Source organism: Mytilus trossulus, chromosome 12 (assembly GCF_036588685.1).
Source record: "Mytilus trossulus isolate FHL-02 chromosome 12, PNRI_Mtr1.1.1.hap1, whole genome shotgun sequence".
Lineage (NCBI taxonomy): Eukaryota > Metazoa > Mollusca > Bivalvia > Mytilida > Mytilidae > Mytilus > Mytilus trossulus.
Window position 1 is genome coordinate 59,251,574 of NC_086384.1, and position 58,289 is coordinate 59,309,862.

At 34.2% G+C, this 58,289-nt stretch overlaps 7 protein-coding genes across 7 annotated transcripts; 6 read left to right on the forward strand and 1 right to left on the reverse strand.

The window, feature by feature from the left end:
* The first annotated feature begins 310 nt into the window (after nt 1-310).
* Nucleotides 311-4,853, forward strand: LOC134693798 (uncharacterized). Its single transcript, XM_063554711.1, has 3 exons — nt 311-1,270; nt 3,222-3,287; nt 4,599-4,853. Exons 1-3 carry the CDS (start codon nt 415-417, stop codon nt 4,817-4,819), a joined length of 1,143 nt encoding a protein of 380 aa, XP_063410781.1. The 5' UTR covers nt 311-414; the 3' UTR covers nt 4,820-4,853.
* A 957-nt stretch (nt 4,854-5,810) lies between these two features.
* LOC134692955 (uncharacterized) lies at nt 5,811-10,639 on the reverse strand. Its single transcript, XM_063553608.1, has 2 exons — nt 9,527-10,639; nt 5,811-7,585 (listed from the first exon to the last, which is right to left on the reverse strand). Exons 1-2 carry the CDS (start codon nt 10,437-10,439, stop codon nt 6,573-6,575), a joined length of 1,926 nt encoding a protein of 641 aa, XP_063409678.1. The 5' UTR covers nt 10,440-10,639; the 3' UTR covers nt 5,811-6,572.
* A 3,362-nt stretch (nt 10,640-14,001) lies between these two features.
* On the forward strand, nt 14,002-16,678 carry LOC134693799 (SLIT and NTRK-like protein 4). The gene is made up of 3 exons (XM_063554712.1): nt 14,002-15,005; nt 15,890-15,955; nt 16,346-16,678. Exons 1-3 carry the CDS (start codon nt 14,129-14,131, stop codon nt 16,600-16,602), a joined length of 1,200 nt encoding a protein of 399 aa, XP_063410782.1. The 5' UTR covers nt 14,002-14,128; the 3' UTR covers nt 16,603-16,678.
* Nucleotides 16,679-20,478: 3,800 nt separating this feature from the next.
* Nucleotides 20,479-22,488, forward strand: LOC134692642 (uncharacterized). Its single transcript, XM_063553101.1, has 3 exons — nt 20,479-21,367; nt 21,763-21,819; nt 22,256-22,488. The coding sequence occupies exons 1-3, from the start codon at nt 20,479-20,481 to the stop codon at nt 22,486-22,488; spliced, it is 1,179 nt and encodes a 392-aa protein (XP_063409171.1).
* A 1,406-nt stretch (nt 22,489-23,894) lies between these two features.
* LOC134693800 (uncharacterized) lies at nt 23,895-28,398 on the forward strand. The gene is made up of 3 exons (XM_063554714.1): nt 23,895-24,791; nt 25,480-25,536; nt 28,110-28,398. Exons 1-3 carry the CDS (start codon nt 23,915-23,917, stop codon nt 28,358-28,360), a joined length of 1,185 nt encoding a protein of 394 aa, XP_063410784.1. The 5' UTR covers nt 23,895-23,914; the 3' UTR covers nt 28,361-28,398.
* A 9,232-nt stretch (nt 28,399-37,630) lies between these two features.
* On the forward strand, nt 37,631-44,742 carry LOC134693801 (uncharacterized). Its single transcript, XM_063554715.1, has 3 exons — nt 37,631-38,562; nt 42,387-42,452; nt 44,402-44,742. The coding sequence occupies exons 1-3, from the start codon at nt 37,686-37,688 to the stop codon at nt 44,701-44,703; spliced, it is 1,245 nt and encodes a 414-aa protein (XP_063410785.1). The 5' UTR covers nt 37,631-37,685; the 3' UTR covers nt 44,704-44,742.
* A 2,808-nt stretch (nt 44,743-47,550) lies between these two features.
* On the forward strand, nt 47,551-54,193 carry LOC134693802 (uncharacterized). The gene is made up of 3 exons (XM_063554716.1): nt 47,551-48,513; nt 48,999-49,064; nt 53,738-54,193. Exons 1-3 carry the CDS (start codon nt 47,652-47,654, stop codon nt 54,154-54,156), a joined length of 1,347 nt encoding a protein of 448 aa, XP_063410786.1. The 5' UTR covers nt 47,551-47,651; the 3' UTR covers nt 54,157-54,193.
* The last annotated feature ends 4,096 nt before the right edge of the window (nt 54,194-58,289 follow it).

The following is a 58,289-nucleotide window of genomic DNA, read 5'->3' on the forward strand; positions in this document are numbered from 1 at the left end:
GTGTATATTTAGAGGTGAATTATCATTTATTTTTGTTTGTTTACTTTTTTTATTTCAATAGATCTTTCTAAGTTTTTAGATCTTACTGTTTCAATAAGCATGTAATATTTGCCACTACGTAGATGTAGAGCAGCTAACAATAAAACAATACTTTAGTGCATACCAGGGTTTATTCTTAAATAGAGCAAATACTAATTTGTCACGATTAAAGAATAAACATTCTTAATAATCCAGATTAAATATATTTTTGTTAATTGTAAAATGCTACATTAAAGTACAACCGTTATATGTCTATATAATATTAACCAGTTTTATAGGATCAAAGATTAGGAATTAAGATCGTTGTTATTTTGAGAAAAAAAATGGCGGACAGAAAATAAGAAAATTAGAGAAACCATCAGGAATATCAGAAATATGGCCCTTCTTTTAACCATTCTGATGTTTTGTATCTACAATGGTGATGCAGCGACACCTACCGGATGTACAGGAGATAGTTCCGATAGTTCTATCATTCATTACACGTGCGACAAGACAAGTATCGGTGGATCTATCAGTTTCGCTGGATTCACGGATTCTGAGCCACAGAGGCTAACCATCTACAGCGCCAGTGGTACAGTTTCCGCGGGAACATTTAGCGGTTTCAGCGCATTTAGTGGTGTTAACTCTGATTACCCGGCAACCCTTCAGTTCCTATGTTCAGGATCACTTACGTTTTCTACAGGGACGTTCGGTGATCTCGGGTATTTTGAGGAGGTTGTTATCAAAGATTGTACTACTTCTTTGATTGCCAGTATGTTTAATAGTCTTGGAACGGCGAACAAGATATCGATCAGTGGTGGAACACTATCAACCATTGATGCTGGGACATTCACAAGCCTCGATATCACACCAATATCCACAACAGCAAGTCCAAGAGGAGAGCTGAGCATCAAAAACGTAGTACTAACGCCAGGAACATTTCCCTCGACATTCTTTAATCCACTGACGAATATTAAATTCATATATTTGGAGAATCTAGGCCTGACATCTGTTGATGCTGCGTGGTTCAGCAGTAACACAGCCCTCGTATATCTGTCTCTGGCTAACAATCAGATCACAACACTCCCGAGTACTATGTTTGATACAACATTGGCGTTACTGTATATCAATTTACACGGGGCTCCTTTGGATTGTACAGATACTAGTACCACTTGGTATTATGATTACACTGTAGCCAACAACATCACTTTTGACGGAGCAGCTGTCTGTTCAACTCCAGCTGCTGAACAATGTAAGTAATCACTTGGTATTATGACTACGCTGTAGCCAATAACATCACTTTTGACGGAGCAGCTGTCTGTTCAACTCCAGCTGCTGAACAATGTAAGTAATCACTTGGTATTATGACTACGCTGTAGCCAATAACATCACTTTTGACGGAGCAGCTGTCTGTTCAACTCCAGCTGCTGAACAATGTAAGTTGTCACTTGGTACCGTATAGCGGGTTATTTTCGCGGGGTGCAAATTTTCGCTTATTTTCGCGGACAGAACTTAATCGACAAAATAAATTCCGCCAAATTAAAAGTGTACATACAAAGGTATTAATAAAAGTTTTTAATCCGCCAAAATAATAACCGCCAAAATATTTCGTATACCTTGTTCAATGAAAATCGCGAAATTTTACATCCGCGAAAATAACCCGCTATACGGTATTATGATTACGCTGTAGCCAATAACATCACTTTTGACGGAGCAGCTGTCTGTTCAACTCCAGCTGGTGAACAATGTAAGTTGTCACTTGGTATTATGATTACGCTGTAGCCAATAACATCACTTTTGACGGAGCAGCTGTCTGTTCAACTCCAGCTGCTGAACAATGTAAGTTATCACTTGGTATTATGACTACGCTGTAGCCAACAACATCACTTTTGACGGAGCAGCTGTCTGTTCAACTCCAGCTGCTGAACAATGTAAGTAATCACTTGGTATTATGACTACGCTGTAGCCAACAACATCACTTTTGATGGAGCAGCTGTCTGTTCAACTCCAGCTGCTGAACAATGTAAGTTATCACTTGGTATTATGACTACGCTGTAGCCAATAACATCACTTTTGACGGAGCAGCTGTCTGTTCAACTCCAGCTGCTGAACAATGTAAGCTATCACTCTGTATTATGATTACACTGTAGCCAATAACATCACTTTTGTTGAAGCAGCTGTCATTTCTAGCCTAAGTGTAAGTAATCAAGTCTAAGTGTAAGTAATCAAGTGCATAGTGTATAGTTTGATTTTGTCAAATGAATTTAGTATTGTGTGGTATTATGTTACTCAAATCCGTTGAATAGCGTAAGTTAATGAGTGTGTCATGTCATAACAATATTCGAAAAACGAATTCAAAGTAATCTTTTTGTCTTTTAAATCTATCAAACAAAGGGTATAACAGTCAACGTTAAGCAAACAACAGTTAATCAATCAGTATAATTCTGGTGAACAAGATCAATATTGAAGTCAAGGTCATTATGATACTAAAATAACAAAAATAGTGATCTTCGAGGTAAATCAGTACTTGATCAGAAAATCAGTACTTCAGAATACAACAAAACAATTATATATCATTCCTACAAAGCAGCTACTATTAAAGTGGAAAATATCTGAGAACGATAAATGCAACTTTTGTAAAACAAAAGAAGAAGATTATTTGCATTTCTTTATTACATGTTCATTTTTGAAAGATTTTTGGGAGAAAGTACATTATCTTCTAGCAAAAATGAATTTTCAAAACAAGATATTGTCAAAACATATAGTATTTGGATACAAAAATTCAGATCAAGGATATAACGGTTTAAATTATTTCTTGACAATTTTAGGTTTTTGTATTTACAAGTCGTACTATGTGTCAGAGCAAAAACTGAAATTTTTAGATGTGTATGCTATGTTTATAAAGGAACTACGGGGGTTTATGAATGAGAACAAAACAATATCTCATAATTTATTTTTCATAAAGTTAAAAAGATTGATATAATTGATGGAAAAAAAATAATGTTTATATTTATTTATATTCTGTGTATTTTCCTGGATACTCAGAAAGTATTTCACAGGGATACTTTATTGAAGCTTGGACAATGAAGTAAAGTTGTAACAAGCAATTTGATGAATAAAGAATATTTATTTGTTGTTAAAAAAAAACAACAAAAAAACCCAATTGTTATGAAATATTCAAGATGTGTGATTACTATTTCCAGATAAAAGTTTAACAGTTTGGGCACAGGCGTTTGCAACATCAACTGATGCATGCAATGGGGAAATGGGTAAGACTTCGTTTTATTTATATATCGTTTTCATCTGTAATATACATGTTAATTTTTTGGTACTTGTGATGGTGACAAAACTTGTTTCCCTCTAAACTTATTTTATTACACGAATGATTTTACTATATATTTATTTGTTTCATTTCTTTTTTTTTTTTGTAAAAGAAAGTCTGGAAACAGCTATTTATCCATGACGTAAATCCGACGTGCACTTGACAAAACCAACATCAAAATGTATTAATTTTTCGTCATCGTAAAAAGTAAAATCACAAAGATACTGAACTTAGAGGAAAATCAATTCGGAAAGTCCATCACATGGCTAAATCAAATAACAAAAGGCATAAAAAACGAATGGACAAGAACTGTCATATTCCTGACTCGGTACAGTGTTTTCAAATGTAGAAAAAAAAGTCAAAATATGGGTACATCAGTCATCATTGTGTTACAATTTCAAAAGGAACAATCACAGGAAGACACCAATACTCAGAAAAAGATTCCTTAATAAATAAACTAGTAGGCAGACGATGTCTCTTGTTTAAATTAATTGCAAATCATGTTACTTGTTACATGAAACCATGCCAACGTTCTAGTATGATAGTAAGAAATAGAGTTCATGTCATTCTGTAGATAATCGGAACCAAAATTTAACATTTGCAGGAACGATTTGGAGACTGAATGCAATTAGTTGCAGAAAAATTATGTTCTAACACATATTTCACTAAACATATATTATGATATTAGAACTATTTGGTATAATGCTCTTCAACTTTGTACTTGTTTGCTTTTATAAATATTTTGATTTGAGCGTTCCAGATGAGTCTTATGTAGATGAAACGCGCGTCTAGCGTACTAAATTATAATTCTGGTACTTTTGATAACTATTAACACCACTGGGTCGATGCACTGCTGGTTGACGTTTCAATAATGTGGTCATTTTTATAAATTTCCTGTTTACAAAACTTTGAATTTTTCGAAAAACTAAGAATTTTCTTATCCCAGGCATAGATTACTTTAGGCGTATTTGGCACAACTTTTTGGAATTTTAGATCCTCTATGCTCTTCAACTTATAATTGACTGTTTGGTTTTATAAAAAATTTGATTTGAGCGTCACTGATGAGTCTTATGTACACGAAACGCGCCTACTAAATTGTAATCCTGGTGCTTTTGATAATTATTGTCTGTGTTCTATATGAATTAATTTTTGTGGCTTATCAATTCAATTACATACACGTATGTATACACGTGTTTGTTGTCATAAAGTCCACCAATGAAGTATGACTTAACATCTTGTATTGGTTTATGTTTTATAGGAATAGTAGTCGGCGGCTCTTGCATTGGTTTATTCCAGTTGATCTGTTACTGTGTGACATTTGTGTGTCTGATATTTGGTATCGTTGCCCTTATACTGGTAATATATCTACGTCGCAGCACACTGAGAGCGAAACAAGACAATGGCAGAAACGGAAACCAAAGGCAAGAGAAGAGGAAAGGAGGAAGAAGGGAGAAAAGAGATTCAAATGCATGGACTTAAATATCAACTTTGTATCTAATGATACATGTAAAAGACAAAGACGTTTCAGATTATCTATTGGATACGCTGAACATTTTATTTGTTTTATTATTAAATTATTTTACTTATTCATTCATTCATATCTTTATTTCCTCTTTACAGAAATTATTCCACATACTCTTGAAAAGTGGAACTCACTTGATGGAGAAGTTAAAAATATTTTAGGCTTCACAGGATTTAAAAGAAAACTGAATAAGGACATAAGTCCTTGTCCTGTTTTCTTTTCCACTGGTTCACGTAAAGTTAATATAATCCACTGCCAATTAAGAAATGTGGCTAGTGATCTAAAAGATAATCTCTTCTGTGATCATTTGTCGGACAGCTCTATATGTGCATGTGGAGATCCAGTAGAAGATATTTTTCATTTCTGTTATGTTTGTCCATTTTACATTTATCAGAGATATGAACTCTTTCGAAAAATAAGTAACTTTGATAATGTCAATCTTGATGTCCTACTACAGGGTTGCTCAGACTTAAATATTGATGAAAACACAGAGATATTTACATATGTACAACAATATATTCATGAAACTGGAAGATTTTTATAATAATTCATGTGATATTATACTGTTTAGAAACCAGCCTATAACCACAGTGTACCACTCCTTGGTCTTAATTAAAGACAAACTTTTAACACAAAAACAACCAATTGTGTTTAGAATCTTTTTGCAAATGAATTTATATATATTTTATTTTATTTTTTGTATTAGTAATTATATTTTCAAAAATCAAGAAATTAATAGTCATGTAATAAGATGGTAAACTAAATTATTTATGTATTGCAAAAAGGGTCAATCAATTCTTTTTATTCATATAAATAGAACAACTTTGGTGCAGTCAGCTTGTGAATTTGAGTAAAAATCACTTTATGATCTACTTGATTCCTTACCAACACTTAGTCTTCTTTCCACTTAATACATCTTAACTATATAAAGAAAAACACAACACAAACTTATGTTGTTGACTAGCTCGAGTACTGCATATTGTGAGCTGCCGATTTAATAAGACAAATGATCAATATAAACATATTATACACTCTACAATGTGAAAACAATAACATCATTGTTCAACAAAAATATATACTCATCAATGTTGACCTTTTGTATTAGAATAACTGAATAAATGAATGTTTCGTGGCCGCCCAGGAAAAACCCTTTTAGGAAACCTGTGTCCTTTTGTCCATGCCAACGAAACTCTAAGTGTTGGACCTCACTTATCAAATGAGAAAAAGAAAAACATAATTTTGTTTGTAAATATCGAAATAGAAAAGAAAGCGAGTCATTAGGACTCAAGGGCTATGAAAAGTTTTGGTACAAAAGTCTAAATACGATTACGTTTGTATAGCCAAACAACCTACATAAAAATCAATATATTTATCAAATACAAAATTATGCAAATCTTTTTTCCTTAAAAAACCCTTAAAAATACGATGTTCACAGTACGAAGTACAGGCTAGAATTAACTATATAAAACAGTCACTTTACAACCTAATTTTTTGGCGCCAAAAATTCCTACGCCTACACGTACATGTATTACACATGCGCAAGAAGACAATCAATTCCCGTTATACTTATGTGCCTCGGGAATTTTTTAGTCTTCTTTCCACTTAATACATCTTAACTATATAAAGAAAAACACAACACAAACTTATGTTGTTGACTAGCTCGAGTACTGCATAGAGCAACAAAGATAGAAAAATAAGAAAATAAATATACTACAAGCCTAAAGTTTTAGATACGGCTAACCTACTTTCTACAGAGTCGGCTACGTAGCCGTCTTTGCTTGAATCACTTTTCCACCTACCATGGCGCTTCCAGCACCTTTCATTGACACCTGAATTTGCCGCCATAGTAGCTCCACCAGACCTAAGAGAATGCAACCCAAGATTCAATTCAGGTGCAACTAGTCTTAATCTCTTAATAACACACTCCCTAGCAGTAGTGTAACTAATAGGTTTGTTAATACTAATTAATGCACATTTTTTCTTACTTCTGTACAAAGGTCGAAATAAAAACATATCACTATCCAAAACTAATTCAGCTAAACTTACATATCTAAAAAACATAGCATAAGGACAAGCCAAAGTATGACCTTTACAAATTAAAATTTCATCACCTGATCTGTACTGATCCGTCTTACTTCGCCTAATCTTAATAACTAAATGCTCTTCTTTTACGAAAATATCGTTACATCTAAGCTGACTTAACTCATTAAAACGTAAAAAACCACTGAAACCTAGCAAAGTCATCAAAAGATCCCTAACTACCAGTAAATCTGTAGAAAAATGAAACATAGAACATAACCGAATTAAGATATCAGTAGTGACTGGGTCTTTCTTATTAACAACAGGTTTAGCAGTTCTTTTAGCTGATTCAACTAAACTTTCAACAAAAGAGTTATTTGTAGGGTCAATTTGACCACACATTTCATGTGCCCATTTAATTGAATAAACAGCAGATGATACCGTACTGTACGTTGATCCGGAATCTAACAAATTAGACAAATATAAAGCAATATGTATAGGCGAGGCAGGCATTGAAATTAAACAATGTTTACTAACAAATTTTTCCCACTTTAAAAAACCATAGTAATATTTTTTCACAGTACTGTCACTTCTGGATCCCAATAAACGTGTTGATAAGCTGGCAACCGAACTGTACAAAGGGTGAGTTTCATCAATTCCACTATGTACCACGACGTCACGCACAAACTGTTCTTGCTTTATTCCTGTGCAAAAGGAAATACTACAATCAAAATCTGATTTTAAAAGCAATCATTGCAAAATTCAAAGGATTTACTCCAAAAATACCATTATTACCTCTACCTCTTACAATTAAGTTTTTATTTGTAAGCCGCATTTTACTCTCAACAAAAGTGCAATTCGAATTGTGTAATAATGCCCAGAATGGAGCTGATTTCCAAAATGGAACAACAAGAGTACTGTCCGCGCTATCGTTGCATACTTTTCTAATGACCTTGGCTATCAAATTTGGCGGTGGCGCCAACCAGTTATTTTCCCCTTGCCAATTTTGCGTGAAAGCGTCAATAGCTTCAGTACCTTTGCACCAACATTTTGAATTAAACCTTAAACATTTACTGTTATAATCAGTAGCAAATCTATCTATAGAATGTTTTCCCCAAAGCTCATCAAGCATGTCAAACGTATCAAAATGAATTCCCCAATCATCACAATCTGAATATCTACTTAAATTATCAGCTATTGTGTTTTGTTCCCGAGGAACCCATTGTGTCTTAATACTTATATTGTTTTCTGTGCACAATTCATTTAAATCGCAAGCAATCTCTTGAAGATCCAACTTTCTACTACCGTTCTTAATTATGCTTGTAACGTTTTTATTATCAGTATTCAGTTGAACTGTATGATTTTTCAGCATTGTAACAGAACTTTTAACTACTCTACTTACTGCTTCAAGCTCTCTCCATGTAGAGCTTTTAACACTTTCAGATACCGACCAGTTACTAGTCACAGTTATCAAACTGTTATAAGGAACTTCTAGACCACAATCAGTCATTTTCATAATACAATCAGAGTCACAGACAGACTCTGTATCAGCTGGGACTACATATCCCCCAAAGCCGACATCTGATGCGTCAGTATACGCCACAAAATCACAAAAATCTGACTCATGCAGATTAAAACCCTTTCTATTGAACTTTCTTAAGTTCTCAAACCAAAAATATAGCTCTTCAATAGCTACAGAATTCAATACTACAAGCGAGTTCCAAATTGCTCTCATTTAAATCAATTGTACAATTCTCGAGTTCTAAGTCTACAAACGTTTCCCATTACAGACATCATTGATATTATCTGTCCAACAATACCAGCCACAAATCTAGCATTATACAAAAGCTTGCCTTTACCTACACTTATCAATGTTTTGTCAATAACCGAAAGAAGTCTTTCGACTCTCTCCTCGGTAATACTCAATTTTCCAAATTGCATTTCCCAAAATAACCCTATCCAAGTAATATTCTGTACAGGCAACCATATACATTTCTCTTCTGCTATTAAAAAACCAAACTCTGTCAAACTTTCTCTTACAAAAGTGCTAACACGGTGTGCGCAATCGAAATTACTGTCTCCTCCCAAACCATCATCTAAGTACATTAGGATTCTAAAACCTTGACTCCTCCAGTACTTAACAACTTCTTTTGTAAGTTTGGTAAATATATGACCAGCGCTAGCAAATCCAAAAGGAAGAACATTAAATACATAATATCTGGTTGTCCCTTCAAATTGCCAACTAAAACCTAAATACTTTCTGTGGTCTGGTAATATCTCTATGTGATGATAAGCACTTTTTAAATCAAAGCGAAACAGATAATTTCCTTTATTAAATAGTTGCTTGGCAACTGACCCATCTTCAAACTTAAATTTAAACTGATGTATGCACTCGTTGATATGTCTGCAATCTAGAACCAATCTAGGTTTTGCTGATCTGTTATATGCTACCGTTAGCGGATTTACTACATACGGTATTTCGTGTACTTCTGAAATACACTTCTTATCTAATAATTTAGAAATTTCACCATTTACAAAAACAGAATTATCTAAAGATGATTTATTATTTCTGAGAACACAACTGTCTGGAAGAGTTTTAAATGGTATGCCATAGCCTTGCTCTATTACTTTTAAAATGTACTCACTTGTACCAGTCTCCTTCCATTTGTGTATTGCCTTATTTAATTTACCTACTGGTGTCAAAACATTCACCTGTAAATTTAAATGACCAGACGTCTGGTCATTACTCTCGTCATAACTGACTGAACCGTTAACACAATTGACCATTGTTTCGTTTACCTCTTTGTGAGCAGAATTCAATAAACGACTCCCCCCTTTTAACTCAAAATTTGATTTGTAACTCAAATCCCAAGCTAAATTACAACATTTATCAAAAATTTTACTTAACTTTGGTCGTTTCTTTTCAGGACACTCATTCTGCCAATGACCAGGCTTGTAACAATTATAACAAACACCAGGCTTCCTTGATACTGTCTGTCTATCTCTGCTTCCACTGGAACTCGCTGGTTTTACATAAGGCTCAGCGCGGGATCTCCTCTTTACTCTGTCTGCTTTGATCTTCCTTTCCGCTCTGTTTTGTGCTCGAAATATCTTTCTGTCATCTTCTGAATCGTCCGCCAAAGGATTTGCGGTATACTCCTGAACCAATTTCCACCCACATTCTGAAGAGTCTGCCATCTTTACTAATTTTTGCCGATAATTTAAAAGTTCAATACCTTCAGATATCTTCTGTTTAGCCCTCGCGGCAGATGGGTCTTTTGGCTCGATAACAGCTTCTGCTTCTTTCAACGCGACAGACACTTTCTGGTTGAACTTAAATTGATCTTCACAACTTTTCCTCTGAAATTTGTAACTGTCTGTTGATAAAAGGTCATTGTGAATACGGTTGAACTGTGCGTCCGAACGTTCCTTCTGTTGCTGGTCATAAACTTGAAATTTAGTAGTAAATAAACTGTCCAACTTAGATAAAAATTCATTCTGTGATCTATTTACTTCTTCACTAACGATACGCTTCACATTATTTTCTAAGTCATCCATAGCGTGACGGTGAACGGCACTCACAAAATACGATGTTCACAGTACGAAGTACAGGCTAGAATTAACTATATAAAACAGTCACTTTACAACCTAATTTTTTGGCGCCAAAAATTCCTACGCCTACACGTACATGTATTACACATGCGCAAGAAGACAATCAATTCCCGTTATACTTATGTGCCTCGGGAATTTTTTATTAATGTGGTATACAATTCGACATCACCTTCAGTAGGTCTTGCTTTGACTTTGTTAACATAGTTATTTATATATGTATACACAAAAAAAATACTTCAAGAAGTGGAGGAACTGCCTCCCCTGACTCACTGCAACAACGTATGATCTATTAAAATTATATACTCTATCTCGTGCATGTTATTCAATCCATCTTGTATTGGAAAGGATTTGTAAAGGCACTGCCTCTTGTCCAATCCCTTTGTTTAAATGTATATTTGATATTTGAACAATACAAAATTTGGAATTGAATTTACAGAGATAACATGAATTATATAATCATGAACAATACATTAAAACATTAATAACATAACATATAAATGATAAAGTTTTGAGCAATATGCAATATTTACATATAAATGAAAATGATCAGTTCAAGAGCAAAAGAGTTTATATCGCGTGCTGTCGATATTACATGTGCTAGCATTATACTATATTGTTCAATTGACGATTGTATTCGGATGCATATTTTGTTACATGGATGTAGCAAAGTCGCTTGAATGCTAGACAGTAACTGTTTTTGATGACTACGCGTCATAACAGTGTATACAGTACTGTATAAAACAAACCGACAATAAATTAAAATCAGAATAAAAGTTACAGAATTTAATTAACGATAACCAATAAATTAGTGAACCCCGTGTTTCACCAAAATTTGTTAATCTCAAAGTATCAGCCACACACTTACCAATCAGAGACCATATAACAAATTAATGAGATGTGGTATGATTGCGAATGAGACAAATACCCATCCAAGGTCAAAGTTCGAAGTGGATGTTAACAATTAAGGGCAACCGTAGGACTTCCACGATGAGAAAAAACCATACTGTATTTCCAGCTATAAAAAGCCCTGACATAACAAAAAAAGTAAAGCTATGCAAATGTGAAAACTAGCGAATCATTGTGATATTAAAAGTATTGTTAAAAGATATAATATACTTTAAAAGTTGTAATGCCTTACATATGTAAGCCTCGGTCACACTTTACAGGATAGCTCGAACGGACGCTTAAAGCCTCGGTCACACCTTACTGGATAGCACGAACAGTCGCCTAACGGATGAAAATAAAAGTTGTCCGTTGACAAAATTGTTATCCGCTGGGAGTCTGTTGGTGTCTTGACCGAAGACAATGGACGTGTAGCGAATGCATAATGGACACACACCGGATATGCAATGTACAAGAAACGGAAACGTAACGGACAAAACGTATGTCGAACGTACATTCAACGGACGAGTACCACATAAAACGGACACATAACGGGAGCGTACCGGATACAACGGATGAATAAGATATACGAAACAATTAAAGGCGACAAAAATAATGCATGTACATTGCATAAATATTCAAAATGTTTCTGTGTAACTAGTTTTCGTTTGTTCTTCAAAATGCTTCCAAAGGGCAGTGTCTTGCCTGAATAAGAGCTGCTTGATTGTGAAGACGTGCATTTACTCTAAGATCGATTATGAATAATTGGAATTCATGAACTTAAGAAATCTGACATACCAATATATATATACATGGCATTTCTGACGTGAAATTTTTGAATGGCATTTTTCCGTTTCAGATCCGTTCATCATCCGTTTTATCCGTTATACGTCCAGTAGAAGTCCGTTTCTCATTCGTTCAACATCCGTTTTATCCGTTGGTGAATTTATCTTCCAGACACGTAAAAGAAGGAATTAAAATTTTAAACAGTAATGCTGATCTTATTAGACTATTTAAATACACAGTAAAACATTATATAACTTACCTGTATGAATAATTGTGTGATGCAAGATGTATGAGAAATGTTTTTGAGAAACACTTTTTTAAGAATAATATTCTGGTACAAGAAACCGAAGGTGTCATAACATGTAATTTCTAATTATTGTGCTGATTATATTTGTCATTATACTTCAAAAATTGCCTTGTGATATTATTGTGTAATATATATTAAAGTTGTTGTATATTTAAGTTGAAAAATTTAATAAACCAAGGAAATAAAATCTATTAAAAAGCATGTTAATGAGCCATGAAAGACTGAAATATCTCTAAGTACACATCCAATATCCAATGCATTTAGAGTTAAAACGCATCATTATCAGTAAGAGAAAATACGATCATATGAAGATATGGGTATCGACAGGTCAAAATATCTAAAGGCTCTATATATGTATACCTGCATCGTCAACAATGTACACTCGTCAACATTTCCAAAGGACCTCTTAGTTATGTTGATCATTATTGTTTGTGTCTACAGCTTCTCTCTATCTGCTTAATACAAAAAAATGATATAATTTGCCATTTAATGCCAATCATTCATAAAGTGTCTGCAGTAACTACAATTTCTGCTAAATTTGGCTTATTTGTAGATCAGATCTATAGTCTTATATAAGAATTGGACTGACGGTTTGTTTATCTATAAAAAATATCTAATGTGTAGATCTTGTCGTGCTGATAATTTTTGCTTATTTACGTTTTTTGTCTATCTATTACAGGTTTTAAGATATAAGCCAAAAATGAAAAAAAAAACAACAGGTAAAAGTCGTTTAAATGAGCGGGAGTCAGTCTGGGCCTTATTATTTTTGTATTGCAATTTATTTTAAGAGTGATCATTGATGAAACAAAATGCTGGCGTTGTTTGGTTAATAATATTATATGAAAATTTTGAAATACTGTTTTAGAAATACTGTTTTATTAAAGGTTGTTCACGTTTGTTGATCTAGATAAAATTCTGCAATGTAGAAAAATGCAACGAGTATTTGTCGCTGTTTCAGTATCTATAAAATTACTATTTTTGTGGTTTTGTCCTTCAGTAATATTAGAAGGGTGTGATCCCTGAATCCGCTTATTGTTTTGTCAGATTCCCGTATCTCGCTTATCAATTTTATAATAACGCTTGTAATTTCACGCGTCCCGCCTTCCTTTTTTTACCCACAAGCTTATTTGCACGTGTCACACTTACAAACAAATTGGCCAATTCCGCGTCAAGCTTCAACCCCATTGAGACACTGTGACACTTAGTAGCAAGTGTAAATTTCTTTAACTCAATCATATTTTGATAATAATGTTTCTTAATAATACATTAAAGTTAACACTTTATTATTTTATCTTACTTATATCTAATCCTATTACTATTTATGAAGTTTTATTTTCTAGCTTCGAATGTAGGTCATTTTTAGGTTAGTCTCTAAATGATTTAATATTTATTTTTGTTAGATCTTATTAAGTTCTAATCCATATTTTGCAATATACCAATATTTGAACCTGTAATACATATTAGTTACAGTTGATAACATTTATACATGTTATAACGATCAAAAGATTAAATCGAAAAAATTTGGAACTAAAAGTTCAACATAATTTTGTGACCCAGCTGTAATAAGAAATGTGATTGTTTTCGTTAAAATGTAGACCATCATAGTCTGAATGCTGCTGCAGAATAGTATATGATTAAATTTGAACTTAATTAAAACAAGATGAAAATTGTAGAAGTGTTTGTGTACTTATGTACAACGTACATTGGATATGTGTATAGTGCACAGCCTACCGGGTGTACATACGACAGTACAGATTCATCAACAGGTATCTATACGTGTACATTCGGAAGTTACACAGCACCACTTACCTTTACTGCGTTCACTGATCCGTATCCACAACGTCTTATCATCAATGCTGTAAGCGGCACTTTACCAACAAACACTTTCTCGGGATTTTCATCGTTTGCTGCTAATTTGATAGATCTTGATTATGCTGCAAGCTTACAGGTTATTTGTAGTTCTGGAGGAACACTGACAATTTCGCAAGCTTTATTTTCGAGCATGAGCTATCTACAGGAACTGAAAATAAGTAACTGTGATATTCAGTCGCTTCCTTCGAGTGTTTTCTCAAACTTAGTAACACTCGATTCTCTGTGGATTGAAGGAGGTTCAGTCAACACACTAGCAACTAATATTCTTACGGGTTTATCTATAGAAAAATTGGACGTTCCAGTCCCGACCGGCGAATTTGTCATAAAGAACACTGTGGTTTCCGGTAATCAAATTCCGGTCGGTATGCTTGATGGACTGACTGCTGTTAAATCAATTAGATTCGACAACATCGGACTGACTTCCGTTGATGATGCACTGTTCAGTCTGAATACAGCTCTGACGTCTTTGTCACTTGTTAACAATGCTGGGATAACAAAGATAGAAACTGCTTTGATAAGCACACTGGAGGGGTTATCTTCCCTTGATCTAGATGGTATCCCGTTTGAATGTACGTGCGATAACTTATGGATCCTCACTCATGCCACAATGAATGGTATAGCCTTACCATCAGGAATCATTTGCGGCACACCTGCTGAATACCAGAGTACGTATTTGTTATGACAATCGTATTGATATACAATATAGTTTGATCATGTAGGTTGCACTTGCTTCTGTTTCACAACCCACGCCCATTTTGGGGAGATAATTAATATTCATAGATACTTTGTTTGTTAACGTAATGAATCCAAGTCTGAGATAAGCTACATACAGTTATACATGCTTCATCTCATAGAGACATAACTTGAGAAATGTTACCAGTATCAATACACTTGAATAGTGGCTAAATTGAATTCTGAGAAAGACCCAAAGTGAAAGGAGGGGTATATATAAAAGGATTTGGTAAGATTGCCAATGAGACAACTGTCCACAAGAGACCAAAATGACACAGATATTAACAACAGTAGCTCACTGTATGGCCTTCAACAATGAGCAAAGCCCATACCGACCGGTCAGCTATAAAAGGCCTCGAAAAGAAAATGTAAAACATTTCAAACGAGAAAACTAGCTGCCTTATCTATTTATAAAAAATGAACGAAAAATAAATATGTAACATATAAAACACGACAACCATTGAATTACAGGCTCCTGACTTGGGACAGGCAAATACGTAAATAAAGTGGTATATACAGTAGAACATAATTTTAGTATAAATTAGTGCCTAATTATTTGGAAGTTCGGGCATATAAATGTTGAAAAATGTCACACCGCTTTTATTGCTGTACTTCATCTGAAAGTCAAAGTGATGCCTCCAAAATGGAACAAAATAAAAACTATATAACTTTACTACAAGGTAATGTCGGCCGCTACCGTTGGCTTTATTATATTTAGTACTGGTTACATTGCCAATGAAAGTGCTTCACTCATGGCTTATTTAGTAAATAAGTTTTGTGATTCCATAATGATTAACAAGGCTATATTTTTATTCAGACAAGAAAGCTTCCAAGTATTATGACGAGATGTGTGACACAGCAAACGCGTGTGGAGATTTACCAGGTTAGTATAGAACGTTTGAATATACAAAAGGAACAATCCAATTTCATAAGACAAGGAAATGACCAACGAACTCGTGGCTAGAAAAATACAAAAAAGGACCTTGAAAATTCTACATAACTCTACATGAGAACTTAACGTAGACGACCAGAACACCAACACAATACCGGGGTTGATCTCATATCGATTTAACCACGAATTTAAACCATAAACCATCTTCTGTTTAAAAAAAAAAAATCATTTGATCATGTTGGTCAAATTGCTTTATAAATTTGTCGACATTTGTTTGCAATCAGACCATAGATTTTTTTCCATGAATACAAAGTGGAATACAACCTCCCAGTGGTTAATCAAAATATAAAAAATATCAATCAACATACTTTTATATTTCAGGTATAACCCTGGGTCCAACGATATGTATGACTATTATCGAGATTGTCAGTTATTGTATCCTAGCTGTTACCATGGTAATAGCAATAGTAGCACTTGTTATCATATGTTATGTCAGAAGGAAACTGGTCATTGCCAAAGAAAATCTGGAGAAGAAGAGAAATAGCTCATGGGCACGTGTACAAAATGCACTGAAGAAGGGCGGAGCATCTGGTCAAAAACCACCATTGAGATCTTCACAAGTAGATGGTTGGGTGTAACAAATATTGATAAACCAATAGCTGTCTGAGTTTGCCTGTCCTTAATTGATGTTAAAACACTGTATACAACTGCTTAACAAATAGATGCTTGGAATCTTATTTACGTCATTAAAACACATTTAATAAAATGTTTTATAGAACACGTTTTTAACATAGATATTTTTATGCCCCACCTACGATAGTAGAGGGGCATTATGTTTTCTGGTATGTGGCTCCGTCCGTTCGTCCGTTCGTCCGTCTGTACGTCCGTCCGTACGTCCGTTCCATTTCAGGTTAAAGTTTTTGGTCAAGGTAGTTTTTGATGAAGCTGAAGTCCAATCCACTTGAAACTTAATACACTTGTTGCTTATGATATGATCTTTCTAATTTTAAAGCTAAATTAGACTTTTGACCCCAATTTCACGGTCCACTGAACATAGAAAATGAAAGTGGTCATTTCAGGGTTAAAGTTTTTGGTCAAGGTAGTTTTTGATGAAGCTGAAGTCCAATCAACTTGAAATTTAATACACTTGTTGCTTATGATATGATCTTTTTAATTTTTAAGCCAAATTAGACTTTTGACCCCAATTTCACGGTCCACTGATCATAGAAAATGAAAGTGGCCATTTCAGATTAAAGTTTTTGGTCAAGGTAGATTTTGATGAAGCGGAAGTCCAATCAACTTGAAACTTAATACACTTGTTGCTTATGATATGATCTTTCTAATTTTAAAGCCAAATGAGACTTTTGACCCCAATCTCATGGTCCAGTGCACATAGAAAATGAAAGTGGCCATTTCAGGTTAAAGTTTTTGGTCAAGGTAGTTTTTGATGAAGACTTTTGACCCCAATTTCACGGTCCATGGAACATGGAAAAGGATAGTGCAAGTGGGGCATCCGTGTACTTTGGACACATTCTTGTTTAATGTAGATTAATACGATCCTGATTCAGAAGTCATATAGTTATCCGTTGCTTGATATCCAACATAGATATACTATAATTTATTGGATGATCACTAGCGCATAACAGGTGAAAGGTCGCAAATAGGGGTACATCACCCAACATTGTGTTGTTATCTTAATCACTATAAAAACAAACAAATATGTAACAAAGACTTACAAAAACAAATAGACAAAGCACATATTAAGCAGAATACAAAAGGTATCATAGAACAATAACACAATGACGGGATGTATAAGTACAGAGCCACGTCATACATGTATGCATCAAAGAAACACAAAATGGCATATAGAAAAAAGGTTCATTCTGGCTATTCCTACATTTTGAAATTTATAGGTAAAATAGTAAAATTTTATGTAGGAGTTCCCAGAATTTTTTGTAAACAATGGGATTATGTAGGACTATGTTGTAACAACATTAAACTAATGAGATCTAAAGAATCAAGGTAAATGCAGGTAATTCTTGTAGAAAATAAAGAAAAAGAATAATTTATATCACAATCTTATATTTCATTTAATAATTTCAACGGCACAGTTTATATAAATAATATTCAATTTCATAATATAAATTCATAGCTTTAATTGCATGCACAAGTAATTCCAATTATTTACAATAATATATACAAGTAAATAATATCATTTGAAATATCAATGTTAAATCATTCTTTAATCAAAGCAATAAATGTTGAGTTACAATAAACAAAGCACCAAAAGTATACTAAATTTAAATTTATTTATAGCACTCACATAGTTATACAACATATAAGAGAATACAAAGTATTTATCAATGTGCAGGAGATGAGAAGCAGCATCTCCATACTCGACTGGAGTAAGTTCATCATTCTGTAACCTTATTATCTATTATTAATGTTTTTGATAGTATATTCATTTTTAAAAATCATAATTTGTTAAAATAATGAAATTAATAAATCTTTTGTGCCTGTCCCAAGTCATATCAGGCCTTTTATAGCTGACTCTGCGGTATGGGCTTCGCTCATTGTTGAAGCCGTACAGTGACCTATAGTTGTAAATGTCTGTTTCATTTTGGTTTCTTGTGGACAGTTGTCTCATTGGCAATCTTACCACATCTCCTCATTTATATTTGAGGCTGAAGTTGAAAGTGTAGGTAACTATTAATTTTTTATTTACTTTTTTTTCAGACTTTCCAGACTTTAAAGTGCTTTAAATTAACTACTTTTTCTTTCATCTTATTTTTATTTGTCCAATGCTTTTTTTTTTAGAAATTCCATGGTATTAAAACACTTAAAATTATTACTTTATGCATGTTTTTGAACAAGAAAGTCCCATTTTTTACATGTAATTAAGGATTTTTATTTAATTTCCACAGGTAAATTTACCTTTGACCAAATTAGACACTTATGACTAAACCAACATATTTGCAATAACAACATGAATTGTTCTTCCACTAATCTCCCATGTAGGAATAGGCAGAATAGTAAAATACAAAATGTAGGAATAGCCAGAAGACACCAGAAAACCAGTCCATGTACAATAAACTATATATAAACTGAATTTAATTTTGTAATTACTAATAATTAACCAAATTAAATTGTTGTATTGAGGTCCAAGAATACTGACTCGTTACATGTACCAGTGTAAGGTTTGTGCTGCTCTCACCATTTTACATTTGTCTAATGATATTATGTGGATGAGTCAATATGATAAACAGTGGCTAACATTCAATTTGTCTACCCACAAATATTTCATATTTTGAACTGAGATATATTGAAATATGCCTTTTTAAATCTCATAATGCTTGCTCTTCCAGAATAATCATTCTTCCTAGTTACATTTCAATTATTATTATAGTTGGAACAAGCTCGACGCTTAACTTAATTGTGAAGGAAAACATTCGTGAAATTGGCATTCAATTTATAAAATCGAGAACGGAAACGGGAAATAAGTCAAAGAAACAACCAAAACATAGAGCAGATAATAGCCGAAGTGCTGACCAATTGGTCTTGAAAAAAAACCAGAAACATCTCGCACATGGTAGTGTTCCATAGCTTGACCCTAAATACAAACGTGAACTAGTTGAGTGAAAATGGACGTCATAAACTAAACTACAAAACAAAAAAATGAACTAAAATTAAAATATATTCCTACAAGACTAACAAAGGCCAGAGGATCCTGATATTTTTTCTCTTTTTTTTTTTGCTTTATTTATTTGTATCCTGGTATCTATGATGAGTGTATTTATCACCCTGTTATTTTGAAAAAAAAAAGTAGCGAACATCTTTAAACTTCTTGATGTCTTTTCTTAACTCACGGAGATAAACAGCTATTAGAGATTCCTTATTTTATTTGTGTTCAATTGTTGGATTGCTGACTAGTTAAAAACATCCAGTTTGAAATCTCTTTGTATTCATCAATTTAATGCCTGTACCAAGTCAGGAATATGACAGTTCTTGTCCATTCGTTTTTGATGCGTTTTGATATTTGATTTTGTCATGTGATTATGGACTTTCCGAATTGATTTTCCTCTAAGTTCAGTATTTTTGTGATTTTAATTTTAATTGTTTTAAAAAAAGATTCTTTTGTGAGAAATTTATTTTATAAAAACATAAACTACAGGAACTGTTATCATTAGTTTATTGGAACTGTTAGCTTGTAACCCGGATTTGGTCTCGATTTATGAGTTTCGAACAGCGGTATACTACTGTTGCCTTTATTCATCATGCCGTTTTGAAATTCAAATGTCTTTATAGTCAGCGTGCATCTAATGGTAAAAAAAATCAAAATATTAAAATCAAATACATAAAGGGCGTCTATACTTAATCCTTAATTTATTTGTTTTGTTTAATCGCATTTATAGTGCAAGTAATATGCAGACCGGATAAAGAAGATTAAACCCATAAGTTTACATTACAATCACAGATTCTATATGTTATGTTTTATTATATTTATGTTCTCTAAAATGTTAAAAAATTGTAAGATTTTTCCGTTTGCAATCTACTTTATTTTATTGTTTGAGACAATAAATGGAACTTCTCCGACCGGTTGTAGTTATGACAGCGCCTATTCATCAACAGGGATATATACTTGTATATTTGGAAGCTACGCGGAACCTTTGACTTACTCAGCTTTTTCAAGTCCACTTCCACAAAGACTGAAGATCACGAATTTAAACGGAAACTTGCCAGCCAGTGGAAGTGCATTTTCGGGATTCTCAAGTTTTACCTCTGGTTCGTTCGACAGAAATTACCCAGCTCACCTCGAACTTGTCTGTACAACGTCAGGTTCGTTAACTCTTACAACGAATACTTTCACCGATATGAGTTATCTACAGGAAGTTAAGTTTTCTTATTGTGACATAGTTTCCTTATCGAATGGCATGCTAGGACCATTCGGAAGTCTGAACTCATTGATATTTGAACACGGATCTATAGCGTCTTATTCGGCAGACTTTTTAACATCTGTTACGATAGAATCACTTGCTGTTGCTGAACCTAAGGGAGAACTTATTGTGAAGGATTGTTCGATTACTCCAACTACAATACCAGCAGGTGTGTTCGACGGACAAACATCGATACGATCAATACAATTAGTGAAAGCTGGGGTTACATCTATTGATGCTTCAGCGTTTAGTCTGACAACTCAGCTTAATTATATATCTCTGGTCGACAATTCTATTACGTCATTGGAGAGTAATCTTTTCACAAGTATTAAAAGTCTGTCGTCCATTGATCTAGGTGGACTTCCATATGACTGTTCCTGTTCAAATTTAGACGTTCTAACGTATTCTAGTGAAAACTCTGTAAAACTGCCGTCTGATTTAATCTGTAACACACCAGCCAGTTCTCAAGGTATGTTTATTATTAAAAAAAAATGAAATTCGTAAGTAATATCATTCAAGTGTTAACCTTATCTTTAAAAACAACATTCGTAAAAAAAAAAATCTTGTGAAATAGTGATGGAGCGTAAGCTGACAAAAATATATTTTACTTTGAAATATCCTGTTATCTGTATTGAAACTTACTCAGGTAGTCTAGAAATAAGGGGGAAAACCAAGCCTGAAATGGGTGTCATCAAAGTTTGTTCTTGGATAAATCAGATCTTTGTTCTCTTCATAAGCGCACATATTTGATAGTAAATATAAAATTTCTTATGATTAAAAACAAACACTGTTGTTCGGAATATCAGGACAGGTACAACAATATTTGAAGTTTTGTATAAATGATTATAAATGGTATTTTTGTAGATAAAAAAGCTACAAAGTTTTACGCTGAGACCTGTGCTACAGTGTCAAGTTGTTCAGGTAAATACAGATTTTGCTTTCTTTCAAAATTAATTGTTTATTTTACCGGTATATCCTGATCTGACTGATCAACTGATTTTTGTTGTTGTTGATTTTATGCTGAACTGTAACACCACTAACCAAGGTAATAGAGATGATTGAATGCCCCAAAAAATTTATCCCCGCGATAGCCGATTATCAGTTGTCTATGACTTATAAGAATATCCGTCCGTTTTACTAATTCATTGTTTGTTTTAATGTTTGAGATAACTTTCAGCACTATTTCCTAATATCTACAACAGCATCACTTCTCAGAATAGGGTACAATGTATGAACCAAAAGCATGATTTATACTTATTGATTTTATTGTTGATGTGTTAAACTTTAGCTTGAAAAAGAAATCTACTTTGATTTAAGCTGTGGTCGAATTTTAATATTTACTTTAATTTGATTGTAGGTTTGTCTTGTTATACTGCGATAGAAATCGTAGGATTCGTCTTACTAGGCCTAGCATTAATTGTCGCTTGTGTTGCCTTGGCAATGATTTGTCATGCAAAGCGACAAATAACTTCTGCTGCAATATCATCCAGGAGAAGACGACCAAATAGATGGTCAAAAATGAAAAATGCCATGAGAGCTACAAATCGTGGTCGTCGAGGAGAAAAACCACCAATGAAATCCAAGTATTGAGGTTATATGAAAATGAATGAATTCAAGGAAATTTTCTGATTTCCTTCATAAAGTAATCAAGGCATATTGATGCATGTACAATGTATCAATTGGAACAATACAATATTTAAAAAATCACGTTTATTTATTTAATCTTTAATTCATGTCAATAAACATGGCGGTTTTGTTTTGTGTATTCTGTATTGAATTAGAGACGATGCGAGTAGTTGATGTCATCCAAACAGTACTATTTAATTGAACTAACTGTTGAAGAAAATACACTTTATTTCAGCTTCCTTTGAATCCGATACGTCTCTGAAATAGAACCGGCTTCTTCAGGTGCCCTCGAAATGAATAAAAAGCCAAAATTAACGCCAGATAAAAGTCAATTCACCTTTTACTGTGTTTTAAAAAAAATCGAATTTCACAAACTGATGTATGGTGGTAACTCCAATGACACTATTTAGTAACACTATTGACATTTTTAGTAATGGATGTTATACTATATAATTTGAGATTTTTAAGTCTAAGAAGTATTGTTTCATCTTTTACTTTTGCTCGGTGTTCTTGATTTTGTGTGCAAAACTTAAAAGTAAATTTTGAAATGTGATGTCAATGGTGATTCTTATTGTGTCATTAGAGTTACTGAAGGGTCAGTGGTGTTGCTATATAGAAATGCGACATTTTTTGATTTTTTTTCATAAATAAAAGTGTTGTTAGGTCGTATACGAAGGATTAGGTATATTGTTATCATTGAATCTTATACATGCTACATATATTTAAGTGTATTTCTTAGTGTTCACAACTGCAATGCATAATTAAGACAGCCATTTTTTTACGACTATGTATTCTGAAATTTCTGTTTGAATAGAATGCACAGCTATATGAATAATGTCACACGTCGTAATTTAACAAATTGGAACAGTTGTTTGATATTTAGAACCTAAATGTATGTTTTGAATTGGTTACACCATTGCCACGATTCTATCAAAGGATGACCTAAAATTGTTAAAATTGAAGGAACTCTTAATTTTTCCCATTGCATATTTCTGAATATCGTTGCTACAATGCACCATATTAAAGAATAGAGGGACACATTTAAATGTTTAAAACAATGACATCATTTTTTACAATATTATCCCTTCGAAATTTTGCACTTGTTTTGATAATGACCAATGTACAAAACAGTAAACGCGATATTTAAATTGACTTTTTTTACTGTATGATCAACTTAATTCATAACATATATTTAAAATAATGAGTTAATATGATAATCCATGTTAATCCGACTAAACCTTTTTATAATATTCCACAAGATGTTAGCCTCAACTATTTTACTGAACAGCCATTGACATATTTTAGATATGGATTCATAAATGTTTATGTACATTATTTGATTGTTGGAAGCAGTTTTTGTAGAACCAACTTGTGTTTTCAGTTTTTTACGATGAAACCAAACATCAATGTATTGACTGTTCTACTGTTTCTTCTACTGATCAACTTTTCCTCGAGTGCTCATCCCACCGGGTGTTCCTATGATGGCACATTAGCCTCAACTGGACTATATACTTGTGATTTAGGAAGTTACACTGCACCTCTCGCCTACAGTTCTTTCTCCAGTCCTCTCCCACAGAGATTGAAGATCACTGGTGTAACAGGAACATTTACCTCTCAATTGTCAGGATTCTCCAGCTTCTCTACTGGATCCTTTGACGCCAATTATCCAGCAAGCCTCGAACTGGAATGTTTGTCGTCTAATTCGTTAACGTTATCTAGTGTCTCCTTCACAGATATGGGCTATCTCCAGGAAGTTAAATTCAGTTTCTGTAACATAGTATCATTGACTACCGGGATGCTGTCTCCATTTGGAACACTCAATTCCTTACGATTTGAAGGGGGTTCTATTGCTTCATATTCAAATAGCTTTCTAACTGGACTCATAGTGGAACCCGTGTCATCAACTCCAGAACCGAAAGGAGAGCTTGTAATTAAAGATTGTACGATTACCCCGACGTCCATACCATCCGGGACATTTGACGTTTTGACAACAGTGAAGTCCATTCGTGTAGAGAACGCCGGTGTCACAGCTGTTGACAGTTCACTATACAACCTGGCTGTGGCTGTAAATGACGTATCTCTGGCAGATAACTCTATAACCACTCTAGACAGTGGTATATTTAGCAGCCTGAAAGGACTATCTGATATAAACCTTGACGGGATACCGTATGATTGTACTTGTACCTCCCTAGCATTTCTACACTCTTTGTCACAGAACTCTATCCGCTCGGCTGGTCCCATCTGTAATACGCCAGCTGCCTATCAAAGTAAGTAACATTGCATAAACTTCTCTTTTTAAATTCAACTTGTTTCAAGTCAAAACACTATTATAACCAACAGTAATTTTTTGTAAAAAAACTTCAAATTTAAGAAGACCTAAACATTGCCGAAAATATACACACTAGTGTTGTTTCATTTATATGTGTAGTTCTTCTCTTTCTGTGTATGTTTGTATTTGTGTGTGCCTCTCCAATATGAGTGCATTTGCAAATACATTATTTTTTTATTGTTATTCACATTAATTCAACAGATTTAACATTTGTGTAAACAAATATACAATATATCATATAGCTTCTATACACCTGTTTAATTTAAAGTTTCAAAATCATAGTTTAAAAAGTTGGTCACGGAAAGAAAAAAGTAAAAAACTATAAAAGGATTTCATAATGATCTGAAAACAATAGCCGTACACAATCCTATGCACAATAATCAGTAAACTGATACATCATTTAAGTGTAGAAAATAGTAAACATGACTTTAGCAGAAACTCAACAAAGAATCTATGCATTTTCAAGGTCTTTTTATCTTTACCGACAGCGGGGTGTTTTTTTATTTTTTTCAGGAGTGATATTTGATTGTTTACTCTCTTAACATTCAGTTTTTTACATTCATTTTTTTTCAAATTGAATCGTGCATTGATTGTGTATGAATCTGAAGTGTAATTTTTTATTGTAGACAAAAAAGCGACAAAATACTATGCAGACTCGTGTGATCTAAGTGTCAGCTGTGCAGGTTAGAATATTACAATAACATGAAGTATTTTATTACAGTAACATACTCGATGCAATGACAAAAGAATCTGAAATAAAGTTTTACTTTCTCCTCTGGTAAATATTTCATGAGTAAATGGAAAATCAGCCTTTACATTTTTGAAGGTGTGTATGAATACGATAATACAAGAGAATCCCGGATTAAAAACACAGAAAGTAAAACCGGGCGTTTTAGAACATTGTAAAAGTAGCTTACTATTATTAATATAGTATAATTATCAGATTGTCATTTCTTGATGTTTTAACATTAATATTTTAAAAAACATCTTTACATTCACTAAGTACACGGGGAAAAAACCAGTTCAAATGTAAGCTTACATGTAATATAAAAACTATATTAACAAGACTGTTGGAGCAACTAATTTTAGTATAAACTTATTGTCGAATTGTTAATAATGAATTATATAGTATGATATAAGAGTACCTTCATGTTTAGATATAGCCATAGGATCAACCTGTATGACTGTGTATGTTATCAGTTTACCTTTATGTTTAGATATAGCCATTGGATCAACCTGTATGACTGTGTATGATATTAGTGTACCTTTATGTTTAGATATAGCCATTGGATCAACCTGTATGACTGTGTATGATATCAGTTTACCTTTATGTTTAGATATAGACATTGTATCAACCTGAATGACTGTGTATGTTATCAGTTTACCTTTATGTTTAGATATAGCCATTGGATCAACCTGTATGACTGTGTATGTTATCAGTTTACCTTTATGTTTAGATATAGACATTGTATCAACCTGAATGACTGTGTATGTTATCAGTTTACCTTTATGTTTAGATATAGCCATTGGATCAACCTGTATGACTGTGTATGATATCAGTTTACCTTTATGTTTAGATATAGCCATTGGATCAACCTGTATGACTGTGTATGTTATCAGTTTACCTTTATGTTTAGATATAGACATTGTATCAACCTGAATGACTGTGTATGTTATCAGTTTACCTTTATGTTTAGATATAGCCATTGGATCAACCTGTATGACTGTGTATGATATAAGTTTACCTTTATGTTTAGATATAGCCATTGGATCAACCTGTATGACTGTGTATGTTATCAGTTTACCTTTATGTTTAGATATAGCCATTGGATCAACCTGTATGACTGTGTATGATATCAGTTTACCTTTATGTTTAGATATAGCCATTGGATCAACCTGTATGACTGTGTATGTTATCAGTTTACCTTTATGTTTAGATATAGACATTGTATCAACCTGAATGACTGTGTATGTTATCAGTTTACCTTTATGTTTAGATATAGCCATTGGATCAACCTGTATGACTGTGTATGATATAAGTTTACCTTTATGTTTAGATATAGCCATTGGATCAACCTGTATGACTGTGTATGTTATCAGTTTACCTTTATGTTTAGATATAGCCATTGGATCAACCTGTATGACTGTGTATGTTATCAGATTACCTTTATGTTTAGATATAGCCATTGGATCAACCTGTATGACTGTGTATGATATAAGTTTACCTTTATGTTTAGATATAGCCATTGGATCAACCTGTATGACTGTGTATGTTATCAGTTTACCTTTATGTTTAGATATAGCCATTGGATCAACCTGTATGACTGTGTATGTTATCAGTTTACCTTTATGTTTAGATATAGACATTGTATCAACCTGTATGACTGTGTATGTTATTAGTTTACCTTTATGTTTAGATATAGCCATTGGATCAACCTGTATGACTGTGTATGTTATTAGTTTACCTTTATGTTTAGATATAGCCATTGGATCAACCTGTATGACTGTGTATGATATCAGTTTACCTTTATGTTTAGATATAGCCATTGGATCAACCTGAATGACTGTGTATGTTATCAGTTTACCTTTATGTTTAGATATAGACATTGTATCAACCTGTATGACTGTGTATGTTATCAGTTTACCTTTATGTTTAGATATAGCCATTGGATCAACCTGTATGACTGTGTATGTTATTAGTTTACCTTTATGTTTAGATATAGCCATTGGATCAACCTGTATGACTGTGTATGATATCAGTTTACCTTTATGTTTAGATATAGCCATTGGATCAACCTGAATGACTGTGTATGTTATCAGTTTACCTTTATGTTTAGATATAGACATTGTATCAACCTGTATGACTGTGTATGTTATCAGTTTACCTTTATGTTTAGATATAGCCATTGGATCAACCTGTATGACTGTGTATGTTATTAGTTTACCTTTATGTTTAGATATAGCCATTGGACCAACCTGTATGACTGTGTATGTTATCAGTTTACCTTTATGTTTAGATATAGCCATTGGATCAACCTGTATGACTGTGTATGATATTAGTGTACCTTTATGTTAGGTATAGCTATTTGATCAACCTGTATGACTGTGTATGATATTAGTGTACCTTTATGTTTAGATATAGCCATTGGATCAACCTGTATGACTGTGTGTGATATCAGTTTACCTTCATGTTTAGATATAGCCATTGGATCAACCTGTATGACTGTGTATGATATTAGTTTACCTTTATGTTTAGATATAGCCATTGGATCAACCTGTATGACTGTGTATGAGCTTGTTGGTAGTATTCTAAGCTTTGTTACCCTAGTGTTAGCGGCAGTAGCACTGGTTATCATTTGCCACACCCGACGTCAGCTCATGGCAGCAACCTCTAACCTGGAAAAGAACAGGAACAGTGGATGGTCTAAAGCCAAGGAGGCTATGGATACTAATAGATCCATCAAACCTCCAATGAAAGGATCACAGGCTGTACATGGTTGGGGATGAGATCTAAGTGACAGCATGGATCCATAGGTGTCAGTGGTACGACATGGACTAATCGAAACTATATGTTTTAATTTGATATAAAGTAAATGGAAATAAAACATGTATTTGAACTATATTATGTAATTGTATAGTATGTTTTTTTTAAATTAGCGTAAAAACCCGTTATAGAATTTTGTTTCCCAAAATTAGGAAAGTATCACACGTGGTCAAGATCCCAAAATTAACGCACATATTTAAATAACAAACATAAAAAGGGTCGAAAGATACCAAAGGGGCATTTAAGAGCATTCTATACAGTTCCTATCTCATGATGATTTTATTACAAAAATTTACATACGAGCTATGTTTTACCCAAATAAAGGCAACAGTAGTATACCGCTGTTCAAAACTCATAAATCCATGGACAAAAAACAAAATCGGGGCAACAAACCAAAACCGAGGGAAACGCATTAAATATAAGAGGAGAACAACGACACAACACCGAAACGCAACAGCACACAGAAACGGACCAAGCAACAGACAATACACCACGAGAATAACAAATATAACATCAAAACCAAATACATGAATATGGGATAGACAAGTACCGTGCCACGTCTTATCTCAAAAATAAGAGAAAACAGAAACGACTCAACGTTAAAATGCAACACACACACAGAAACGAACAATATTATAACAATGGCCATCTTCCTGACTTGGTACAGGACACTTTTAAAGGGGAATAAAAGTGGTGGGTTGAACCTGGTTTTAAGGCATGCCAAACCTCGCACTTTAATGGCACAGTTAAATATAACATTGAAATGAAAACAAAATATTACAGGACTACAATACAAATAAAAAGCAGAACATATTAGACAAAGAAAAGCATGATTAATAGATAACAAAAAGCATCAGGTTTAAAATTCAATACGCCAAAAACGCGTCTAGTCCACACGAGACTCACCAGTGACGAAAAAAATACAAAATTGTACAGCACTGAAGATCAAAAGTTGAAAAGGTTTTGCCAAATACGGCATTGTTTGTATGCCCAGGATAAGAACATTCATATTATATAAAACAATTCACACTATTGCAAACAGTAAATTTTAACAAATGAATATGAAAGAGATATACATAATGAAACTGAAGTAAAAACTAATTACAGAAAACTAAACCCGAATACATAACGCCCAGATCGAAAGTGAAAAAAGTACAAAGTTGTACAGCACTGAAGATCAAAAGTTGAAAAGGTTTCCCAAGTGTTTCAAGCATTTAATAAAAGATATACCTTCATATTTGCAACTTATTTTCGAAAATGGTAAAAATGTATTATGTTGTTAATGACATTTTCTCTACCTTTTTATTACATTTATTAGTTTTAAATTGTTATCTTAAAAGTTTTAAACGGGTGCTCGTGGGCAAATAACACCATTTCTAAAATCTAGAAAGAAAGCAGCGAAATATATTAGAATCAAACCAAAACAGAGAAAAACAAAATTAGGTTACAATTAATTACATTATAAACAAAACCAAAAACAGAAAAAAAAAACATAATGATGTTACAACTAATAACATTTACAACAACTCAAAACAGGTTATGAGACAACAGTTGTCAGGACAAACAACCCTCATCTCTCCTTGTATCAACAACCACAATCATTCTCTTCTTGTCAGTCTAATATCAACAACCACACTCATTCTCTCCTTGTCGGCCTTATATCAACAACCACAATCATTCTCTCCTTGTCGACCTTATAACAACAACAAACTGTTTGTATCATTGTGCTGGTTAGTCCAATATCAACACGTACAGTTAGCGTTCCTAACATTCTGAACTGATAGACTGCAATGTTGCAGAAATCCGATTCATTTGAACTGTTTTGGATAGTGTTTCATTGGCAATCTAACAAAATCTGCTTGTTTTATATGAAGACAAAACATTTAAAAGGACCTTGATAGCTGTGAAATTATATTATCCGTCAAAAAGCTAAAAATGTCTCCGTGTTTTGCCAATATTTAATCCAAATGTTGCTCTATTGTTTCGTTCAAACATCATTAATATCATTAATGGCCTGTGCATTCTCTTTGTCGGTTAACATTTAATTAACTTAAAGGTTTAGTGTCTGTGCATGAATCAAGTCTATATATAAGGTATATTTTCGTTCGTATACTTGATATTTTTGGAGGAATGAGTCGATACTGTGTTATATTTTCAAGTTTATTTTTCTCGACAAGGACCAATATCCAACGTACATTTTTTTGTACTTATGAATTCTCGGTATGCTTATGAACGCAATTTATGTATTACTGGTACAATTATTAAACCAGGGATATCGTTACCATAAATAACTTATAACCTTTACTAAATTTTTCAAAAGATATAAAGATTTGGTTTTGAAGTTTGGTTGTACCTGTAAAAAACTTATTTCAAACGAGATAGCACATCCTCATTGTTGTTTACCGTGCCCAAAAATTTAGAAATGATTCATGTAAACTTGTCGCTCCTTTAAATAAACTTATTCTAAAAGGTTACCAAATCAATACTTTAATAAGATCATTGAATATTGTTTTTATTGGTATAAAATTATATTAATTTTGTTATATACATATCATGGATCTACAATCTGTCGATACCTGTAATTTGACATTGCACAAGGTCATGGTTTTCTCTGGTTGTTTATGACGTCTTTACACTAAATCCATTGGATGTTGGATGTGTACGGATTGATAGTTTAGTCTTAGATGCATGATATTTTTTTTTATTAATATGATAGTGGCTTAGAACTAGATGTCAGATTACTGCGAGTACACTCAGATCTGTTCATTTTGTCTTTTGCTGTCGGGATGTATAAGTACCCGGCCACGTCCACTTGTAGTTTTGTCCATCTGATGAGTTAAGCCTTTTTCAACTGATTTCAACTGATTTTTATAGTTCGTTCTTATGATGTACTGTTATACCCCTGTCCCAGGTTAGGAGGAGGGTTGGGATCCCGCTAACATGTTTAATCCCGCCACATTATTTATGTATGTGCCTGTCCTAAGCCAGGAGCATGTAATTCAGTGGTTGTCGTTTGTTTATGTGTTATATATTTGTTTTTCGTTCATTTTCTTATATAAATAAGGCCGTTAGTTTTCTCGTTTGAATTGTTTTACATTGTCTTATCAGGGCATTTTATAGCTGACTATGCGGTATGGGGTATACTCATTGTTGTAGACCGTACGGTGACCTAAAGTTGTTAATGTATGTGTCATTTTGGTGGGTTAACAGTTGTCTCATGGGCAATCATACCACATCTTCTTTTTTATATTTTATATTATGAGGATTGTTACGTTATATAATAACGTTACTCTCTGTATTACTGATCATTCTTGCAATTTACCTGTAAGTTTTAACTTTTAGTGGAAAATGCTTTATTTCAGGGGTAATAACTCAGGTTTACTGATTTTTCTGACATTTTAAGGTAAATGTCGTGCTGAATATTTTTGCAACTTGCATTTTAAATGCAGATGACACTTACATTCAAAAACTGAAAAAAAGATGTTGTTTAACGGACAAATAAAACATACTCAAAGATATGTCTACGGATTTTTACTACTTTGCAAGTTCATGGCATCTGCATTCTGTATTCTGTGTCCTTTCTACCAATATAGGGACACCTTCAGAATGAAGTCAAGAATATCCTTTCACCAGTAGAATGTTATAAATTAAAAGTATCCAACCACCAATATAATATGTATAACGATGTACAGCTATTTACAATTGTCGGTATACATGTATCTCTATACCAATATCACACACGTTCTCGTCTATACAATTTAGAAATGAGTCATTAGATAGCATGAGATTTGCAGTGTACACAACCATTTTCTTAAATAAAACTGTGCTCTTAAATCATTTTCTCTATATTTTTTCTGCATCTTGTTGTGATGATTTTTTTGGGTGTTTTATATGTTATCCTTGAGTTTTAATTCACAGTCAACAACTGTTTTACATTGAAAAAAAAATATAGATATAAAAAAGAAGATGTGGTATGATTGCCAATAATATAACAAGTTACCATAATGACACATAAATTAACAACTTTAATCGGTCACCGTACGGCCTTCGACAATGAGCAAAGGCCATACCACATAGTTCGCTATAAAAGGCCCCAAAGTGACAATGTAAAACAATCCAAACGAGAAAAGCTAACGGCCTTATTTCTATAAAAAAATTAAGTCTTTATTGCCACAATAAGACATCCAACTGTAGGGCATTAGCTAAAACCCCGTTGTAACTTAATTCTTTCCGCTCCTTATTTTAAATAGCCTTTCTGATTAATAAGAAAGGATTTATGAAGGGGAACCTCTTCAATAGACATACATGACTGATACTGTATTCATCCTCATTACAAACTGTTTGCAATATAGATGCTCACTAAGTTAGAAATACAGCAAATTCTGTCAATCTGCAAAAACTACTTAGTACATGTATCAATCACTGGAGAAAAACACTTAGTACGTGTATCAATCACTGGAGAAAAACACTTAGTACGTGTATCAATCATTGGAGAAAAACGTTTGAGCTGAAGATAATTTACAGATTTTAAAATTATTTTATAAACTTGGTATGATTGCAAAAGTCACAATTATCTTTAAAAGATAAACAAACTATTGAATGTAACTTTAGATCATTGTTCAGCCTTCAACAATGAGCATAATCCACACCACACCTGAAAGTAAGCTTAACAGAACCTACACGTAGCTGCCATTCAAAAGAGGAAACCTACTGCTTTTTTTGCCAACATCAGACATAGTACAAAAATAAGTTAAAACCAACCAAGACTATAGATTATGTCAGAGACAGTAATTTTAAGACGAGACAGAGTTTCTTTTAAAAGAGGGACAGTCAAGCTAATAAATCCAAACAAAAACTGACAACGCCATGGCTAAAAAAGGACAAATAGACCAATAGCAGTAGACATGATACAACAGGCCAATTGCGTGTAACGAATAGGCGAACACAGAGACTCGAAGCGTCTGCATTTTGCAAAATTCTAATCAAATCCCCTACTTTTTCAACTTCAATACTGTAATGTCATACATACTTTTGAAATGACTTTAATGTGATTTGATAACAATGAATAACAACCTCTAGCCATAACTAGAATGTATACCTAAACAGGTCATTTTCGATATAAGGAGTTTATCTACTTAAACATTTTAATGTACATGAAAAACTACAATTATTTAAAATTAATTCTGAAACAACACGATTCTATTGTTTATTTAATCTCTCATATTGAGGTGTATTTTTTATTAAATATTATCTTTTATATATATTATATTATCAAACAACCCTCATCTCTCCTTGTATCAACAACCACAATCATTCTCTTCTTGTCAGTCTAATATCAACAACCACACTCATTCTCTCCTTGTCGGCCTTATATCAACAACCACAATCATTCTCTCCTTGTCGACCTTATAACAACAACAAACTGTTTGTATCATTGTGCTGGTTAGTCCAATATCAACACGTACAGTTAGCGTTCCTAACATTCTGAACTGATAGACTGCAATGTTGCAGAAATCCGATTCATTTGAACTGTTTTGGATAGTGTTTCATTGGCAATCTAACAAAATCTGCTTGTTTTATATGAAGACAAAACATTTAAAAGGACCTTGATAGCCATATATTAGGTAGAGTCACCAAAAAAAACCCGCAGCTTTAAATTTTTAAAGATAAATGATGACCCTCCTCCTCAAACTCGAAAAATGTTGAAACAAATATCTGTATATATCTATTAACGGTCTACTTTTAAGATAAAACTGTGAAATTATATTATCCGTCAAAAAGCTAAAAATGTTTCCGTGTTTTGCCAATATTTAATCCAAATGTTGCTCTATTGTTTCGTTCAAACATCATTAATATCATTAATGGCCTGTGCATTCTCTTTGTCGGTTAACATTTAATTAACTTAAAGGTTTAGTGTCTGTGCATGAATCAAGTCTATATATAAGGTATATTTTCGTTCGTATACTTGATATTTTTGGAGGAATGAGTCGATACTGTGTTATATTTTCAAGTTTATTTTTCTCGACAAGGACCAATATCCAACGTACATTTTTTTGTACTTATGAATTCTCGGTATGCTTATGAACGCAATTTATGTATTACTGGTACAATTATTAAACCAGGGATATCGTTACCATAAATAACTTATAACCTTTACTAAATTTTTCAAAAGATATAAAGATTTGGTTTTGAAGTTTGGTTGTACCTGTAAAAAACTTATTTCAAACGAGATAGCACATCCTCATTGTTGTTTACCGTGCCCAAAAATTTAGAAATGATTCATGTAAACTTGTCGCTCCTTTAAATAAACTTATTCTAAAAGGTTACCAAATCAATACTTTAATAAGATCATTGAATATTGTTTTTATTGGTATAAAATTATATTAATTTTGTTATATACATATCATGGATCTACAATCTGTCGATACCTGTAATTTGACATTGCACAAGGTCATGGTTTTCTCTGGTTGTTTATGACGTCTTTACACTAAATCCATTGGATGTTGGATGTGTACGGATTGATAGTTTAGTCTTAGATGCATAATATTTTTTTTTATTAATATGATAGTGGCTTAGAACTAGCTGTCAGATTACTGCGAGTACACTCAGATCTGTTCATTTTGTCTTTTGCTGTCGGGATGTATAAGTACCCGGCCACGTCCACTTGTAGTTTTGTCCATCTGATGAGTTAAGCCTTTTTCAACTGATTTCAACTGATTTTTATAGTTCGTTCTTATGATGTACTGTTATACCCCTGTCCCAGGTTAGGAGGAGGGTTGGGATCCCGCTAACATGTTTAATCCCGCCACATTATTTATGTATGTGCCTGTCCTAAGCCAGGAGCATGTAATTCAGTGGTTGTCGTTTGTTTATGTGTTATATATTTGTTTTTCGTTCATTTTCTTATATAAATAAGGCCGTTAGTTTTCTCGTTTGAATTGTTTTACATTGTCTTATCAGGGCATTTTATAGCTGACTATGCGGTATGGGGTATACTCATTGTTGTAGACCGTACGGTGACCTAAAGTTGTTAATGTATGTGTCATTTTGGTGGGTTAACAGTTGTCTCATGGGCAATCATACCACATCTTCTTTTTTATATTTTATATTATGAGGATTGTTACGTTATATAATTACGTTACTCTCTGTATTACTGATCATTCTTGCAATTTACCTGTAAGTTTTAACTTTTAGTGGAAAATGCTTTATTTCAGGGGTAATAACTCAGGTTTACTGATTTTTCTGACATTTTAAGGTAAATGTCGTGCTGAATATTTTTGCAACTTGCACTTTAAATGCAGATGACACTTACATTCAAAAACTGAAAAAAAGATGTTGTTTAACGGACAAATAAAACATACTCAAAGATATGTCTACGGATTTTTACTACTTTGCAAGTTCATGGCATCTGCATTCTGTATTCTGTGTCCTTTCTACCAATATAGGGACACCTTCAGAATGAAGTCAAGAATATCCTTTCACCAGTAGAATGTTATAAATTAAAAGTATCCAACCACCAATATAATATGTATAACGATGTACAGCTATTTACAATTGTCGGTATACATGTATCTCTATACCAATATCACACACGTTCTCGTCTATACAATTTAGAAATGAGTCATTAGATAGCATGAGATTTGCAGTGTACACAACCATTTTCTTAAATAAAACTGTGCTCTTAAATCATTTTCTCTATATTTTTTCTGCATCTTGTTGTGATGATTTTTTTGGGTGTTTTATATGTTATCCTTGAGTTTTAATTCACAGTCAACAACTGTTTTACATTGAAAAAAAAATATAAATATAAAAAAGAAGATGTGGTATGATTGCCAATAATATAACAAGTTACCATAATGACACATAAATTAACAACTTTAATCGGTCACCGTACGGCCTTCGACAATGAGCAAAGGCCATACCACATAGTTCGCTATAAAAGGCCCCAAAGTGACAATGTAAAACAATCCAAACGAGAAAAGCTAACGGCCTTATTTCTATAAAAAAATTAAGTCTTTATTGCCACAATAAGACATCCAACTGTAGGGCATTAGCTAAAACCCCGTTGTAACTTAATTCTTTCCGCTCCTTATTTTAAATAGCCTTTCTGATTAATAAGAAAGGATTTATGAAGGGGAACCTCTTCAATAGACATACATGACTGATACTGTATTCATCCTCATTACAAACTGTTTGCAATATAGATGCTCACTAAGTTAGAAATACAGCAAATTCTGTCAATCTGCAAAAACTACTTAGTACATGTATCAATCACTGGAGAAAAACACTTAGTACGTGTATCAATCACTGGAGAAAAACACTTAGTACGTGTATCAATCATTGGAGAAAAACGTTTGAGCTGAAGATAATTTACAGATTTTAAAATTATTTTATAAACTTGGTATGATTGCAAAAGTCACAATTATCTTTAAAAGATAAACAAACTATTGAATGTAACTTTAGATCATTGTTCAGCCTTCAACAATGAGCATAATCCACACCACACCTGAAAGTAAGCTTAACAGAACCTACACGTAGCTGCCATTCAAAAGAGGAAACCTACTGCTTTTTTTGCCAACATCAGACATAGTACAAAAATAAGTTAAAACCAACCAAGACTATAGATTATGTCAGAGACAGTAATTTTAAGACGAGACAGAGTTTCTTTTAAAAGAGGGACAGTCAAGCTAATAAATCCAAACAAAAACTGACAACGCCATGGCTAAAAAAGGACAAATAGACCAATAGCAGTAGACATGATACAACAGGCCAATTGCGTGTAACGAATAGGCGAACACAGAGACTCGAAGCGTCTGCATTTTGCAAAATTCTAATCAAATCCCCTACTTCTTCAACTTCAGTACTGTAATGTCATACATACTTTTGAAATGACTTTAATGTGATTTGATAACAATGAATAACAACTTCTAGCCATAACTAGAATGTATACCTAAACAGGTCATTTTCGATATAAGGAGTTTATCTACTTAAACATTTTAATGTACATGAAAAACTACAATTATTTAAAATTAATTCTGAAACAACACGATTCTATTGTTTATTTAATCTCTCATATTGAGGTGTATTTTTTATTAAATATTATCTTTTGACCTTATTATTCAAAACTATTTTAATTTTACCACTGTGCCAATATTTCACTTAATCGGATTTAAATGGATTTATGTGAATTTTATACCCTAACCTTTAAAGAAATGATTTTTTAATGTATTGCTTTCAATATGGCGGAATATTTCTTCAAAAGATAGTAAGCTAGTTATAACAAAAACAATGGGTATTCATTTTTGTGTTCTGTTTGTTATATATGTTTTGTCATCAGCATCCGGGGACCCTACCGGTTGTACATATGATGCATCGACAATTTTATTCACCTGTAACGCAAGAAGTTGGAGTTTGCCTCTTGTATTTTCTGACTTTACAACTGCGCAGCCGCAAAGACTGATGCTGAAAGATGTTGATGGCGAAATCTCAGCAAGTGCACCGAATGGACCGGCATTTTCTGGATTCAGTAGTATTAACACTGCAACTTTTGACCCAGACTATGCGCCAGCCCTGTATATCATGTGTTATTTCGGAGGGCAGTTAATTTTGGACAAAGACGCGTTTGCCGATTTCAGTTACGTTGAGGAAGTCAAAATCATAAACTGTGATATTCTATCTATTCCAGTTGAAGCATTCTCTTACTTTGGAGATGTCAACATATTCCACATCCAAGGCGGATCCATTTCTAATATGGTGGCTGATAGTTTCAAAAATCTGAACGTAAATCGAATGACAACAGTACCGAATCCTAAGGGAGAGTTCGCAATTATTAACTCAGAGCTGACGTCCGGTGCATTGGCGTTCGGAGCATTGTTTAATATGCCAAATATTGAACGAGTGCTGATTGAAAACGCTCACCTATCAACAGTAACATCCGACATGTTCTATGCTTTATCAAAGTTAAATTATGCTTCCCTGAATTATAACACGTTTACAACCATCCCGAACAACATGTTTGCCAATGTGTTTGGCCTTGCCTCAGTAGATATGTATGGCATCAGCTGGGACTGTTCCTGCGACAACCTCTGGTTCTTGGACTATCTATCAGAGAACAATATCACTATGAATGGCGACATAGTCTGTAGCACTCCTGTTGATTACGAACGTAAGTTACATTATTAAATTAAAATTGAAAATGGAAATGGGGAATGTGTCGAAGAGACAACATCCCGACCAAAGAAAAAAACAACAGCAGAAGGTCTACAACAGATCTTCAATGTAGTGATAAATTTCCGCACCTGGAGTCGTCCTTCAGCTGGCCCCTAAACAAATATATACTAGTTCAGTGATAATGAACGCCATACAAATTTATTTCCAAATTGTACACAAAAAACTAAAATTAAAGCAAAACAAGACGAACAAAGAATTGGGACGGTCGCAAAAATGCGGCGGGTTTCAACATGTTTATGAGGTCGCAGCCCTCCCCTATACCTCTGATGAACACCTGTTGATTACGAACGTAAGTGACATTGTATGCAGCACTCCTGTTGATTACGAACGTGAGTGACATTGTATGTAGCACTGACATTTTCTGAAGCACTTCTTATGATTAGGAGAGTAAGAGACAAGGTATGTAGCACTCCTATTGATAACAAACGAAAGTGACATTGTCGGTAGCACTCCTGTTGATTACAAATGTAAGTTACATTGTCAGTAACACTCCGGTTGATTACGAACGTAAGTGACATTTTCTGTAGCACTCCTGTTGATTACGAATGTACGTGACATTGTATGTAGCACTTATGTTGATTACGAACGTAAGTGACATTATCGGTAGCACTCCTGTTAATTACGAACATAAGTGACATTGTATGTAGCACTCCTGTTGATTACGAACGTAAGTGACATTGTATGTAGCACTGCTATTGATTACGAACGTAAGTGAAATTGTATGTAGCACTTATGTTGATTACGAACGTAAGTGACATTATCGGTAGCACTCCTGTTAATTACGAACATAAGTGACATTGTATGTAGCACTCCTGTTGATTACGAACGTAAGTGACATTGTATGCAGCACTCCTGTGGATTACGAACGTAAGTGACATTGTATGCAGCACTCCTGGTGATTACGAACGTGAGTGACATTGTATGTAGCACTGCTGTTGATTACGAACGTAAGTGACATGGTCTTTAGCACCCCTGTTGATTACGAACGTAAGTGAAATTGTATGCAGCACTCCTGGTGATAACGAACGTGAGTGACATTGTATGTAGCATTCCTGTTGATTACGAACGTAAGTGACATTGTATGCAGCACTCCTGTTGATTACGAACGTGAGTGACATTGTATGTAGCACTGACATTTTCTGAAGCACTTCTTATGATTAAGAGAGTAAGAGACAAGGTATGTAGCACTCCTATTGATAACAAACGAAAGTGACATTGTCGGTAGCACTCCTGTTGATTACAAATGTAAGTTACATTGTCAGTAACATTCCTGTTGATTACGAACTTAAGTGACATTTTCTGTAGCACTCCTGTTGATTACGAACGTACGTGACATTGTATGTAGCACTTCTGATTACGAACGTAAGTGCAATTATCGGTAGCATTCCTGTTGATTACGAACGTAAGTGACATTGTCTGTAGCACTCATGTTGATTACGAACGTAAGTGACATTGTATGTAGCACTGCTGTTGATTACGAACGTAAGTGACATTGTATGTAGCACTGCTGTTGATTACGAACGTTAGTGACATTGTATGCAGCACTCCTGTTGATTACGAACGTAAGTGATATTGTATGTAGCACTGCTGTTGATTACCAACGTAAGTGACATTGTCTGTAGCACTCCTGTTGATTACGAACGTAAGTGACATTGTATGTAGCACTCATGTTGATTACGAACGTAAGTGCAATTATCGGAAGCATTCCTGTTGATTACGAACGTAAGTGATATTGTATGTATCACTGCTGTTGATTACGAACGTAAGTGACATTGTATGTAGCACTGCTGTTGATTACGAACGTAAGTGACATTGTATGTAGCACTCATGTTGATTACGAACGTAAGTGACATTGTATGTAGTACTCCTGTTGATTACGAACGTAAGTGACATTGTATGTAGCACTGCTGTTGATTACGAACGTTAGTGACATTGTATGCAGCACTCCTGTTGATTACGAACGTAAGTGCAATTATCGGTAGCATTCCTGTTGATTACGAACGTAAGTGACATTGTCTGTAGCACTCCTGTTGATTACGAACGTAAGTGACATTGTATGTAGCACTCATGTTGATTACGAACGTAAGTGCAATTATCGGAAGCATTCCTGTTGATTACGAACGTAAGTGATATTGTATGTAGCACTGCTGTTGATTACGAACGTAAGTGACATTGTATGTAGCACTGCTGTTGATTACGAACGTAAGTGACATTGTATGTAGCACTCATGTTGATTACGAACGTAAGTGACATTGTATGTAGTACTCCTGTTGATTACGAACGTAAGTGACGTTGTATGTAGCACTGCTGTTGATTACGAACGTTAGTGACATTGTATGTAGCACTCATGTTGATTACGATCGTAAGTGACATTGTATGTAGCACTCATGTTGATTACGAACGTAAGTGCAATTATCGGAAGCATTCCTGTTGATTACGAACGTAAGTGATATTGTATGTAGCACTGCTGTTGATTACGAACGTAAGTGACATTGTATGTAGCACTGCTGTTGATTACGAACGTAAGTGACATTGTATGTAGCACTCATGTTGATTACGAACGTAAGTGACATTGTATGCAGCACTCCTGTTGATTACGAACGTAAGTGACATTGTATGTAGCACTGCTGTTGATTACGAACGTTAGTGACATTGTATGCAGCACTCCTGTTGATTACGAACGTAAGTGCAATTATCGGTAGCATTCCTGTTGATTACGAACGTAAGTGACATTGTCTGTAGCACTCCTGTTGATTACGAACGTAAGTGACATTGTATGTAGCACTCCTGTTGATTACAAACGTAAGTGACATTATCGGAAGCATTCCTGTTGATTACGAACGTTGGTGTCATTGTATGTAGCACTGCTGTTGATTACGAACGTAAGTGACATTGTATGTAGCACTCCTGTTGATTACGAACGTAAGTGACATTGTATGTAGCACTCCTGTTGATTACGAACGTAAGTGAAATTGTATGTAGCACTCCTGTTGATTACGAACGTAAGTGAAATTGTATGTAGCACTCCTGTTGATTACGAACGTTAGTGATATTGTATGTAGTACTCCATTTGATTACGAACGTAAGTGAAATTGTATGTAGCACTCCTATTAAATACCTCCGTAAGTGATATTGTATGTAGAACTCCTGTTGATTAAGAAATTAATTTATATTGTCGTTAGCATTCCTTTTGAGTACGAACGTAAGTTACAATGTCTGTATCATTTTGGTTAATTACGTTAGCAAGTTAAATTGTATGTAGCACTCCTGTTGATTACGACCGTAAGTGACATTCTCTGTAGCACTCCTGATGATTTCGAACGTAAGTTACATTGTCGGTAGTACACTCGCTGATTACGAAGGTAAGTTACATTGTATGTAGCACTCTTGATGATTACGAACGTTAGTGGCATTGTATGTAGCACTCCTGTTGATTAGGAACGTAAGTGAAATTGTCGGTAGCACTCCTGTTGATTACGAACGTAAGTCTCCAAAGTTGTACCGGTACTTTAATGTATTGTACAGCTAACTATGTCTTGTTCCATACATTTGCTTTTAAGCACACGTTAGAGAAAAACGTTACCTGTATTCAACAAGGAAATGATTTACCTTGATACATATAAATATAGATACAAATATGATTATCAATCAGGTGATAAATAAAGGTCAGCACACGTTATCCACTTGCCACATTTATGCAATATTGTATATACATTGCCACTGTTGATAAAACATTTCATCGCTACTATTCTCTTTCAGATAAACGTGCAACAAAGTACAACTTGGACACTTGTGTTACAGATGGGGTGTGCGGTAAAATAACAGGTAAAGTCTATGGGTTTTATGAATTTTAATAAAAGCAGATTTTAGGTATACACCAATAGTACAGAAAACCCAACAACAAAATGACGAAAAGTGTCTATGTTTTAAAATATTGCTTGCAAGACTAAAATCAATCTATGAACTATTTCAACTAAACAAGAAAAACAGGATGGATATAAAAAAAAAATAGGCTTTTTAAAAGATTGGACATAATGTGATGATAAAACAGACGCGATCGAATCCAGGATTTGATTTTGATTGATCGGGTGGGTTCTCCGTTATAAAAACACCGCAGACAATTTTAAATTTAAGTTACATTTGTAGTCCTCTTTTATTTGGAAGACGTCAGATGCTCTCCCTTTTGAATCAACGCTTGTACAGTTATATCCAATAACGTTGAACTATGTCGGTTCTTGTAATATATTGTTTTCTACAAACTCTCAGATACATTTTGTTTTTACTAGGTATTGCTATTGGTAGTATGTCGGTACTTGTAATATATTGTTTTCTACAAACTCTCAGATACATTTTGTTTATACTAGGTATTGCTATTGGTAGTACGTGTGTGAGTATGTAATATATTGTTTTCTACAAACTCTCAGATACATTTTGTTTTTACTAGGTATTGCTATTGGTAGTATGTCGGTACTTGTAATATATTGTTTTCTACAAACTCTCAGATACATTTTGTTTATACTAGGTATTGCTATTGGTAGTACGTGTGTGAGTATGTAATATATTGTTTTCTACAAACACTCAGATACATTTTGTTTTTACTAGGTATTGCTATTGGTAGTATGTCGGTACTTGTAATATATTGTTTTCTACAAACTCTCAGATACATTTTGTTTTTACTAGGTATTGCTATTGGTAGTATGTCGGTACTTGTAATATATTGTTTTCTACAAACACTCAGATACATTTTGTTTTTACTAGGTATTGCTATTGGTAGTATGTCGGTACTTGTAATATATTGTTTTCTACAAACTCTCAGATACATTTTGTTTTTACTAGGTATTGCTATTGGTAGTATGTCGGTACTTGTAATATATTGTTTTCTACAAACTCTCAGATACATTTTGTTTATACTAGGTATTGCTATTGGTAGTACGTGTGTGAGTATGTAATATATTGTTTTCTACAAACACTCAGATACATTTTGTTTTTACTAGGTATTGCTATTGGTAGTATGTCGGTACTTGTAATATATTGTTTTCTACAAACTGTCAGATACATTTTGTTTTTACTAGGTATTGCTATTGGTAGTATGTCGGTACTTGTAATATATTGTTTTCTACAAACACTCAGATACATTTTGTTTTTACTAGGTATTGCTATTGGTAGTATGTCGGTACTTGTAATATATTGTTTTCTACAAACTCTCAGATACATTTTGTTTTTACTAGGTATTGCTATTGGTAGTATGTCGGTACTTGTAATATATTGTTTTCTACAAACACTCAGATACATTTTGTTTTTACTAGGTATTGCTATTGGTAGTATGTCGGTACTTGTAATATATTGTTTTCTACAAACTGTCAGATACATTTTGTTTTTACTAGGTATTGCTATTGGTAGTATGTCGGTACTTGTAATATATTGTTTTCTACAAACACTCAGATACATTTTGTTTTTACTAGGTATTGCTATTGGTAGTATGTCGGTACTTGTAATATATTGTTTTCTACAAACTGTCAGATACATTTTGTTTTTACTAGGTATTGCTATTGGTAGTATGTCGGTACTTGTAATATATTGTTTTCTACAAACACTCAGATACATTTTGTTTTTACTAGGTATTGCTATTGGTAGTATGTCGGTACTTGTAATATATTGTTTTCTACAAACTGTCAGATACATTTTGTTTTTACTAGGTATTGCTATTGGTAGTATGTCGGTACTTGTAATATATTGTTTTCTACAAACACTCAGATACATTTTGTTTTTACTAGGTATTGCTATTGGTAGTACGTGCGTGAGTATGTTCGAGCTGATTAACTACATCCTCTTGTTAATCACACTGGTCATCTCCTGTGCAGCTCTTGGTCTTATTATCCACACTAAGCGGCAAGTCAGTGACACCATAGAACCAAACAAGCCTGAACAATCACCTAGCAGGAACACGAGCCAAAACAGAATTGCGGGAAATCAACGAGAGCCGCCATCTTTAGAAGAATTACAAGCTGGTCCGTTGCCTAGGAAACAAACTGGAGCTACTATCAGTAACATGGATTCCATAGATACGGAAGCGTAATCAACGAAGTGCATGTATAGCTATAAAGTATTCGTTTCAAAGTTAACGAAAATATCATAATATAAAGTAAAGAATTTGTAATATATTTCATTTCTAAGTTGTTTTATTTATTTCTTTTACTGTATGTGATTGTATTTTGTATGTATTGCCCTCTCGTTTCACATGTAAATGAGACGGAGCGTTTTTAAAATAAAGCATATTGTAACTTGTATATTGAGTATAAAAATTCAAATAAAAATACAGAACAATGGAAAAAGGTTGATTTTTCGTTGCATATTAATTTGCATGGTTTTGGTTTGGATAAAAGCGAATTATCAAAGTTAAATAGAATACTGGTTTCTTATTGACTTTTAGGCAGATTTTGTCAAAACCTCAAATTCAAAATATCACGATCATGAAAATCACAAATATTTTCTTCAATCAACGACATTTTAGTTCTCCCGAAAATACCTAAGTCTATCGCTATGGGAATATGTTATTTGTATTTGTTCGTTACCATTAATTGCAGTTTTTATTTTACGAATTCGTTTTTCAGATGTTGTTTGTAATTATATTCTGTTTGAGATTCAAGTGTTGTTACATAATTATGTACTTCTCTTAGGCTAAGGAAAATATTAGGTTTTAACAAGTTTGCTAGTGAAATAGTTTTTGCAGCTTCAATTAAGTTTTACGTGAAATTCAATGTCGATCACCTGCAGTCACCTATCTTTATAAGTATGTTTTAAACTTTTTTCTTCTTCAAACGCGATGGCAATTAAATAACATATTTGTTTTCTTTTGGTAATAGTACACAAACGCTTAGTGTGATACCCGTCTTCAAATAAACATCATTTTTAACCCCGCTACATTATTTATTTATGTGCCTGTCCCAAATCAGGAGCCTTTAATTCAGTGGTTGTCGTTTGTTTATGTGTTACATATTTGTTTTGGGTTCATTTTATTTTTTACATAAATAGGGCCGTTAGTTTTCTCGTTTGAATTGTTTTACATTGTCTTATCGGGGTCTTGTATAGCTGACTATGCGGTATGGGCTTTGCTCATTGTTGAAGACCGTACGGTGACCTATAGTTGTTAATGTTTGTGTCATTTTGGTCTTTTGTGGATAGTTGTCTCATTGACAATCATGCCACATCTTTTTTTTATATCAGTTTAATGCATTGACCGAGTGATTTATTGTTTGTATTAACGCCACTATTTAGCTTAACGTGATGGTAAATTTGGAGTGCTCGACGATTACCAACGACACTCGGCAGAAAAACCTATATTCCTATTCAATTAAGATCCATGACATTTCGGTTATAGACCTTAAACCGATGAAGATTTAATTGATGCAAATGTAGAAAGAAACTGGGAATTTTACCAACACTGGGCAGGTAAAGAGCCTCAATGATGTTCCTGGTTTTTTTTTCAGGAAATAGTTTTGATCGTGATAGGCCGAGGGTTAGACTACTTTTGAGTCGAACTAACAATTGGTATTTGCTGCTTCTACGATAAGCACGATACACCAAGTAGTAAGAGTACATTAAGACTGATTCGAATCATAAAATCTGATCAGTGTGTACGTCTAGTACAAAACAGGGTTCATACTCCTATCGCAATAACATGTTCTGCTTCTAAATACGTATACCTAACAAAGTATTTGATTTGCGATTTGACGTTAAAATCCGTCAATCATCGCCATACAAGATATTACTCCACAGCAAGTTTCCTTCATGGATTTTTTTTTTATACATTTGATGTTTATGTTACACATTTGTTTGTCATTTTAAATCCGTTTAAACTTTCTCTTTATGTCTTGAAATGAAGTCAAATACGTTTTATTCAACTGAACTTTTGGAAACTATCGATCTCAATTCTTCTTCTTTTAGTATTTAGTTTTTATACCGTACATAATAAAACGGTAGTAACACATAAGTAGACAAAGGTAGACAAAAGTAGGACTGAGTTATATGCAATGAATAAGACAGGTTTCCGTCGCAGGGAACCGTGTAAAATTTGTTTGACGAAAACTCAAGTAGTATATTTGATGGCGATATACTCCATTTAACAAAATTATAGGATACGTAATTTGTAAATTAATATCATATCAATAATGTTTTATTTGGAAATTACAGTCAAATGGTTCAAAACATAAAGTATAGCACATAATTAAAACAACAATAAAGAATAACAATATTTCACATATCAAGTTTGCACCTGTTTAAAGAAGTAACCAAAAATTAAGTGATTTTCGTTTGTTGATTTTACTCATAAGTGTTTCTTGATTTTTCATATAGATCAGACCGTTAGTTTTTCTGTTTGAATGGTTTTAACACCAGTCATTATTTTGCACTTTATAGCTTGATGTTCGGTGTGAGCCGTCGCTCCGTGTAGAGGCCGTAGCATGACCTGTAATGGTTTACTTTTACAAATTGTGGCTTAGATCAGGAGAGCTGTGTCATTGGCAACCATATAACACTTAAATTTTATACATGTCTGTTACTTATTTTCGCAACTCCATTTCCATTTCCGTTTCAAAATATATTTTGTTGTTACTATTCGAAGTTTAGAACGGTTTGGTTTTAAAATTTGATTCCTTTAATAAGTAAAAAGTTCTCTATTCTATATGATATTTGTTTAGCTATAACATAATGTTGAACTGTGTGTATATATGGACGAAAATTTGTTCAACTTACTTTTTTACAAAGGAAAATAAAAAAAAACCACCCACTTGGTTATACTAGTTGTTACAACAATTTACCGGTATCATATCGTGTATTACTATTTAATCTTACATGTTCAAATGATTAAAATAGTAGGTTAAAATGGTAATCGGATAAAGCGGTAATCCAAATCCATTCACTAAACCAAATCAATGGAGGCATTCTTCATACACAGTATTTACCCCACAATTGGATGATACAATGTGGATCAGTTATAAAACTATCAGGAAGTGAAAAGGACAAAACATGTATTCCACACTAGTGGTGTGTTTATGTTTCTGTGCGCTTACACCGTTGTCTGCACTTCCTGTTGGCTGTACTTACGATTCAACTCAAATTCTCTACACGTGTAGTGCACGAAGTTGGTCTTTGCCTTTGGCGTACGCTGACTTTGACAGCGTAGAACCACAGCGAATAGTTTTGGAAGAACTATCTGGAACAATAGCAGCAAATACGTTTTCTGGATTCACGAGTATCAACACGGCAAACTTCGATTCAAAGTATGTTCCAAGTCTTTATATGATATGCTATGCAAACTCTGATATAATCCTTGACAGCGCTGCGTTCACTGATTTCTCGTTTATCGACGAGGTTAAGATTATCGATTGTGGATTATTATCGATTCCATCGGATGTGTTTTCAGGATTTGGCGATGTTAATTTGTTTCATATCACCGGTGGATCCATCACTAACATGCATCCTGATGGTTTCAAAGGACTAAATGTGAAAAAGATGACACAATACAGTGATCCTCTCGGAGAATTCGCCATTATAAACTCACGAGTCGTAGGCAGTACAATGGCCACCGGGGCTCTGTTTAATTTGCTTGAAGTGGAGCGAGTGCGCCTTGAACGTGCACATTTAATGGTGCTTCAGGCTGACATGTTTTCTGCTCTGAAAAAGTTGAAGTATATTTCTCTAAATGACAACATAATGACCAAGCTGGAGGGTAATATGTTCACTGGTCTAGATGCTCTGTCTCACGTGGATTTGTACGGAATCAGTTGGTTCTGTACGTGTGGTTATCTCTGGTTCTTAGAGTATTCCAAAGAAAATAACATCACCATTGGCGGGGATATTGTTTGCCAAGACCCAGCTGATTATTTAAGTAAGTTATCCTTTTATTCTTCTATTTTTATGTAGATACATTTCAAAAAGGATTTTTATTATATAAGTAATCTTAAAAAGAGGCACGGCATAACGTCGTGATATTACAGGTATCTTTGTTTGTCTGAAGTTATAGAAGAAGTATGCCACAAGAAACTAACCATCAACCAGAAACTCATTCGTATAGTGTTGCGATCGTCGGTAGCAAACTTCTGTCCACTTGGTAAAACCAATCTGGAACTATCGTATATCATGTAAAATGATGTGAAATGTGCATCCCCTTTTTCAAATATTCATATAAAAAGTGGCAGATCGGATGTAGTGTTATATCACAACTCTCCATCAGACAACAAATGACATAGAAGTTATAGGTCATCGTGGAATTCTTTTTTGTCTACATACGATATTTGTGACGCATTAGTGACATACATTTGTAATTTATCCGGCTATCAGCTGTTTTTCATCAATATTTTTTTTTTATTTCAGACAAGAGAGCTACAACTTACTACCAGAGCACGTGTGTAGAGTATATCGTGTGCGATGGTCAAATCGGTAAATATATTATTTGTTCTTCGTGCCATGTGACCGGAAACTACGTTTGTAATAGGGCATGTTTTAAAAATGTTAATGAAGTTTAATTTAGAATTTTTGAAATACTAATTAAGGCTTTTCAACCTCAGGCATAGATTACTTCAGCTGTATTTGCCAAAACTTTTAGGAATTTTGGTCCTCAATGTTCTTCAACTTCGTACTTTATTTGGCCTTTTAAACTTTTTTGGATACGAGCGTCACTGATGAGTATTGTCTAGACGAAACGCGCGTCTGGTGTATATACAAAATTTTAGTCCTTGTATCTATGATGAGTTTATTTAATATAAGAACAGAGAATGCAAAAAATCTATAATAGAAAAATAAAGGACTTCTATGACACAAAATCAGTACATGCACAGCAAAAAAAAAAACCACACAGGCGGCAAAGAAACAGAGCGCACTTTTATTGCTGTTCTTAATCTTAAAGATTCAGTGATTCTTCAACACGCGGCAAAACAACTCTCACCTCACTACAAGTTTAAATGACCCCTACAGGTAGCACCTGTTTAAAAGGAATTTGTTGAAAATGATTAGATGGATATAGGAAGATGTGGTGTGAGTGCCTATGAGACAACTCTCCATCCCAATAACAATTTAAAAAGTAAACCATTATAGGTTGATGTTTACTTTCAGTTGTCCTTCCCATGTTACCGAATATAACTTATGTAAGAGTACATTTGTTTTAAAAATCAAAGTAAAAAACGTAAGTGTAAGTGGTCTCTGTCTGTTTTAAATGAACACTAAATTTCCTACTTAAAACTGTTATTTTTTAGTTTGTTTTCTACTTGAAATTTAACACAAGTATCATATTTGAAGAAAACACTTTCACCTCAGTAAATTTTGCATAATTATACGAGAGTCACAAATAGTAAGTTTAAATTTAATTTCTTATTTTTGAAGAATTATATTCTATAGAAAACCCCATTTTGATGTAAAACAAGTAAAAAGTATAAGTTTTTAATCTGATTGGTTTTTATCCACCACCTACGATAGAAGAAGGGAATTATGTTTTCTGGTCTCTGCGTCCGTTCGTCCGTCTGTTATTTTGTCCGTCTGTCCCGGTTCAGGTTAAAGTTTTGCTCGATGTAGTTTTTGATGAAGTTGAAGTCCAATCAACTTGAAACTATGTAGTACTACATACATGTATGTTCCGTATGATATTATCTTTTTAATTTTAGTTTTAACCTCAATTTCACGGTCCACTGCACATAGAAAATGATAGTGCGAGTGGAATATCCGTGTACTGGACACAATCTTGTTACCGTTTGTTCTAATGTTGTAGCTACACCGCTGTATAAGAAAATGATACCCACCAGTGACTTAACTAAACCAGGTTTTGATATGAGCGTCACTGATGAGTCTTATGTAGACGAAACGCGCGTCTGGCGTATAAAATTATAATCCTGGTACTTTTGATAACTATTTAGGGGAAGGTTAGAAAAAAAGAAAAACAAAATTTTTATAGATAAAACTGGGTTTTCTGTAAACTACTGAACACTGGAATCCTTTTTTTTCCAGTGTTAGTAGATAATGCAATTACTCAGATAACATATTTTTTTATTTTATTTTAATATAAAATTGCGATACATGTATCTACATAGTAAATGTATCAATGCTAAACTAATTGAAAGTTCAAAGCTATTTCATTTTGTACATGTCGTACTGCTACATAAATAGAGTTTTACAAAACCTGTATCTTCAGGTATATTTTGTACTGCCACATAACCAATGTTGTTTTACACATCCTATTGTTGTATCTTCAGGTATAGCGATGGGCGGGAGTTGTATGACACTGGTACACATGCTGACTTATGGCTTCACTCTGATTGTTTGTATTTTATCATGTGTAGCATTTGGTTTGACTGTCCATTCATACCGGAAAGCTAAAGCTGCCGGGCTGCTTGAAAAAAATGAAGAACCCAGACAAGGCCGAAAGTTAAGTGGTTCTACGTGGAACAAGATCGATGATGATGGTTCAAAAAGGAAATCCGGCAGGGATCCAAATAGAAGACGCGATGAGAATCAAACAGAACGACTGCAGGACAGACGAACACGAGAACCCTATGATCGAAGCCATGACAGACGAGCACGCGAACCATCTGACCGCTCAGAACGAAGGGTATCACAGAATATCATTAGATCGCCTAGGTCGGATCCATCGATCCATAATTTTGATTTTTAGGTCGGTCTTTAAAATTTTACTTCTAAAGTAGCAACAGGAATTTTAAGCTTGACATTTAGCTACGATGAAACATTTGTTGTTTATTAGTAAATACATCATGTACATTTAAAATATTTTTGTTTTAGCATATATTTGTAAATCTATTACTGATCAAACGTATTCTGAAATCATCAAAATGAATAAAATAAAAGTAACATGTGGTGTATAATGAGAGCAAGTAAATGACACAGGTAGCCAACATACTTTAATAGCTATGCTTATAAGCTATAAATGGATAATTGACTCAGGCAATCTTATACTATTAGTTGATAACATCCACGTCATTTGGTCTGTGGTGGATAATTGTCTCAGGCAATCCGCTAGTTTATAACATCTTCGTCATATGGACTGTGGTGGATAGTTGTCTCAGGCAATCTGCTAGTTGATAACATCAACGTCGTTAGTTTATGTGGTGGTTAATTGTCTCAGGCAATCCGCTAGTTGATAACATCAACGTCATATGGACTATGGTGGTTAATTGTCTCAGGCAATCTGCTAGTTTATAACATCAACGTCGTTAGTTTATGTGGTGGTTAATTGTCTCAGGCAATCCGCTAGTTGATAACATCAACGTCATATGGACTATGGTGGTTAATTGTCTCAGACAATCTGCTAGTTTATAACATCAACGTCGTTTGGTATGTGGTGGATAATGGTCTCAGGCATTCCGCTAGTTGATAACATCAACGTCATATGGACTGTGGGGGATAGTTGTCTCAGGCAATCTGCTAGTTGATAACATCAACGTCATTTGGTCTGTGGTGGATAATTGTCTCTGGCAATCCGCTAGTTTATAACATCTTCGTCGTTTGGACTGTGGTGGATAATTGTCTCAGACAATCTTACAGTTGATATCGTCTTCGTCATTTGGTCTGTGGTGGATAATTATTTAAGGCAATTATATAGTGTATACCGTCTTCGTCCTTTGAACTGTGATGAATAATTGTCTCAGGCAATCTTACAGTTGATATCGTCTTCATCATTTGGGATATTGAAAATCCCATGTTTTTATAATTCAAATTGCAAAATAAATATGAAAGTAACTGTAGAAAACCAATGAAATTATTGAATCCCATGTAATTCTGCACATTTTGGTTATATACATGATATTGTAGCTCTTGTTTGAGGCAGCGGCGGATTTGCAAATGAGTGTTTTGCAAATTAAAAGTGTCCAGTGTTTATGATACAAAATAGAAATAAAAAGGATTAGGGGGTATCCATCTATGATACAAAATAGAAATAAAAAGGATTATCCATCTATGATACAAAACCAGTACATACACGGTAAAAACCCCACAAAAGCGGCAAAGAAACAGCGCGCACTTTTATTGCTGTTCTGAATCTTAAAGATTCAGTGATTCTTCAACACGCGGCATAACAACTCCAACCTTACTACAAGTTTAAACGACCCCTACAGGTAGCACCTGTTTAAAAGGAATTTGTTGAAAATGATTAGATGTTTACTTTCAGTTGTCCTTCCCATGTTACCGAATATAACTTATGTAAGAGTACATTTGTTTTAAAATCAAAGTAAAAAACGTAAGTGTAAGTGGTCTCTGTCTGTTTTAAATGAACACTGAATTTCTTTCCTACTTAAAACTATTATTTTCTAGTTTGTTTTCTACTTGAAATTTAACACATATATCATATTTGAAGAAAACACTTTCACCTCAGTAAATTTTGCATTATTATACGAGAGTCACAAATAGTAAGTTTAAATTTCTTATTTTTGAAAATTAGAATAGCCGGTATCCTTTTGATGTAAAACAAGTAAAACGTATAAGTTTTTAACCTGATTGGTTTTTATCCACCACCTACGATAGTAGAAGTTTTCTGGTCTGTGCGTCCGTTCGTCCGCCTGTTCTTTCTCCGTCTTTACCTGTTCAGGTTAAAGTTGTTGCTCGAGGTAGTTTTTGATGAAGTTGAAGTCCAATCAACTTGAAACTATGTATGCAGGTTCAGTATGATATATTCTTTTTAATTTTAGTTTTAACCTCAATTTCACGGTCAACTGCACATAGAAAATGATAGTGCGAGTGGGATATTAGTGTACCGTGTGTTCTGATGTTGTGCTGCTACACCGCTGTATAAGAAAATTATACCCACCAGTGACTTAACTAAACCAGGTTAGGGGAAGGTTATAAAAAAATAGAAAACCAAAATTTATATAGATGAACAAGGTATTCTGCATACTACTGAACACTGGAATCTTTTTTTATTCCCATTGTTAGTATATATTGCAATTGCTACTCGCTCAGATAACATATATGATTTTAATATAAAATTGTGATACATGTATCTAGTTATTGTATCAATGATAAACTAATTGAAAGTTCAAAGCTATTTCATTTTGTACATTTTGTACCGCTACAAAACAAATGTTGTTTTACAAATCCTACTGTTGTATCTGCAGGTATAGCCATGGGAGCGAGTTGTATGACACTGGTACACATGCTGACCTATGGCTTCACTCTGATTGTATGTATTCTATCATGTGTAGCATTTGGTTTGACTGTCCATTCATACCGGAAAGCTAAAGCTGCCGGGCTGCTCGAAAAAAATGAAGAACCCAGACAAGGCCGGAAGTTAAGTGGTTCTACGTGGAACAAGATCGATGACGATGGTTCAAAAAGGAAATCCGGCAGGGATCCAAATAGGAGACGCGACGAGAATCAACCAGAACGACGACAGGACAGACGAACACGAGAACCCTCTGATCGAAGCCATGACAGACGAGCACGCGAACCATCTGACCGCTCAGAACGAAGGGTATCACAGAATATCATTAGATCGCCTAGGTCGGATCCATCGATCCATAATTTTGATTTTTAGCTCCGTCTTTAAAATTAAACTGCTAATTACAGATAGCCCTAGGAATTTCAAGCTTGACATTTAGCTACTATAAAACATTTGTTGTTTATTAGTAAATATATACATCATGTACATTTAAAATATTTTTGTTTTAGCATATATTTGTAAATCTATTACTGATCAAACGTATTCTGAAATCATCAAAATGAATAAAATAAAAGTAACATGTGGTGTATAATGAGAGCAAGTAAATGACACAGGTAGCCAACATACTTTAATAGCTATGCTTATAAGCTATAAATGGATAATTGACTCAGGCAATCTTATACTATTAGTTGATAACATCCACGTCATTTGGTCTGTGGTGGATAATTGTCTCAGGCAATCCGCTAGTTTATAACATCTTCGTCATATGGACTGTGGTGGATAGTTGTCTCAGGCAATCTGCTAGTTGATAACATCAACGTCGTTAGTTTATGTGGTGGTTAATTGTCTCAGGCAATCCGCTAGTTGATAACATCAACGTCATATGGACTATGGTGGTTAATTGTCTCAGACAATCTGCTAGTTTATAACATCAACGTCGTTTGGTATGTGGTGGATAATTGTCTCAGGCATTCCGCTAGTTGATAACATCAACGTCATATGGACTGTGGGGGATAGTTGTCTCAGGCAATCTGCTAGTTGATAACATCAACGTCATTTGGTCTGTGGTGGATAATTGTCTCTGGCAATCCGCTAGTTTATAACATCTTCGTCGTTTGGACTGTGGTGGATAATTGTCTCAGACAATCTTACAGTTGATATCGTCTTCGTCATTTGGTCTGTGGTGGATAATTATTTAAGGCAATTATATAGTGTATACCGTCTTCGTCCTTTGAACTGTGATGAATAATTGTCTCAGGCAATCTTACAGTTGATATCGTCTTCATCATTTGGTCTGTGGTGGATAATTGTCTCAGGCAATCATATCGTTGATACTGTCTTCGTCATTTGGTCTGTGGTGGATAATTGTCTAAGGCAATCACAAAGGTGATACCATATATAGTTACGATTCTGATGTCAGGTCATTAAAGATTGGATTTTAGGCGTTGATATTGATTCATTTAGTGGGTCTTTGTATCGGAACTAAAACATTTATTTAAAGACCAGTTGTTGGCATGACACGGGTTATGTTCTTCTCATATATTTTGTGATGGTATGATACTCAACCCCTCACGGGGAGGATTGTGCCTGATATTCATATGATGAAGACATAATTTTTCAATCAGTTTAATTGAAGTCTGGAGCTGGCATGTCAGTAAACTGCTAGTAGTCTGATGTTATTTATGTATTATTGTCATTTTTTTTCTTTGGTTACATCTTCTGACATCAGACTCGGACTTCTGTTGAACTGAATTTTAATGTGCATTTTGTTATGCGTTTACTTTTCTGCACTGGGTAGAGGTATAGGGGGAGAGTTGAGATCTCAAAAGCATGTTTAACCCCGCCGCACTTTTGGTCCTGTCCCAAGTCAGGATCCTCTGGCCTTTCTTAGTCTTGTATGATTTTAAATTTTAGTTTCTTGTGTACGATTTGTAGTTTATTATTGCGTTCATTACCACTGAACTACAGTAGTATATATATTTGTTAAGGGGTCAGCTGAAGGACGCCTCCGAGTGCGGGAATTTATCGCTGCATTGCAGACCTGTTGGTGACCTTTTGCTGTTGTCTGCTATATGATCGGGTTCTTGTCTCTTTGACACATTCCCCATTTCTATTCTCAATTAAACACATAAACCATGACCAAACCAATACACATAAATCATGATCAAACCCCCACACATAAACCATGACCAAACCAATACACATAAACCATGACTAAACCAATACACAGAAACCATGACCAAACCAATACACATAAACCATGACTAAACCAATACACATAAACCATGACCAAACCAATACACATAAACAATGGCCAAACCAATACACATAAACCATGACTAAACCAAAACACATAAACTATGGCCAAACCAATGCACATAAACAATGGCCAAACCAATACACAGAAACCATGACTAAACCAAAACACATAAACTATGGCCAAACCAATGCACATAAACCATGGCCAAACCAATACACAGAAACCATGACCAAACCCCCACACATAAACCATGACCAAACCAATACACATAAATCATGATCAAACCCCCACACATAAACCATGACCAAACCAATACACATAAATCATGATCAAACCCCCACACATAAACCATGACCAAACCAATACACATAAATCATGATCAAACCCCCACACATAAACCATGACCAAACCAATACACATAAATCATGATCAAACCCCCACACATAAACCATGGCCAAACCAATACACATAAACCATGACTAAACCAATACACATAAACTATGGCCAAACCAATGCACATAAACCATGGCCAAACCAATGCACATAAACCATGGCCAAACCAATACACAGAAACCATGGCCAAACCAATACACATAAATCATGGCCAAACCAATGCACATAAACCATGGCCAAACCAATACACAGAAACCATGGCCAAACCAATACACAGAAACCATGGCCAAACCAATACACATAAACCATGACTAAACCAAAACACATAAACTATGGCCAAACCAATGCACATAAACCATGGCCAAACCAATACACAGAAACCATGACCAAACCCCCACACATAAACCATGACCAAACCAATACACATAAATCATGATCAAACCCCCACACATAAACCATGACCAAACCAATACACATAAATCATGATCAAACCCCCACACATAAACCATGACCAAACCAATACACATAAATCATGATCAAACCCCCACACATAAACCATGACCAAACCAATACACATAAATCATGATCAAACCCCCACACATAAACCATGGCCAAACCAATACACATAAACCATGACTAAACCAATACACATAAACTATGGCCAAACCAATGCACATAAACCATGGCCAAACCAATGCACATAAACCATGGCCAAACCAATACACAGAAACCATGGCCAAACCAATACACATAAATCATGATCAAACCCCCACACATAAACCATGACCAAACCAATACACATAAATCAAGATTAAACCCCCACACATAAACCATGGCCAAACCAATACACATAAACCATGACTAAACCAATACACATAAACTATGGCCAAACCAATGCACATAAACCATGGCCAAACCAATACACAGAAACCATGGCCAAACAAATACACAGAAACCATGGCCAAACCAATACACAAAAACCATGACCAAACCAATACACAGAAACCATGCCCAAACCAATACACAGAAACCATGGCCAAACCAATACACAGAAACCAGGGTTAAACAAATACACAGAAACCATGGCCAAACCAATACACATAAACCATGACCAAACCAATACACAGAAACCATGGCCAAACCAATACACAAAAACCATGGCCAAACAAATACACAGAAACCATGCCCAAACCAATACACAGAAACCATGGCCAAACCAATACACAGAAACCAGGGTTAAACAAATACACAGAAACCATGGCCAAACCAATACACATAAACCAGGGTTAAACAAATACACAGAAACCATGGCCAAACCAATACACATAAACCATGGCCAAACCAATACACAGAAACCATGGCCAAACCAATACACATAAACCATGGCCAAACCAATACACATAAACCATGACCAAACCAATACACATAAACCATGGCCAAATCAATACACAGAAACCATGGCCAAACCAATACACAGAAACCATGGCCAAACCAATACACATAAACCATGACCAAACCAATACACATAAACCATGGCCAAATCAATACACAGAAACCATGACCAAACCAATACACAGAAACCATGACCAAACCAATACACAGAAACCAGGGTTAAATCAATACACATAAACCATGACCAAACAAATACATATAAACCATGGCCAAACCAATACACAAAAACCATGGCCAAACCAATACACAGAAACAATGGCCAAACCAATACACAGAAAACATGGCCAGACCAATACACATAAACCATGGCCAAACCAATGCACAGAAAACATGGCCAAACCAATACACATAAACAATTGCCAGACCAATACACATAAACCATGGCCAAACCAATACACAGAAA

Bases quoted from the DNA above. Each gene is read 5' to 3' on its own strand.
- LOC134692642 (XM_063553101.1), top strand. From the start codon at position 20,479: ATGTTAAAAAATTGTAAGATTTTTCCGTTTGCAATCTACTTTATTTTA. The intron at 21,368-21,762 runs GTATGTTTATTA...GTATTTTTGTAG, and splicing joins CACACCAGCCAGTTCTCAAG to ATAAAAAAGCTACAAAGTTT. The intron at 21,820-22,255 runs GTAAATACAGAT...ATTTGATTGTAG, and splicing joins TACAGTGTCAAGTTGTTCAG to GTTTGTCTTGTTATACTGCG.
- LOC134692955 (XM_063553608.1), bottom strand. From the start codon at position 10,439: ATGGATGACTTAGAAAATAATGTGAAGCGTATCGTTAGTGAAGAAGTA. The intron at 7,586-9,526 runs GTGAGTACATTT...CCTTTTGCACAG, and splicing joins ATGGAAGGAGACTGGTACAA to GAATAAAGCAAGAACAGTTT.
- LOC134693802 (XM_063554716.1), top strand. From the start codon at position 47,652: ATGTATTCCACACTAGTGGTGTGTTTATGTTTCTGTGCGCTTACACCG. The intron at 48,514-48,998 runs GTAAGTTATCCT...TTTTTATTTCAG, and splicing joins AGACCCAGCTGATTATTTAA to ACAAGAGAGCTACAACTTAC. The intron at 49,065-53,737 runs GTAAATATATTA...TTGTATCTGCAG, and splicing joins CGTGTGCGATGGTCAAATCG to GTATAGCCATGGGAGCGAGT.
- LOC134693798 (XM_063554711.1), top strand. From the start codon at position 415: ATGGCCCTTCTTTTAACCATTCTGATGTTTTGTATCTACAATGGTGAT. The intron at 1,271-3,221 runs GTAAGTAATCAC...TACTATTTCCAG, and splicing joins AACTCCAGCTGCTGAACAAT to ATAAAAGTTTAACAGTTTGG. The intron at 3,288-4,598 runs GTAAGACTTCGT...TATGTTTTATAG, and splicing joins TGCATGCAATGGGGAAATGG to GAATAGTAGTCGGCGGCTCT.
- LOC134693799 (XM_063554712.1), top strand. From the start codon at position 14,129: ATGAAAATTGTAGAAGTGTTTGTGTACTTATGTACAACGTACATTGGA. The intron at 15,006-15,889 runs GTACGTATTTGT...ATTTTTATTCAG, and splicing joins CACACCTGCTGAATACCAGA to ACAAGAAAGCTTCCAAGTAT. The intron at 15,956-16,345 runs GTTAGTATAGAA...TTTATATTTCAG, and splicing joins CGCGTGTGGAGATTTACCAG to GTATAACCCTGGGTCCAACG.
- LOC134693801 (XM_063554715.1), top strand. From the start codon at position 37,686: ATGGGTATTCATTTTTGTGTTCTGTTTGTTATATATGTTTTGTCATCA. The intron at 38,563-42,386 runs GTAAGTTACATT...ATTCTCTTTCAG, and splicing joins CACTCCTGTTGATTACGAAC to ATAAACGTGCAACAAAGTAC. The intron at 42,453-44,401 runs GTAAAGTCTATG...TGTTTTTACTAG, and splicing joins GGTGTGCGGTAAAATAACAG to GTATTGCTATTGGTAGTACG.
- LOC134693800 (XM_063554714.1), top strand. From the start codon at position 23,915: ATGAAACCAAACATCAATGTATTGACTGTTCTACTGTTTCTTCTACTG. The intron at 24,792-25,479 runs GTAAGTAACATT...TTTTTATTGTAG, and splicing joins TACGCCAGCTGCCTATCAAA to ACAAAAAAGCGACAAAATAC. The intron at 25,537-28,109 runs GTTAGAATATTA...CTTTATGTTTAG, and splicing joins TCTAAGTGTCAGCTGTGCAG to ATATAGCCATTGGATCAACC.